This window comes from Poromitra crassiceps (assembly GCF_964638095.1).
Source record: "Poromitra crassiceps genome assembly, chromosome: 4".
NCBI lineage: Eukaryota > Metazoa > Chordata > Actinopteri > Beryciformes > Melamphaidae > Poromitra > Poromitra crassiceps.
The window spans coordinates 42446500-42518588 of NC_139626.1; the positions used below are offsets into that span (position 1 = coordinate 42446500).

Genomic DNA, 72089 nt, shown 5'->3' on the forward strand with positions numbered 1-72089 from the left:
CGCAATGAATTGAGTCATGCATGTATGATTCTATTAATCAAAGAGAGGGCACAACATAATTTAAATCACAGTAGAGTTAAGGCCTGTTTTAGGCACAGCGCAGTTAAGGCATCATAATTTGAAGCACAGTTAAGGCATCATAGTTTAAAGCACAGCACAGTTAAGGCATCATAGTTCAAAGCACAGCACAGTTAAGGTATCATAGTTTAAAGCACAGCACAGTTAAGGCATCATAGTTTAAAGCACAGCACAGTTAAGGCATCATAGTTTAAAGCACAGCACAGTTAAGGTATCATAGTTTAAAGCACAGTTAAGGTATCATAGTTTAAAGCACAGCACAGTTAAGGCATCATAGTTTAAAGCACAGCACAGTTAACACATTCACTGCCAACAACGTGTAAACACGTTTTCAGAATCCAGCTGTTGCCTGCCAACAACGTGTTTACACGTTTTTGGCATCGATTTTTTTTTTTTGACGGTGGGTTGTGCATCTAACCCTTTTACATCTCTTATATAATTATTGGAGCCACCGAACGTTTACAACCCATTCCACCGACCCACTAAGTGGCAACAGTGCTCTCCTGAGTCCTGACTAGAGGAAGGCAAGCATTTTTTTTAACTTGTCACGCCATTCTCACTCCAGCCATTCTCATGAAAAATGGATGGGGGAAAACGCTTTCCTTTTCGCGCTGATTGCTGGCGATGCGGGATTGCAAATTTACATAATAGATTCAGCCGATCTACTATGATCGGGTGATAGATTACAGGTGGAGGAACACACTTTGAAACACGCAGCATAAATATGACCAGAATCGCAAAAGCTTCTCTCAACCAAAACTCCAAACGAGCGAGTCCATCCCGACTTCCTCAAACAGCGGCCGTGCAGACAGGCACGGGAGAGCAGCAAAGCACTGACTGGTGACAAGCTTGTCCGCCCACGGAGGGAGGAGTTGAAGCAACTCGAGAGGGAGGGAGAGAGAGAGAGAGAGAGAGAGAGAGAGAGAGGGAGGGAGAGCGAGAGGGAGGGAGAGAGAGAGAGAGAGCGAGAGGGGGAGGGAGAGAGAGAGAGAGAGAGACAAAAATGAATGGTTAAAGTGACTGTTCCATCCAATTTCACAAAAAGCCGTTTATCTCTGAATATTCTTTCTGACGCTAAAACCATGCTGTATTCAACTGCTAATGCTTACATAACTACTAACTCTACAAACTAACTCTTTTAGACAGAGAAAGTACACATTCTATTAGTACTTTTGAGATATTGTATGTTCACAAACTCCAAGCTGAAACGAATCCTCGGCTCTTGTAAAATGAGCCATAATCCTCAAAAAACGGCTTGGCAGAAGCTACCTACAGCAAAAAAAAACGGCTGGCAGTCAATGTGTTAAGGTATCATATAGGGCTGTGGCGATTCACTTATCTCCCGATTCGATACTATCACGATTCTTGGGTGCCGATTCGATTTATATTGCGATTCTTAAGTATTGCGATTCTACGATTATTGCGATTCGATATTACGATTTATTGCGATTTTTGTTTATTTTTTTCTTTTCTTTTTTCAGTTTGTTTGCTTTTTTACACTAGATTAGAACATGGGAAAAGTTGAATCATACACTAGAGACTGTATATTATATATCATGAGTAGGGCTGGGCGATATAGTTAAAAACAGGGGCGGACTGGGATCATAATTCAGGCCGGGCATTAGATACCAAGCAGGCCAGGCCGATATGGGCCAACGCGCGTGAAGTCCAATTTTACAATGAGATGCACCCACTTTAACCCTGAAGTGTAATTATTACTTCAGACTAACTAATAAAGTAATAAAACCACTAGTAAACCAGTAGGCGGCGCCTGGCCTGCTGTTCAGTGAGTGGCCTGACTGCAAGCACCAAAAAAAAAAAAAAAAAAAAAAAAAAAAAAAAAAAAATTTAAATTTGCGATTATCGATTCTGGAATAAAAGATCGATCCAAAAAATCGTGACATTAAAAATCGCGATACTTAGGTGAATCGATTTTCTCCCCCACCCCTAGTATCATAGTTTAAAGCACAGCACAGTTAAGGTATCATAGTTTAAAGCACAGCACAGTTAAGGCATCATAGTTCAAAGCACAGCACAGTTAAGGTATCATAGTTTAAAGCACAGCACAGTTAAGGCATCATAGTTTAAAGCACAGCACAGTTAAGGTATCATAGTTTAAAGCACAGCACAGTTAAGGCATCATAGTTTAAAGCACAGCACAGTTAAGGCATCATAGTTTAAAGCACAGCACAGTTAAGGTATCATAGTTTAAAGCACAGCACAGTTAAGGCATCATAGTTTAAAGCACAGCACAGTTAAGGCATCATAGTTTAAAGCACAGCACAGTTAAGGTATCATAGTTTAAAGCACAGCACAGTTAAGGCATCATAGTTTAAAGCACAGCACAGTTAAGGTATCATAGTTTAAAGCACAGCACAGTTAAGGCATCATAGTTTAAAGCACAGCACAGTTAAGGTATCATAGTTTAAAGCACAGCACAGTTAAGGCATCATAGTTTAAAGCACAGCACAGTTAACCCATTGATACCTGATGCAGCATTTGTGTGTGTATCCCTTTAAGACCGCGAACCGCGCATGACGTGGTTCGCGGTCTTAAAGGGATACACACACAAATGAGGGATATACACGCAAATGCTGCATCAGGTATCAATGGGTTAAGGCATCATAGTTCAAAGCACAGCACAGTTAAGGTATCATAGTTTAAAGCACAGCACAGTTAAGGCATCATAGTTCAAAGCACAGCACAGTTAAGGCATCATAGTTCAAAGCACAGCACAGTTAAGGTATCATAGTTTAAAGCACAGCACAGTTAAGGCAGAGAGAGTTGGAAAAGTAAATTAATAATAATAATAATATATGCACATATATATATATTATTTTAGAGGAACGGTGAGAAATCATTATCCTCATTCAAGCCAGGGAAGGTGGTGGCTCTGAGGGTATTTATCCAAAATGTCTCACGTTTGAGCAAGTGTTTCAGTCTGTCACCTCCTCTCACGTTTTTGGGGATGACCTCAAGGACCATGACCCTCAGAGTGTCAGGACTGGTGTGGCCTGCGGAACTTTGGCCGTCAACTGCCATACTGTCTGTGCGAGGTTTTTATCAGGGGAATTTATGTGTGAACTCAACTCTATTCCGTGGCTTTCAACTCGAGCTGAGCTGTCACTTCAACTTCATTCTAGCCTACTGTGTTTTTGTGTCTTTATTGTTTCTTAAATGTTTCTTAGATGTATATATTTGTATTTGCTTACATGTTAAGCCCTTTGGTCAACTGCTGTTGTTTTAAATGTGCTATATAAATAAACTTTGCCTTGAATTGCCTTTAGAAAAGCAGCGTGGTCTATGCACAAAAATTTTATTGAAAAATGAAACCATTATTTAAACCTATCCAAATGTTTAAATAGAAAATACATTGGAAACACAATGCAAAAAAAATAAAAATAAAATATACTAATAAAAAACAGTGGTTTTAATTAAGGCATTATAACTACAAGTACGCAAATGCAGGATCTTTATATAGTACTATATGTGTCATTAATTCATTTGTTGCCATTCTTTGTTGACCATTCCGTTAAATGTTTCCACAGACTCCTGACTTTGTGGCTGCAGCCTGCGCGTGTTTCGCATAAGAAGAGTTTGTAAAATGGAAGGTGAGAAGGGTAGTAGTAATATAGTAGTAATAACAAAGTAATAATACATACAGCTTCTTTCGTGGGGTGTGTTGATTTCGTAACATAGGCCTACATTTTCATTGGTCTTCATAGATTCCCATCAGAAGTTCACTGATGTTCCATCATTAATGGCCTTTGTTGGTCGTAAATGTGTGTTTTGCCACAAAAAGGAAGTTGCAAATAAGGACCACCTTCACAAAATGCATCTCAGAGATGCAGTTCATTTTTGTGAAAACAATCAAGGTATGGAGTACAGCTCAATAGAGAAGTGTATTCTGTGATTACTTTTTTAAATTTGAAGATTAAAGCATTTCACCAATTTCATTAACTTTTTTTCAGAGACATTTGTAGTGGCCTGCTACTGCAAAGAGAAAATACAAGTATCCAGAAGTCATTACCATTGCCCATTTTGTGCATTTAAACCTTTTGCACGGGCATTTGACTTCCTGCACCATTTACATGGCAAACATGGTACGTGGTCTTTGGTCCTTTTTTTGGTTTTATTTTTGAAAAGTCGACTTTGATTGAGCTACAATAATTATCTAATGTGTGACTTATTTTCACATTGTCTATCTCCTGCAGGCATTGAAGTGGGGAAAAGACGAGGTAAAACATGGCATTAAATCTTTCTCATTTGTTATTTATTTTAAATTACAATACATTTAATTTTCATTACAAATGACAAAATGCTGTCAATTGTGATAAGTACTAATACAGTACCTTTCACAAGATGTAAAACCTATGTTGTGCATTCAGAAACTATAATTATAGTCACATGTATTTGAATGTTATTTCCCAGATTACAGATTACATTTCCCAGTGTGCGGCAAAACATAAACAGACTGTAGAGAGTCTTTCTAGCCCATATTGCACACTTTCAGAACCACCTCCTACAAATGTGCTTCACATGGCAAACATCCTGTGGCTTGAGTATGGCGGTAAAAAAAAAATACAGCTTTATCAATGTTTTACATTAAAAGCTGTGATATTGGCTGTTGTTTTTGTTTTTCCAGAGAAGCCGAGTTCCTCAAAAAGGACAGCTGAAAAGGACTCAACAGAAACTCCAAAAAGAAAAAAAGACACACATATCACAGAAGACTCCACAGACAAGGAATCCAAACATTTGGCATGTCCGCACTGCACAGCTGTGCTAACTGCCCCGAAAAACTTCCGAAGACACATCAGAGATATCCACAACATTGACCCTACACCCATGACATGTATTGACGTAAAAAATGGAATTTACGTCACTCCTAAATATGACCATAGCCCTTTTTTCCCCATTCATGTCATCAAATCCACACATCCACCAAGAATAGACTGTGAGGTCGAGAAGTGTAGGAGATTTATGCTACTTGCTTTGTCTTCGGGAAATCCAGGAAAAGAATGTGGACACCTGAAAGAACAAAGACTGCCAAGCCTTATACCAAACCATCACTCCTCACATCTACCTCACTGCAGGAAATGCAGAGCAAAGGGCTGATGGCCTCAGACTGGGTTGCCAAATGTGAGGATCTAAACATTGCTGCACAAAACTCTGGAGTGGATAGTGTCTTTCTGGTGGATTATGGAGAAGAGGGATACTCCCAGAGGTGGTATTTCTTCTCTGTCTTCACAAATGAAAAAGATAACTGGTGTCAGTTTGGGAGGACGAGAGTCATTTGATGCTGTGGCAGGACAGTGGAACTGTCAATGTCAGGGAACTGGAAAATCATATTGCTGTATTCATCGGATGATGGGAATGTGGTGGATTTTCCAGGAGTCCCCGGGCACATTGCTAGCCACCACAGATATCCAGGTGGAGGACATTGATGACTTGGAATGTCACATGACCGAAAGCAGCATCACTTGTGAGCCACACAATGTGAACTCTGAAAAGATACGTACAACGACAGAATATTTGTATGCACAAAAGCGCATTCCTTGCCTGCAGGACCTACCTGTGGAACTGAGGACCCAGGACAAAAAGCCACCACCATGTTTTGAACCATCAGAAAACTACTGCCCCTACTGTCCAGGGCCCACCCATCCAGCACTGAATCTTGCTAAAGTAGTCACCACCCAAGCAATGGTGTATGGGATGAGCTATGTGCAAAAAGGTAAGTCAAAAAAAATGAGTGAGTATATACTTTTGCATGATGTATCCATCCGGATATGACATTGATATCTGGATTCAATGACAGTTAAAACACTTTTTTTTTTAGAGTTCTGGGTTAATACAGCTTTACCAATTTAGTTTTTTTACAGGCTACATTTTGCACTTTTCTTTCAATTAACAGGTGTCTCTGTTGCTGTAAAAGAGTGCCCAACGTGTGCTAATGTTGTGAGGTTCCAAGAATACTCCTCTGGATTCCACAATTTTAACAACCGTGTCATCATAACAATGCCATTGTGTGAGCTTCTGCTGTCTGGTTTGGCGGTAAGGTCACCATAAATGCTTTGCGTAATACACTTCCAGCCAACACTTATACATGTGAAAAATGTTAAAGCATATCAACATTCCAAATTAAAAAAGGTTGTCAAAGATTTACTGATAATGGATATCACTTTAGTATTGTTACTTCCCCAGGTTCTCCACTTGTCTATTACTTCCCCTATGACTTAACCCCTGTGTTATGATATAGATGTTATGATATTAATGTGACGATAGATTTAGTTTAATTTTGATAGTGTCATGGTGCCATGCTATCTGGTATGACATTAAAGGGTAACCCTTTATTTTACAGGTCCCTAGTTACATATGAACTATTTGTAATTAGACATGAACACCAAATGTAATTACACAGTAATAATATTATATATATTATATAATATATATTAACAATATTATTTGGTGTTCATATGTAGTTCATATGTAGTTAGATGGTACAAAGATAAATGAGGACATAATACTTGAAATCATTGAGTCAAAGAAGGTATACATTGTGCTAATCTTACTGGTTTCTTAGTATACTTCATTATATAGACATACACCTGTGGTGTATTGCATGCCATTAGGGCAGTACGCCACTAGTGGCACTAGAGTGCACAGGACTGGTTAGAGGGGGACTGTTTGGGTTAGTCGAAGTAGAGTACTTGCCTGTGTTGTACGGAAGCTGATCTCTCTGATTAAAGAAGTGTTAAACATATCTCTTCTGCCGTATTCGTATGTGTTAGGAAACACGACATGGTGTCAGAAGTGGTGCGGCAGTAAGGGAGAGTGAGTGCATACAGAAGAAGCGAAAAAAGAGCTGCAGGCGAAGTGTGTTAGTTAGCGAGTGCACAAGCTAGCTAGCATTAGCAGCAGCACGTCGGCAACAACATGTCCGATGATGAAGGAGGACCATCGACAACGCAGCAGCCACAGCCAGCTATGATTGCACCACCAAACGCCACCTTCACGATCCAACCACCTGAGGCATTCAACTTTTCAAGACCACAGGAGTGGGAAAAATGGATAAGAAGGTTTGAAAGATTTCGACTGGCTAGCAACCTACACATCGGCTCACAGGCTAACCAGGTAAACACGTTGGTCTACTGCATGGGCGATGAAGCCGATGACATCCTACGTGGGCAAGTTCTGTCGGATGCAGAAAGACAGCAATATGATGCGGTAAAAGACGCTTTTGACAAATACTTCGTGCCCAGGAAAAATGTCATATATGAAAGGGCCAGATTCAATCAGAGAGTGCAACAAGCTAATGAAACGGTGGATGCGTTCATCACTGCATTGTATGCCCTTGCCGAAAACTGCGCCTATGGAATACTCCATGATGAACTGATAAGAGATCGCCTGGTAGTAGGACTGAGAGATATTTCTCTATCAGAGAGGATGCAGTTGGATAAAGATTTGACATTGGCAAAGGCTGTTAACATGGCACGACAGTCAGAAAGTGTGAAGAAGCAACAAACAGACCTAAGAGGTGAGAGTAAAAGTAGTGATGTTGACGCTGTCACTGCAAGAGAGAGGGGACCAAAAACATTTAAACATAAACCCCAAAGTCAGTTTAAACATGCTCCTGCAGCGCAACAGTCTCAGTCTGGGCCGTCTGGATACAAGCCATGTCTGAGATGTGGAAAGTCCCCTAGTCATGGAAAGTGGGAGTGTCCTGCCAGAGAAGTGACATGTCATACATGTGGAAAAAAAGGTCACTTCAGTAAAGTGTGCATGTCAGCCAAGACAGTACATGCTGTAGAAGCAGGACATGATGATAATAGCCCAGCATTCTTTCTCGGCACAGTGGAAGCGGGGGAGGACCCCTGGCTTACAGAACTGTCTATTAGACAACACAAAGTGATCTTCAAAATAGACACAGGTGCGGATGTCACCGTCATCCCAGAGCACATGTACAAGGACATTGCTGAGGGACACTGCACACTGACTAAATCAGACAGACCATTGATTGGCCCAGGAGGCAATCCACTTCACGTACTGGGCAGATACCAAGAGACTCTGTGTAAGGGAGAACGCACTATACAAGAAAGCGTGTATGTGGTTAGAGACCTACACATTGCCTTAATAAGTAGGCCTGCCAGCGTCAAACTTAACCTAGTCACTAGAATGGACAGTATTGACAAAGCAACAATGAAGGAAGCATACCCAAAGCTGTGTCACGGGCTCGGTCTGTTGCAACAACCGTACACTATCGCACTCAAGAAAGACGCTGTTCCTTTTGCCCTATCAACACCAAGGAGAGTTCCCATTCCCCTCCTGGAGAAAGTCAAGGAGGAGCTCGGGCAGATGGAGAGCCAGGGCGTCATCACTAGAGTTGAGGAGCCGACAGAGTGGTGTGCGGGCATGGTGCCTGGGCCGACCAAAACAGGCTCCGTCCGTATATGCGTGGACCTGACTCACCTAAACGAAGCTGTCTGCAGGGAACAATTTATTCTACCCTCCGTGGAGCAGACCCTGGGACAGATCGCGGGAGCACAGATCTTCAGCAAGCTCGATGCAAACAAAGGATTTTGGCAGATCCCATTGTCCCCTGAATCAGCTAAATATACGACCTTCATTACTCCATATGGTCGCTATTATTTTAACAGAATGCCATTTGGGATCGCTTCTGCCCCCGAACATTTTCAGCGGAGAATGTCACAGATTCTGGACGGGCTGCAGGGAGCTGTATGCCTAATGGATGATGTTCTAGTATGGGGAGTAGATCAAGACCAGCATGATGCTAGACTTCACACAGTGCTGAGCAGACTTCAGAATGCCGGTGTCACACTAAACATGGAGAAGTGTGAGCTAAGCAAGAGCGAGATCAAGTTTCTGGGGCAAATAATATCAGCAGACGGCGTGGAACCAGACCCAGAAAAGACAAGGGCCGTCAGAGAGTTGCAGGAACCATCCAACGTCAGCGAGCTTCGCAGCTTTCTTGGGATGCTAAACCATTTGGGGAAATTCATACCCAATCTGGCGGAGAAGGATAAGCCCCTGAGAGACTTGACTTAAAAAAAAAATCATTGGGTCTGGGGTGCTGCACAACAGCGTGCCTTCAATGAGCTGAGAAACGACTTGTCGTCAACCCCCCTGCTGTTACTCTATGACCCCAACAAGGAGCTAAAACTGTCAGCTGATGCGTCATCATATGGACTCGGTGCTGTCCTCTTACAGAAAGAGGGGGAGCAGTGGGGTCCTGTAGCGTATGCCTCACGTTCACTCACAGAGACGGAGCAGCGCTATGCACAGGTGGAGAAAGAGGCATTAGGCCTTATCTGGGGGTGTGAGCGGTTCCGGGACTTTCTTATAGGCAGACACTTTAACCTAGAAACCGATCACAAGCCACTTGTGAGCCTGCTGGGAACTAAGGCACTTGCAGAGCTTCCCCCCAGAATCCAGAGGTTTCGCCTTAGGCTCATGAGCTATAGTTACTCCATCTCACACGTGCCAGGCAAAGCCTTATACACAGCCGACACTCTATCTCGTGCTCCTGTTAGTCAACCAAAACACTTAAGTATCTCAGACACAAATCTCATGGAAGATACCAACATCTACATACTTTCAGTAGTAGAGAACTTAGCTGCAAGCCCTACATACTTAGCAGAACTAAGAGAACAGCTAAAAGCAGACAGCGTGTGCTCTGCAGTCATGGCTCTATGCCAGGAGGGTTGGCCAGACCCGAATCAGCTGAAAGGTGTAATAAAAACCTACTGGCCAGAAAGAGCCGTCCTCACAGTTCACGACGGGTTGCTGCTCAGAGGCACAAGATTAGTAATCCCCTCAGCCATGCGCTTAACTCTGACATTTTTAGCAGGCTGTTTTGGCTCAACAACTGGCTGGCCAAACACTGTGCTGATAAGGGCTACCTATTCTTAGATAACTGGCCCTCTTTTAGAGGCATGACTGGCATGCTTAAGATGGATGGCATCCACCCTACCCCATTGGGCGCCAGCACCTTATCAAAAAACCTGGATAGTTGCCTACGGCAAACCCAGACTACTATCCTTGAATGACAGTTTCACCCACAACATGCAGGGCCACAGGCTGCTAGACAGCCTGTTAGTTCTACTTGTGCGGTTATGGAGTCTGCTAGTTCAATTAACTTAGTCTATCCAATACAGACTGTGCTCCGTCCGCGCCGCACTATTACTAGTAACCGACCCATAAACGCTCTGCAATATCCTAACCCAAACCTTATTGTTATTAATCCGACTGTTACCACCGCCGCTCCGTCTCCGTATTATACCACGATCTCTCAAATTAGCACAGTTTCTCTTCGTCGCTCCGTCCCCTCACGCCGCTCTCGTCCACCCCTCAAAACGTCAAACACCAACCTCATTGATACTCTTGGTATCGAATGCTCTAAATTAACTAACATTGATGATAAATCTATTCGATTTGGATTCATTAATATCAGATCAATCACCAATAAAGCCCTCCTGGTCAATGACTTAATCATTGAACATAATATTGACGTTATGGGATTATGCGAAACCTGGCTAAAACCGGACGTTGTTCTTCCACTCATTGAAGCCTCCCCCCCTAACTTTGACAATTCGCATGTTGCCAGAATGTCAAGAAATGGTGGGGGCGTTGGCCTAATTTATAACTCAAATCTAGGTCTTCTGCAGGATCAAAAGTATAAGCTCCTATCTTGTGAGATACTTACTATGAGACACTCTAATATAGCTGGCCTCGGAGCCTTCTACCTAGTTATGCTCTACCGCCCACCTGGGCCCTATTCATCTTTTCTTGATGAATTTTCCAATTTTCTCTCTGACCTCGTAACCCGCACGGATAATATCCTTATCATTGGCGATTTCAATATTCATGTTAACCGTAAAGCTGATCCACTCTGCAAAGCCTTTCTATCTTTAGTCGACACCCTTGGCTTTGCTCAGTTGGTTCATGAACAAACGCATTCTAACGGCAACACGCTTGATCTCGTCCTCGCTCGTGGGATTAACGTCTCAGATCTGTCAGTCATGATTTACCCTCCAGCACTGTCAGATCATTATCTCATTAAATTTAAAATAGACCTGCCCCTCCGGCAATCAAACCTAGCCGATACCTATACCGCCCGGCGTATCGATAGTTCTACTCCCACTGAACTCGCTGATTTGTTATCGGGGCCGCTTTCCTCTCTCCCAGAGCGGATCGACTCCATTAATGAATTCACAAATCAATTTAATTCAATCCTACTCGCCTCGCTTGATTCTATCGCACCTCTACGTACTAAAATCCGTCGCCCTAAAAAACCCTCGCCTTGGTATACTGACGATACACGCGCACAAAAACTAATATGCAGAAAACTAGAACGTAAATGGCGATCATCCAAGCTTGAAGTCTATCGACTAGCTTGGAGTGATAGCCTATTAAAATACAAATGTATGCTCTCCGCTGCAAGAGCCTCCTACCTATCAGATCTTATTAACACTAATAAAAATAATCCTAAATTTTTATTTGACACGGTCGCAAATCTTACTCGCAAACCATCCCCCAATACAAACTCTCCATTTACAGCTAATGACTTCCTTGACTTCTTTAACCGTAAAATTATCTGTATTAGAGATGAAATTAGCAACTCTCTATTACTCACAAAGGGTGCTAACCCCTCTCCTAGCCCTGTCCTTAGAACCTTAGACGAGAGTACTATACTCTCGAATTTTGAGACTATCTCCCTAAATGCACTTTCAAAAATTGTACTTTCATCTAAATCCACAACCTGTTTATTCGACCCTCTCCCTGCAAAGTTGATTAAGGAACTCCTTCCAATACTAGGCCCCCCCTTACTTAACATTATCAATAGCTCCCTCGCCTCTGGCATTGTCCCTGCCTCCTTCAAATCTGCTGTAATCAAACCTCTACTTAAAAAGCCAAACCTTGATTCTGAGGTTCTTAACAACTTCAGGCCAATCTCAAATCTCCCCTTCCTCTCTAAAGTTCTTGAAAAAGTAGTCTCAACACAATTAACTGACTACCTCTCGCATAATAAACTTCTCAATCCCTTTCAATCTGGTTTTAGATCACTCCATAGTACTGAAACTGCTCTTACAAAAGTAACCAATGACCTTCTCCTCGCGTCCGACTCTAATTTCTCCTCTCTTCTCATTTTATTAGACTTAAGCGCAGCCTTCGATACAATCGATCATAAGATCCTCCTAGACCGCTTATCTAATTACGTAGGTATCCAGGGCACTGCCCTATCCTGGCTAAAGTCATATTTGTCTGATAGGACACACTGTGTCTCATATAAAAATATTATGTCCACATTCTCCTCAGTGAAGTTTGGTGTACCGCAGGGATCAGTCCTGGGTCCCTTACTCTTTGGAGTTTACTTACTGCCTCTTGGCGAAATCTTCCGTAGATATGGCATTAACTTCCACTGTTATGCCGACGATACCCAAATTTATATACCAATTAGACCAGACGATCGCTCTAAACTCGCTAATCTTGAATCCTGCTTAATCGCTGTTACAGATTGGATGTCAAATAATTTCTTACGACTAAACGCCAACAAAACTGAACTACTAGTTGTTGGCCCAAAAACCCAACTTCCATTTCTCACTGATCTTAGTCTGAACATTGAGAACTGCGTAATTACTCCAAACTCAAAGGTGAAAAACCTAGGTGTTACCTTTGATCCTACTCTGTCATTCGATGCTCACATTAAGGACATCACTAAAATAGCTTTCTTTCATCTTCGCAATATCTCAAAGATCCGTCCCTTGCTAAATGCAACGGATGCCGAAACCTTAATACACGCCTTTGTTTCATCTAGACTCGATTACTGTAATGTCTTATTCTCTGGCCTTCCACTTTGTAGCACAAATAAATTACAACTCGTGCAAAACGCCGCTGCTAGAATTCTAACTAGAACTAAGAAGTTTGATCATATAACTCCGGTCTTAATCTCCCTCCACTGGCTCCCAATTCAGGCCAGATCAGACTTTAAGGTGCTTCTGTTAACCTATAAATCTTTGCACGGGCTCGCACCTCCGTACTTATCTGAGCTAATCATTCCTTATGTTCCCACGCGTACTCTCCGCTCACAGGACGGTAATTATCTTACCGTCCCTAAAATTAAGAAAAAATCAGCAGGTAGCAGAGCATTTTCTTACCGTGCTCCACATCTCTGGAACCAGCTTCCTCTGTCAGTTAGGGAAGCTGGCTCCATTGAAATCTTCAAAACTAGACTCAAAACCCATTTATTCTCCCAATCATTTGGTTGTGCTTGATGGTTATGTTTGATGATGTCATTCTCTAGAAATATTTATTAGCTCTTGAGTACATACAATCCTGAACTGCTGAGCGGGCTGTCTCAAGCCAGCAATATCAGTATAAACTTAGACTTGACCTAATTTAAATAATATGGCATCAGTCGACCCAGTAGCCTAGATAGAAAATCAAATAGTTGGTGAATAAACTTAGTCCTGAACTGCTGAGCGGGCTATCTCAAGCCAGCAGTATCAGTATAAACTTAGACTGGACCTAATTTAATAATATGGCATCAGCCGACCCAGTAGCTCAGATATAAAATCAAATAGCTGGTGAATAAACTTAGTCCTGAACTGCTGAGCGGGCTATCTCAAGCCAGCAGTATCAGTATAAACTTAGACTTGACCTAATTTAATAATATGGCATCAGCCGATCCAGTAGCTCAGATAGAAAATCTAATAGCTGGTGAATAAACCTAGTCCTGAACTGCTGAGCGGGCTATCACAAGCCAGCAGTATCAGTCTAAACTTAGACCTAGACTACCTAGACCTGAATTAGCAGTATAATATTAGTCATCCTAAATAATCCTAATAAATTTTGATTTGACCTAATTGTATTGTTGTCTATAGAGTTAGTTCCACCTCTGCGCAGATTCCCCCGCTCTCTTCTCTCTCTCCCCCTCAGGTGTCCTTCATTGGCCTGACGTACACCCCACCGCTGCAGCCCTAGGTCCGGCCGTCATCGCCCTAGCCACCTGTCGTCACTCTAGGCCATCTACCCACTACTCCTTCTACTGTCTGACACCCCGGGCTCATCACCATCACCGACCCCTATCCTCATCATCCTGGTCACCTGCTTGCCTAAGGGAAGGGGGGGGCGCCCCCCCCAGCCCCCCCCCCCCCCCCCCCCCCGCCGCCTCATCATCACCTCCAACTCCTATCCTCCCCTCCTCTTAATCATCACCTCCGACTCCTATCCTCCCCTCCCCTCCTCTTAATCCATGTCACCAACGCGGACTCATGGATTCCTCAGATCATCCTCATGGAACTCCCAATCTTGTTACCCCTTTTTTCACCTAGCTAATTAACTAGTATTCTCTAAACCTACGAACACTTAAAGACTACATTTTCTATTTCTTTTTGGACTCTACTTTTTAGATTTTCAACTCCCTTCCCTGATCTTAGGATAATTTAAAAATTACATTTTTATATCCCTTCTGTTGGACTCTTTTTTACATTTTCAATTTTCTGTTCTCTTGTAAATTTTATTTCCATAATAAACCATTCACAGAGTTTCATTATCGGAAACTCTGTGCATGGTTTAGCCCGGCATCTCTCGGCCTGTCTCGGAGGGGAGTCCCCAGATGGGGGTCCGCTGCTGTGGCCTGGGTGGGCCCGTCCCCCGCGTGGCCTGCTCTCACGCTCTCAGTCACTATGCTGGTGGCTGGGGGCTGGGGGGGCGGGTCGCGTGGGGGCTGGGTCCGCCCGGGCCGCAGCAATGGGCCCCTAGCACAACGACCTCACAAGGTTCCTCCTCAGCCAAGTCACTGGGGCAATCCATGTGGCGATCCATGTGTGGATTGCCACCATATGGTGGAAAGGTTTTCTTGCGTTCACTGGGGGTGAGGGGGTGCCGCTGTGTCCCGGCCTGGCCTTCCCTCCCACGCCTTATGTGGGCGGGGGCCGGGTCGGGGGGCATCGGTGCTCTTCATCACTGGTCGAGGGCTGCCGGTTGGTTTAGAACAGCTTAGGTAGGCGATAGATTAGCTACAGCCTAAGGCTGACCTGTTATAGTGTTCAGGCTAAAATCAGACTAGAGCAGGGTAGGATAGGCCAGATTAGGCTGTAGATTAGCTAGATACTATGTCCCAGTTAGCTCTGGTTAATGCTTAGAGTAGTCAGTTGTCTGATCTTCTCCCCCCCCCCCTCTCTCTTTCCCCCTTCCCCCGCTTCTTCCCTTCTTCCCCCTTCCTGTTCTCCTCTCTTTCCATGCTCTTTCCTCCCCCACATCCCACCGCCCCCCCCTCCCTTCTCCTGCTCTCTCCTCCTTCTCCCCCCCTCTGCTCCTTCTCCTCTTCTCCCCTATTTTCCTGAATCCCTGCCACTTCCTGCTCTCCCTTCTCTCACATTCCCCTTGCTCTCCTTCCCCTGCACCCTCCCACCTCTCCTTCTCTGTTCTCTCCTCCTCCACATTTCCCTTTTTCTCCCCACCCTCGCCCTAATCCGGGCCCGTATCCTACTCCCTCCCTCCACCCTAGACCCTACCTCTACTCTACCTCCCCTGTACCCTTCCACCTCTCCTTCTCTGTTCTCTCCTCCTCTCTGTCCTCTCCCCTCTCTCACATTCCCGCTGCTCTCCTTCCCCTGCGCCCTCCCACCTCTCCTTCTCTGTTCTCTCCTCCTCTCTGCCCTCTCCTCCCTCTCACATTCCCCCTGCTCTCCCTCCCCTGCACCCTCCCACCTCTCCTTCTCTGTTCTCTCCTCCTCCACATTTCCCATTTCTCCCCACCCTCGCCCTAATCCGGGCCCGTATCCTACTCCCTCCCCTCCCCCAACCCTAGACCCTACCTCTACCCTGGCTCTCCCTCCCCTGCACCCTCATCTCTCCTCCTCTGTTCTCTCCTCCTCCACATTTCCTATTTTCTCCCCACCTCCCCCCTCTCCTCCCTCCTCCCTCTCCCTCCCTCCTCCACTCTCCTGCTTTCTTCAAATGTTCAAATGTTATCTTTATTCTGTATATTCTTGTTACTGTGTGTTAGCTAGAATCAGCTAGACATACTTTCTGTGAAGCCCTCTGAGACATGCTTGTGAATTAGGGCTATATAAATAAACTTGACTTGACTTGACTTGATGCGCAACTCAGTTCTAGAAAAACTACACGAAGGCCACCAGGGCATTAAGAAATGTAGGGAGCGGGCTAGAGAAGCAGTCTGGTGGCCAGGGATGAGTGGTCAGCTAAACGAACTCATACTTAACTGCAGAACCTGCATTAAGGAACGAACCAATCCAGTTGAGCCACTACTGCCCAGTAAGCTCCCGGAGCGACCGTGGCAAAAATTAGGTGCTGATATATTCACACTCGACGGCAGTAATTATCTTCTGGTAGTAGACTACTTCTCTAAATTTGTAGAGATAGCCAAGCTAACTCCCATGAGATCAGAAGATGTGATAGTACACTTGAAATCTATATTTGCGCGTCATGGCGTGCCAGAGCTCCTCATTAGCGATAATGGACCTCAGTTTGTGAGTCAACAGTTTAATGACTTTGCAGTCAACTATGGCTTTCAGCATGCCACGAGCAGCCCCAGATTTGCCCAAAGTAATGGAGAGGCGGAACGTCACATCCAAACTATAAAACACATGCTAAAAAAAGCTACTGACCCGTATCTTTCCCTCCTAGCATATAGGGCAACACCTTTAGCAAATGGCTACAGCCCAGCCCAGCTTCTGATGGGCCGGAGGCTACGCACACCGTTACCCCAACACCCTTCTCTCCTGGAGCCGGAACTCCCAGACCAAGCTGTGGTCGCCGGAAAAGACAGGGAGAGGAAGTGTAAAGACACTGCAACTTTTAACACGAGACACCGTGCCAGGAATCTCAGTCAGCTCACACCAGGACAAGAGGTGTGGATCACGGACACTAAGACTTCTGGGACTGTGGTATCCACTCATTCTACTCCCCGCTCGTATGTAGTGGAGGGGCCACATGGCCACATCAGGCGGAACAGACGTCATCTAATCCCGATGCGAATGTCAGACGGCAGCCCGGAAGTGTCCAGTGTACTCGACCCACCACCTGAGTGTGCGCCTGACGCAACACAAACTGCTACACATCCAGCAGAGGCACCACATACCCTCTCGCCTGCTGTTAACAGAACTAGGTCGGGCAGGATTGTCACCAAACCTCAAAGACTGGACTTGTGAAAGGTCAAAAAAAAAAAAAAAAAAAAAGAAAGACAGACAAAGAGTCCATGTTGGAGATGTTGTTTATCAGTTGATATAAATGTCATATAACCGAATAGAGAAAATGACAAAAATGTTCATGTTTGGTAACAGAAAGAGAAAGTTCATAAGGTTAACAGTAATGAGAATCTTAATCAGATAAGTTGTGGTATTTGGGGATTCATTTATTTTCAAAAGAAATTGTGAGATCTACTGTTTTTGTTCTCTTTGAAAAAAGGGAGATGTGGTGTATTGCATGCCATTAGGGCAGTACGCCACTAGTGGCACTAGAGTGCACAGGACTGGTTAGAGGGGGACTGTTTGGGTTAGTCGAAGTAGAGTACTTGCCTGTATTGTACGGAAGCTGATCTCTCTGATTAAAGAAGTGTTAAACATATCTCTTCTGCCGTATTCGTATGTGTTAGGAAACACGACAACACCTCCATGCAGTTTTCTCACTGATTTAAGTGAGACTTCTCAAATTTCAGCCTCAGAAGAAAAAGGAACTCCAGGAAGCTTGCAACGCCCTGGGTGTGTCCTCAGACGGTTCCAACACTGATCTTTTGTGCAGGCTTCAGGAACTCCTGAACTTTAAGGATGTGTACCCCAAGCTTTTCCTGAAGCTACAGAAAGCTGGTGGTGAGAAATAGCTTGATATTTGATTGTTCTTTATTTTCTTAACTTTCAATATCATGATATTGCTATAAAATCTATTTTTTCCATTCTTTAGGTGGTGTCCTTCATTTTTCCTGTATGCATGGTGTTGTATACTACGTTAACTTTCTCTTCTGGACGGAGTCTGCAAGAGACAACACAGACCGGCTGCTAAGTTTCAAGCACTTCCCCACCTGCTACATCTCTGATGTAGCTGGACAAGTTGCTCGTCATACCAACAACCGCACTAAGCAGTTGTTTTTCCAACCTAATGATGGAAGACTGTGTGAACGAACATCAGACAACATCGAAAAGGCAGCCAAGAAGGAGTTAAAGGTTGATATGGAGTGGGTGAAGAACCTGAGGTCCCCATTGCCAGGGAAAGTACAATGGTGACAGAATGACAGCAAGTCATCCAATCACCAGGACAAGTAAAAGGTACTCCCTGTATGACAGATTCCACCAAAAAAAACAGAAACGTCCAGAAGAGAAGCTGAGAAGCCTCAACATCTGCCCCACCCCTATGAACAGAGGTGAACTCCTCTGTTGCAGAGCAGTTCAATCGTGAACTTGCGTCAGTGAGGTACTCATTGTGCCAGATGAATGAGGGACACTTCAAACACACTGTTCGGGTGTTGATCGATCTGCACAATGACAAAATAAAAAGGACTTTTAAGGCAGAAATGGAGGCCTTGTGCAGCATGCAGTTGTGAATTGGCCTGCACGGGATGCTGGGACTGCAGTCTGATGGTAAGTTTGGTCAGTGATACAACATGATAATTGATAATAATTTGATATTTGTAGAAGTGTAAATGAAAAGTATGCCATTACTTTAAACACTATATAATCTTGCTGGTCTGACACAAGCTGGTGAAAACATAAATGTTGTTATTGTAATGTAATTGTAATGTTGTAATTATTTCAGAAAACCTTAATTTTTTCTTTGTAAATTTTCAGAGGGGAAGGACAATCTTCTGCGTACCCCTGTTGCCACTCCCAACATCCAAACTGACAGCATTGTGTCTTCATTCGTAGCGCAATCATATGCAATTGATGGCAATGACAAGGTCATTTATCAAAATGTATGCACTTTCCTTTTGTGTTCAATGTATTTATGAATGAACTGTGTTAACAATTACTAATCTGTCATGTGTGTATTTTTTTTTTTTATAATGTTTTTTTTATTTTTTATCCCATTTTATCCCCCGTTTAGTGCTCATTTGATTACTCAATCCTGGTTGCTACTCCATCCTCTGCCGATCTGGGGAGAGCCGAGACTGTTTCCATGCATCCTCCGAGACATGGGCAGTCAAGTCAGCCGCTTCTTTTCACCTGCCCGAGGGAGCTTCACTGGTAGGACATAGCACGTGGGAGGTTCACGCTATTCCAACCAGTTCCCCTCCCTCTGAACAGGCGCCCTTAACGATCAGAGGAGGAACCATATAAGCAACCAGGATGTTGCAGGTTTTTGTGAAGGGGGTTCCTATATGAAGGAGACCCCCGGGAGGCACGGGGAGAACATGCAAACTCCACACAGAAAGGCCATTTTGCCGACCCCACCCGGGCGGTGGGCACTCGAGGACATGCGGACGGGCATGCATTCCTTCAGTGTTCACATCGGTCCAGGTGGGAATCGAACCCACGACCTTCGAGCTGTGAGGCGATAGTGCTTACCACTGCACCACCGTACCTCCCTTGTCATGTGTGTATTAAGGAAAAACTGAAGGAGTTGTTGTCAGGATCTCGGAACGCAGATCAAGCCCTGACTCATGCCTCCAGACGGTATCCTGTGTCGATAAAAGACATTGCCAGTGTGTGCCCACTGCAATTGTTGGAACAGTGTTCTATGGTTATGCCATGGCTGACTGATGACGTAAGTGTAGATAAAAAATGTGTTTGTAAGTAACATATGAAATGAAGTGAACTGTAATGGCAGTGAGATCATTGTTTGTAAAGCTGACCTGTTTACCATATACTTATCACTATTTCTGAATTTGATTATAATAACTCTATTGAATTGCAGGCTGTTAACTACCGAGTAGCACAGCTGGCTCAGGAAGACATGGTAATACATTAAAATTTCCTCCATTTTCCTCCTTCCCATATTAATGCCTTAAGGTTTACTAAAGTATTGATGCTATATTTTCTGATACAGTGTGGTTCTTTGGGAGACTTTGATTTTATTTTGTGGCACCGGGAATGGACTAGGAGTGGAGCAGTCAGTGACCAGGTTGTGAAACGCATCCCTGTAAGTTCTTTTTGTGATTCTTTTGAGCATAATAGAAGACAATGTAGAAATTAACAAAACACATCTGCTCTTAACATGGACTGTGTTGTCCTACCTGATGTTATTGTTTTACTATAGGTGTCAGACAAGATATTCCTCCCAAGAGTTGTGGGTCATTCCTCTCCAGAGACGGGGAACCATTTCATTCTTTGGGTGAGCCACCAGTAATTTCAAGGTGTTATTTGATCATTTCGCTTTTATTGATTTGGACACATTTTGTTTTGTTCACCAGCCTATGTCAAATGAGGCAGACACAGTAAAAGCCATAACCTTGAACCTTGACTGTGACCTACATCTAAGCTTATATCAGTGTAATTACAAATGTGATATGTTTTGGAATGTTGTAATGACATATTCAATTTTTGTAGGTGTTGGACTTCAAAGCCAAACTGATTAGGATCTATGATTCTCTTGAGCTTTACACAACAATCAATAAGAATGACATGGACCTCCTCAGGTAAAGGGAGAATTACATAACATACAGCATCTATCATTTTTAGTTAAGTTAATGTGACAGTATGATCAAACTAAATGTTGCTACCTTTTGTTTTGTAGGAATGTAATTAGATTTGCTGGTGGCCTTAAAGGTTGGACTGGGACATATCCTCCACAGTGGAAGCAGCAGGACTCTGTTAATTCTGGAGTTTTCGTTTGTTCGGTGAGTTGCTTGTTGCTTGTCTTCCTGTTCAGTACATGTGTGGTATGAGGGTTCATCAAAGTCAATTGTTCTGTTCCCGACTAGGCAGCTGCAAATGAAGTACGAAAGGTTGAGGTCACTGTGGAGCCTCTGACTCTCAACCAATGTAGGATTCTGCGGATGCACCATGCTGCCCAAATGGTGAAAAATGTGAATGCTGAGGTTAGAAGAATTGATCTCTTAAGTCAAAATATATACTGGTAATAACAGAAATGCAGTGATTATAGAAAAGGTCTTTGTTACACAGGACTTCCCACCTACTCCCGAAGAACTGCAAAAAATGAAGAAAAAGGAACTTCGACTGCAGCAAGCTGAATCAAAAGACAGCGACTCCAGCAGCCATTGCCTGGCTTGGAAAACAAAAATATGTTTGTTCCAACGAGCAACTGGGACAAACAAGTATGTACCACAGAAATCACTACTCGACTTCAGACTTAATTTTTCTATTTATATAGCACTTTATACAAAACGCAGTTGACGACATCAGTTATCGTTAAGTCACATATAATATGTGTTGTAGCCAATTTCGATGTGTGCTATAATTTGTGTGTTTGTGGTATGGTTTGGTCGGTCTACATTGGGTGATTAGCTAGCTGCCTATGCCCTCTAGTGTGTAGGTGATGCAACTACACCAATTACCGACCAAACCACACCACACACACACACACAATGTATAGCACACATCAAAATTGGCTACAACAATATGAATATATGGAAAAGCACATTTTTTAATATGTGAAATGGATAAACACGATAGCACTTTAAAAGGTATTGTGGAATATTGGTTGTCCCTCTTATGTTTTCCAACAGTGTATTCCATAGCCACATTAAAGAATACCAAAGGGTACAATGCACAGCATGCAAAAGCTGGATGCATTTTCAGTGTGCTGGAGTGGAGGGCGACTGGACAACGAAGGATTTCTTCTGTGGATGCAACATTTTCACAGATGTGTAAGAATAATCTCATGCATGTCAGACCCGTTGCTGCCATTGAAATCATAGTGATAATTGTAATAGTTGTTAAACAAGAGTAGTATGGAGTAATTTCCCTTAATGTGTCAAATCACTTTTAGTTTATTTACATTTCATATATTGTGTGTGTCACATGAGGAGGTATAATTACTTAAAACAAACATTATAAAAGTAATGAACAAAATATTTGGTAAATTGCGTTGTGGAAGATTTACATGTACAAATACAAAATAAAATGTAAAATGTTGGCAATGCTTTGGTCTTAAACAGAGACGACATACTTCAGTCTGTTGAAGTGGAAGACATTCTAACCGATGAAGAGATAAAGGTAATAACACACATTGGGGATTTCGTCAAGGTTTTCTCACCTAAATGGAATTCACTACTTGTACATACAGATCAGACAGGTAAAAAGCAATGTACATCTAAATATACATCTAATATTGCAGGACTTAGAAAAACACCTGCGGAGTGGGCATGTTCTCTCAAACAGAATGTATCTGTGGAACAACAAAGGATTCGATCCAACTCTGTTGAACTATTACAGTGAACCTTTCACTGTATTCACTGACATGAAGGTATGTAGCGGTAGTAGTTTGTACTGAAGTGTTTGTAAAGCTGTCAAATGTAATATACTATAAACTTTTAATGTCACTTCACTATTGGCAAATTTTACACAGCTTTGAAGTTGTGTGTTGTTAATGTCTTCTGTCGGCATGGTATATAAAACAGGTTTTTCCATTTTCTTCTGTACTTGATACCCCAGACTGAAGAGATGATCCAGCGACTGGAAAATATCCTGTCGGTGCCTGGAACAGTGGATGAGCAGCTATTCATCACAGATGTCCTTTTCCGAGAGGTGTGCTATGAGGATATGTACAAAATTAACATTTGGAACACTAATTACTTTTACATTAAACACGAGTTATGTCATAGGCCTCTAAGAGCTACGAGTGCCAATACACTCTGGAGAACATTATTTGGAGAATACATATCACACTTGCTTACAAATGTAAGCATGACTCCCTACAAACAGTAATGTAGCTGTTAGAATCAAAACTGTACTACACAAGTAATCCATTTAAGGGAAAACAGATGTTTCCAAAGAATGAACACTTCATTGTGGTTGAAGCTGTAAGTTTTTCAAATGCTTCTGATTGTTATTGGAATTGTTTGCATTATAATAAAAATAATATTTCTAATTTTTTGTGTAGGTTTTAATTCAGTGGTTGCGAACCAAATGCAACATGTGCCGACACATAGCGGAATCTGTACTTCTGCAAAAAACATCATCCAACGATAAAAGGTATAGAACATTGTTTGCGTTGTGGGTATGCACCTATTAGCTACATCATTAAATTAATTCAGCCACTCGTGGCATGTAGTGGTTTTGCAGATCAAGTTGACATCACTGTAGTGACGCAAAGTGGCCCAGGTTAATTTATAGATTTTCTTTTTCTCCAGAGCTGCAGAGATGACTGCAGACACAGACAGCAGAGAAGAGGTGAGATATTATCACCCCCCCCCCCCCCCCCCCCATAAAAATGAACTGACAAAATCTATCATGATGTGTGTGTTGCAGCCAGAGACTGATGCTGGAATGTCGTTTGACTGACAGAGACTTTATCACTGCACTTAACAAAAACTAAGCTTCTTACAATGAAAAGCAAAACAAAACAAAATAGTTCTTATTTTAGTCAAGTCAAGTCAATATTTGTATAGCACATTTCATACACAAGGCAACACAATGTGCTTTACATACAGGGATAATACACTGTAAAAAAAAAAGCAGAGAAATACAATTGACAAAAATACACACGCACGCACACACACACACACACACACACACACACACACACACACACACACACACACACACACACACACACACACACACACACACACACACACACACACACACCACAACCAAAAGGCTATTCATAGGCTGTCGTAAAAAGAAAGGTTTTTAGCCTGCTTTTAAAAGTTTTCAGTGTGGGGGCCTCTCTCAGGTCCCTAGGCAGGGCGTTCCATCTTTTTGGGGCATAAAAATTAGTGGTAGCTGCCGCTGCCACTAATTGAGCCAGGCCCTATGCTTCGTTGCTGTGATCAATGCATCTAATTCCTTGTCACTGCATTTACTGTATGTGGCAGATACAGATATATTATTTTCAGACATCCGTCTAAATAGGGTCGCTCTAGAAACACCAAGGAGCTTGGTAATGCAACTTGTTGGTAGACCCATTTCTACAAGATGATCGAGAGTCTCTACTGACACGGCAATTCGTGGACGGCCATGATAACCTTTTTGCAATTCTACTGTTATGAATGTCTGTTGATTCTCTCTGTCCTGCTGGAGAATGGTATTCAGATCTGAAAGAGCAGAAAGTATATGCTCTTCTACATCTACAATGTCACCTAGAGCACTTAATAATACTAAATAATGGTGGCAGGCAAACTGTAGCCCTTCCACATCAACAGGTTGCCTCTCCAAGATGCTTGACAGTCGATCAACCTTTGAAGGATGTCACGCCTCAGTGATTCCTAGAGAATAAATAAAACATGACAAACATGGATCGGATAACTGTTAGCTGGCTGAGATTAAATCACATAACTTCAAAAAAAGGCACTTTTGGTTTTTTAACACTCCAGCTAATGCATAATATAAATTATATTTTTGTTAAAAAAGTTTTTTGTGTTAAATAAAACTATTCTGACAGTAATCATTGCTATAGAGTGTTCAGTAACTGTGGTCTCTCCATCTCTTTAATCCATCCATTCATCCATCCATCCAGCAGACTGACTACAGAACCAAGGCCAAGTATTGAGAGTTTAAGTGGTTAAATGTCTGAAAATACACATGAAATCTATGAAAAGGTTTAATCTGCAACACAATTTTATACAATTGTAGTGGGGGTCCCTGCTTCATCTATCTCTCAGCTAAGGGGTCCTTGGCTTGAAAAACACTGAAGACCCCTGCTTTAATCAACAGAAAATACATTTTCAGGTGGCTTGCCAATTTAATCAAATCAGGAGAAAGTAGGCTACCCATTTATTAGCTTCAACTTTATAGGGATCCTGTATGAGTTCTCTCTCCTGATTGGATACAAATTGGTATTCCAACTTGAAAATGCATTTTCTTTTCACTAAAGAGCTGGAGAGATGGGGAGACTGTTACTGAACAAACACTATATTCTGATAGTTATCATTGCTATAGAGATATTCAACAGCATTTTTACCAAAATAAAATCACTTACTGCACCTTTTAAGATTGAACGTGTCAGAATTTTCCAATGTATACATTTTTAATTAATTAAGCATGCCAAGACACTTACAGCTGTTTGAGCACCAGCCATGCCAGGTTGGGGTTCACCTCAGCTTGAGGTAACAGACCCTGTAAAACAATCGATTTATTTTTAAGACCTGCAGGTATTCCCCCACACATAAATATGGCGTAATATGCCGTTTTCCAAAACAGTTATGGATCATTGTTACAAAATAACAGTTTCATGGTTATGGTCTGGTTAGGTTTAGGCACAAAAACCACTTGGTTAAGGTTAGGAAAAGATCATGGTTTGGGTAACTTTCGACATCTACTTCCTCAAAACAAGGCGACCATTGTCGTCATGGCAACAATAAACAACACGTTTCGCAAAGGCGACATTGTATCTCAGTTTGGAGAAGTCTTTCGACATTTTAATATTACTTCTCTTCAGTGGAATACATTCATACCTCAGTCAAGTAACGTTAATGTAGGCTATAACATTAGCCATGTGATCTGCCGGTCCATGTGGTCTAATTTGTTTTAGTTTAGGGGACCTTGACATGAAAAAGTTTGAGAACAGTGTATAAAGGCAGATACTTTATTGATTTTTTTTAGCTATGTATTTTTTTATTTTTTGTAGCCTATTATTCATTTATTTTGCTATTTTGTGCTTCTAGCGCACCTGGAGCTTGTCAATAAACCATCGTCCCATTGGCATTGGCTCACGTGAGCATGGGCGCCTGGCCCATCCCGAGCCTATGTGCGATTCGAAATAACTAGTGTCCTCTAGTAGAGAGTGGCGTCAGCGGAGGACCAAAATGCGCCAATGCGTCATTAGCCAATGAACAGCTAGGAATGGGTCTTGCGCTATGTTTGCATGCTAAAATAAAGCTGATAATGTACAATTTGATTCAAGGGGGGGAAAACCCATAGAGTACAACACAAACTGTCTATTTTGCTGCAACTCGACAGTGCTGCTTAATCCAGGTCCTTACTTCCTGGAACTCTTGAGAGTAAAAAACTGGTCCATTGGCGTGAATGGAGATGTCGGGACTCTTCTATCTACACAGCTCTGGAAAAATTACGCGTCGGCGGTGGGTAGGAGCCGACAGTCCGATTTCCCTCCAAAATTACCGCTGCTACCCGTCCGGACGTCAACGCTCCGCCCTACGAAGCTCCACCCAGCACACGGCTCACGACATTAAACTGTAAACACCAATGTAGCCTTCAAAAATAAAAGCATAGAGCGCTACAACATGTCAGTTTCAGTTTGATTTGACAGTGTTTGTGTCAACTTTTGTATCTGTTCTTGCAATTGTTGTTCATAAATTGATCCAATAATGTTGTACGGTATGTGATTAGAAGAAGAAGAAGTACAGTATGTGATTGGAGTAGCCTACGTTTATTTTGAAAAGCAACGAGAGGAAGTCCTGCAAGTAATTTTTGGTAACTTACTTTTTTTCCTGACTGCATGCAGCTAGATTGACCGACCTCGCTGAAGTGCCTAGTCTGCCGGAAACCCAAAGAAGAAGAAGAAGAAGAAGACCTCGCTGATCCACTACCTAACTTCCACGGTAAATCTGTTAATTAATCATTTTAATCACATGAAAATCATTTGCCAACATGTTGAGAGTACAATTGGCCTCTGTGGAACAACTTGCAAGTCAGGAGTTGCGGAAGGAGGAAGTAGTGTTGGCGGGAGAGTTGCTGAAAGTTTCCAAATCTGGTTGTGCTTCACTGTTTTTTGGATAAAGTTTGACTGAATAACGATATTTCACTGTGGTGCTGCTGACGTTGGGACTGTTTAGTGGTAGATTTGCGGGGAATATCGGTAGGAATATCGACCGACGGCGCCGGTGTTACGCGCAAATCAACCCCCCTGTACATGCGTGCCCCCCCCTGTGTAAATGCATGCATCCACTAGGGGGCGCATGCACTCCACCATTGAATCTGCCTGTCTTGACTTACTTGAAGCAAACTCATTGGCAAACTCGAGTCTGCACATGTCTGCTGCGGAGGCGGGGCTTGGTGGGGAGGCAGTTTTGTCCGACCAGCAAACAAGCTTTGTTAGAATGAATACACCCAGGTGTATCTTGCTAATACGTTGAATTACCAGGAGATTCATGTTGTATTCTTCAACTTGAAATAGATGAAAACATGCACATCCAAGGACCGAGACTTCGGGTAGGTGCTGAGACGAAAAAATATAACAGTGAAACAAATGAAAAAATCGCTCGCACACTAAAAGGACTCCTTTTTGATAGCTTTATTGCACCAAGTGCAGTGGTAACGTTTCGAGCCAAACAGCTCTTCGTCAGACAGTATTCTTCAACTTCAATTATTTTTTATTGTCACTTTTTACTGTGATTGTAATTTTTTTTCCTGATGTAATTTCATGTGTTCCATTGTTGTATTGTTTTATCTCTTCTATTTCTGTAAAGCACTTTGAATTGTTTTTGGCATTAAATAAAGTTGCCTTGCCTTGCCTTGCCTTACCTTGCCTTCAACATTAAGCTTCTACTAAGGCCTCAGAATCTTTCATAAGCATTCCTTACCCAGACTTGTGCTAGAGTCAAAATGGTTTTTCGTCAATATTCTGTTGTTTTCTATTTGGTCAAGTACTATTTTAAATAAACAAGTTAAATGCAATTATTAGCCTCATTTTGATATGCAGGCAGGCTCCTTCTTTCTTTCTGTGTTCAAAGCAAGTCACAAGGCTGTCTGAAATAAAACAGATAGCCTATAGGTTTTAATCTAGTTAGTGACAGATGCTGAAATGCTATTATTTTCAAGCAAAACACATGTAGGCCTATTCCTTGTTGATCAGTCTACCAACCATTAATACATGTTATTTCAAGAACCTTTGCTTGTTGCATTCTCTCACACATGCAATACATGAAAGAGACAGACATGGTTAGCATGATGATTGTGAGAAACAACCTGCAACAAGGTGTGGTCAATCTAATTGTGCCTGTACAGAATAGAAAAAATTGCCTCTTCACATTAAGTGTCTTTCTAAAGGATATTAACACAATAAATGCATGAATCTCCCAATTGAGGAATTTATCATCAGAGAGCTTGTAATCTTGACGTCAAAATGACCACTTACGGTCATATTGTGACCCCAATAAAGAGGAACTAGGAAGACTAGAGCAAGGTGTTTGGTTTTCCCAGTCACCTGGTGGCAGAAATGTGGTACAGCAGGGGACACTTCTGCATGAGGCGTACACATAGACAGTGGAAGAGATGTGAGGTCTTGGGGACAAGCATGTATGGGAGGGCAGAATTGCCCATAGAGAGGAATTAACTAATGCAAAAGACAGCAACAGTCATCAAAGCTCTCTGTGGTGCAGTGGTTTAAGAGCTGACTTTTGGCTGCAGAGGCCTTGGGTTCGAATCCCACTGTCTGTTGCATGTCTTTATAACGGTTTGTCTACTTACTTGAAAGGCCATGCATTCTTTAGTCGATTGATTGATTGATTGATTGATTGATTACTAACACCTAGGGGTGTCACGATACACTCAGTTCACGATACGATACGTATCACGATACTGGGTTCACGATAACGATACGATACGATACGATTTTAACAATATTTTTTTAAACTTGAATAATGACAATATATGACTGGAAAAGTAGTATTTTATTTGAAATGCACAAATACAAAACATGCTGTTGTGGGAAATTGTTATTACAATAACAACTAGAAAAAACATGAGATTGGAGATAAGGCTTATCTTGAAATAGAATGAGTTACACCGTCACTTAGATTTACTTTGAACTAAAAGGTTTCTCAGCAGTATAAATTCTCATTATGCATCTTCAGTTTTTCTTCAAACTCAAACAACAAGACTTTTCTTAATCTATTTTTTATGCATCTTCAGTTTTTCCTGTCAAGTAAACAGTTTTGCCAGAAACTCAATTGAATTGTTTCTCTCCTGTATAACTTCTCATGTGTCTCTTCAGAGACTTGTTCAACTGAACTACTTTCCACACATTGAACTTCAACAAACAAAGACGTTTCTTAGTCTATTTTTTGAAAAAAAAAAAAAAAAAAAAAATTTTTTTTTTGCGATATGAGATTTCATCTCAACGATACATATCGTGACGTTTTACTATCGCGAAATTTCGTGGGACGATATATTGTGACACCCCTACTAACACCTATTTTTACAGTCCATCCTTTGGCAAGAGATGAAATGTTGGTACTCCAATTAATTCAAAACCTAAATATAGGCTACATTTGGAAACCTTTCCCTTTAAATGGGCTAGTGTGTACAGACGAGACTTGATGAGGTTCCATTCTTTTATAAGCCTCCATGGGAGAAACATTTGTACACATGGTGGTGGAAATGCGGTACTGCAGGGGGGCCTTTTTGTCCAGACACAAGTGGAAGGTGAGGAGAGGTGTTTAGACAGGGGGGACAATCATGTATGGGAGAGCAAGGTTGCACATAGAGAATTAACTAATGCAAAGCAGCGTGAATGCCACAAGAAGTCTCTGTGGTACAGTGGTCTAAGAGTTAGCATTTGGTCCATGCTGCAGACTTGGAGGCCATGGGTTCAAATCCCACCTGTAATCTTTGTTGCTTGTCCTTATTATAACAGAGTATGTCTACCTACTTGTAAGGCCATGAATTCTTTAGTTTATTCATTTATTTATTTTACTGACCTGTTTTTACAGTCCATCTTATGGCAATCTAAAGAGACCTAGAGATGAAATGTTATTTATTTATATATTTATTTATTTATGTATGTATGTATGTATCTATTTATTATCTATTTATTTATTTATTTATTTATCTATCTATCTATCTATCTCACTAGCACCTGTTTTTACAGTTAAACATAAGCCTCCATGGGAGAAACTACACATGGTGGTGGAAATGCGGTACTGCAGGGGGGCCTTTTTGTCCAGACACAAGTGGAAGGTGAGGAGAGGTGTTTAGACAGGGGGGACAATCACATACGGGAGAGCAAGGTTGCACATAGAAACGATTTAACTAATGCAAAACACACCAACTGCCATTAATGGTCTCTGTGGTGGAGTGGGTTAAGAGCTGACTTCTGGTCCATGTTGCAGATTAGGGAGGCGTGAGTTCAAATCCCAGTTGGAATGTGTTTTGCATGTCCTTATTATAACAGAGTATGTCTACAGCACGTAGCCTATAGCCTACTTGTCAAGTCATGATTTTTTATTTATTTATTTTCTTAATTACAAAGACACGTTTTTACAATCCAACTTTAGACGGTTTTAACTTGACAATTGCCATTCTAAATTGTCCCTAGCTTCCTTCCAGTTGCAGTGTTTGCTAATACAATAACTGACAGGAATTAAGCTAGGTTTCAAACTGTTCCCTAGCAACATCGTTCCGTGAAAACTGTCTATATTTAGTGAGATTTGAGGATCTGAGGTAACGTACTGCCTGCCTGTAAATGTAGCAGTGTTTTTATGTCCAGATGACACCTGGCGGCTAAAATGTGGTACTATGGGGGGCAGGTCTGTCCAATGCGTTTGTTTACATAGGGGGGGCGCGCATGTACAGGGGGGTTGATTTGCGCGTAACACCGGCACGGTATTCTTGCCGTATTCTTGGCAATCTGCGACGGTATGACAGGAGTAGGTATGGAGGGGATTGTGGAAGGAGAGAGGGGGAGAGGAATAGGGAAGGGGAATCAGCAGAATAAAAGAAAAAAGGGGTCTGGAGATAGTTTGAGTGCAACGGAGAGTGAGGGGGGTGATGAGGATGAGCCTCAGCAGCCGAAGGAGAGGGTGATAAATGTAGTGGTGAGATTTGTGGAAGAGGGGGGTGTAAAGAAGGTTGAGCCGATGAAGTTAACAAATGCCATTAAAGGACAGGTTGGAGAGGTGGGGGATGGAAATTTTCTTATAGGGTGTTGTAGTGAAGCTGATGTGGGGAAGGCAATGCTAATGAAGACTGTGGTAAAAATCAAAGTAGCTAGAGTAGTAAGAGTGGGGGAGAAGAGGGACGGTGGGTGTAAGGGGGTTATTTCTGGAATACCTATTACAGTTAGTATGAAGGAGCTGGTGGACAAGTGAGTAAGGAGAATAGGTCAGTCAAGAATGCTAAAAGAACGACAAGGGGAGCTGATAAAATAGAGACTGAGACTATTTTGATTGAGTTTGATGGCAAGGTTCTCCCAAATGAGATATATTTCGGATTCATGATGTACAGTGTTAGGGAATTCATTCCAAAGCCAATTAGGTGCTTTAACTGTCAGGAATTTGGGCATATGGATATGGTGTGCAAAGGGAAGAAAAGATGTGCTAGATGTGGTGGGGAACATGACTATGGGAAGTGTGGGGTTGGAGTGGGGCCAAAGTGCTGTAACTGTGGGGGGGAGCATATTGTTGCTTACTGGGGATGTGAAGTTATGAAGAGAGAGGTTGAAGTGCAGAAGATAAGAGTAAAAGAGAAAGTATCCTATGCAGATGCAGTTAAAATGGCGGGTAGGCAGGAGAAAGTGAGATATGTTAGCAGTAATCAGGAGTGTGGGAAAGAGCAGGCGACAAGTATTATGCAGAAAGTGGAAAGAAAGATGGAGGAAGAGAGAAAGAAACTGGTGACGTTCATAGCAGGAGTGATAAATGCGACGGTAAATACAACATCTAAGACAGAAAGGATTAAACTTATGATTATGGCAGCTGTCCGTCATCTGGATATGAGAGGGTTGGGATGGGAAGAAGTCAGGGATGAGTTGAATGCAAGTGCAGAATCGCAATGTATTGGGTGATAGTCACAATTTTAATCCTCCAGTGGAATGCAAGAAGTCTGATTGCGAATGGGCAGGATTTTAAGCAGTTCATTTACAGTAGGAGGGAGAAACCAGACCTGGTTTGCATACAGGAGTCATGGTTAAAACCAAATCTAGATTTTATAATAAAGGGATATGTGGGAATAAGGCGGGATAGAAAGGATGGGGTAGGGGGAGGATGTGTCACCTTTGTGAGGGAGGGCATTCCGTATTAGGGATGTTCATCAATTATCGAAAATCGATAATTGATCGTTAAGGATTGGAATCCTGTGGCATTTGGATCGATTTTTAAATTATTAACTCATTGAGTGCCAATGACGACTATAGTCGTCAATTCGAATAGTAACGTAGAGTGCCAAAGACGACTAAAGTCGTCAATTGCGTTTTTTGACGGTGGGACGTGGATCAAAGCCTCGTGCATCTCCTGTAAAAATATTGTAGCTATTGAAGGTGTATAACCTATTTTACGGACCCATTAGGTGGCGACAGTGCTCTCCAGATTAGAGAAAGTTGAGGAAAAAAAGCAGAAAAAGCCCCGTGATTAAAGAGAAACCGATGCATGAGCCAGAGCGGCACAGCGAACCAGGCACTCTGGCTGCCTGGAGCCAACGTTAGCTGCGAACAGCAGTCAATCCGCTCCCACAAATGAGCCCCTCTGTCTCTGCTGCATAGTTTCTCCACACGATTAGCCGCCAGAAAATAAAACCAAAGCCAAACCATTCTCATGAGAATGGTTTGGCTTTTCATTGTCACACTGGGAGCCGGCGCACAAGGCTGAGTGCTCCGAAAATAGACTGGGTGCAGCGCACTTTGAAACGCGCAGCAGAAAGCCTATAATCGGACGCAGCTTCATCCCAGCTCACAACCGAAACCCCAGAAACGCAGACGAACGCGAGCCCGATCCAGACTCCCCCGACGAGCGGCCGCCATCCGAACGTGGATCCGTAAGGCAGCAGAGCCTGCCATAGCAGGCAGCAGAGACTCGCCTGACACACGCAGCAGCCAGCAGAGCGAGCAGAGCCACCAGAGACACTCCCACGGAGGAGGAGTTTGGAGTTGAGGGGGGTGTGGGTGCTGTTTATTGAAGGAAATTACTGTTCAGATGTTTCAGGTCAGAAAATATTAGCTTCAGAGTCAGTGAATGTGCTTGAAATGCTTCATTTCACAAAAGGCTGAATATCTCAGCTTCTAATTTGAAACGTCTGTTTTTGCTGAAAACAACCTATATTCTCCGGCTCATAACTAAAGAACGGAAAATGGTATCAATAAACTTTTTTTTGCTGATGATACAATAGAGTCTCCTCATTCTTTGTGCGTGTTCGGTGTTTACATAGTAATATCACACAATATTCTGTGGGCCTCGAGAAATCACTGAAAACGCTCTGAAACTCTGGCACTGGGAGCGTCCGTTCTCCAAAAGTGGCTGGCACTCACAGAGTTAAAAAAATAAATAAAAAAAATAATAATTTGGGACTAGGTTTGGGTGGAATTCGTTCCTCCTCGCCCCACTCCATTGCACAGCCGACTAACGTGAGGTGGAGCTTCATATAGTCTCTAGTTTTCTGGCTGGGCACGGGCCTTTGTGCCAACAAAACTGTTTTAAACATGGGAAATTCACACCGGCAAGCGCCGGGGACAGCAGTGTTGGAGAGGAGACACATTGAAATAAAGAGTTCATTGAGGAGAACACATTGTCTTTCGTATTTTCTGCCATAGGCATTCATTTTGTAAAAAAAAAAAAAAAAAAAGATTGAAAATTTTCAAGTATTAACACATTCACTGCCAGCCGTTTTTTTTTTACTGTAGGTAGCTTCTGCCAAAGGTTTTTTTTGAGGATTCTGGCTCATCTTTCAAGACCCGAGGATTCTTTTCTGCTAAGATTTTGTGAACACAAAATATCTCAAAAGAACTAATAGAATGTGTGCTTTCTCTGTCTAAAAGAGTTAGTTTGTAGAGTTAGTAGTTATGTAGGCATTAGCACTTAAATACAGCATGGTTTCAGCGTCTGAAAATTTAAGCTGAGATAAATAGCTTTTTGTGAAATTCGATAGAACAGTCACTTTAACCATTCATTTTTGGCATCAGTAAGACGTCAGACATCTAAACAATAGTTTTGAACAGTAATTTCCTCCATAACAGCAGGAAACCCCCCTCTCCTTCAAACTCCTCCCTCCGTGTGTGTTCTTCTTGGCTGCAGCGGGCGTGTCACAAGCTCGTTTCTGCTGCTGCTGCTGCTGCTGCTCCTGTCTGCTGGCGGCCGCTGGGCAAGTCTGGATGGGCTCGCTCGTTTCTTGGGGTTTCGGTTGAGTGCTTTGATGAAGCTTTTGCGATTCTGGTCTTATTTATGCTGCGTGTTTCAAAGTGTGTTGCACCCATAATCTATTATGCAAATTTGCAATCCCCCACCGCCAGCAACCAGCGCGAAAACGAAAGCGTTTTCGCCAATCCATTTTAGAGTATGAGAATGGTTTCATCGCGCGTTCCCCTGCAGTTTTGGCTCGGCTTTTTCTAGTCTGGAGAGCACTGTCGCCACTTAGTGGGTCGGTGGAATGGGTTGTACACGTTCGGTGGCTCCAATATTTTCATAGGAGATGTAAAAGGGGTTGATCGACGTCCCACCGTCAATTTTTTTTTTTTTTTTTCAAGACGAGATATCTCGTCAACGGCAGTCAACCGGTTTTTTTTTTAAGACGAGATATCTCGTCAACGGCAGTGAACGTGTTAATATGATCGATAATTGATCGTTAATTTTCACCGATTATCGATTTTGGAAAATTTTCAAAATGAACATCCCTATTCCCTATAGAACTATAGATGTTGGAAATGAGTTAGTGTGTGGGTGTGGAAGTGTGGGCAGAAAGGAGGAAGCTGCTGGTTATACATTTCTATAATCCATGTAGAAAGTTAGAACTCAGTAAGATGGAGTAAGTAGGAGGAAGTGGAGGTAGCTATGTATGGTGTGGGGACTTTAACGCACATAATGTGTTATGGGGGAGTGACAGAACAGATTACAATGGGCAGGTAGTGGAAGAATTGTTAGATGAGAATAATTTAGTAAGTTTGAATGATGGAAGAAGCACAAGGATAGATGTGAATTCTGGGAGGGAATCTGTGTTGGATTTGACATTAGTTTCTAATACTTTAGCTCCATTGTGTGAGTGGCAGGTGTATCAGGAGGGGACTATTGGGAGTGATCATTTTCCAATATTTACTAGAGTAAAGATAGCAACGGGACAGGTCACAGAGAGCACAGGGGGGAAATGGATTTTTGGAAAAGCTAACTGGGGGAAGTTCATGAGTGAGTGTGAAAGAAGTCTACAGCAGGTTAGTGACAGTATGAGTGCAGAAATGATGAGTTGTGAAATAAGTGAGGGTATAATATCAGCGGCATTAAAGGACGGCTTTACCGTGGGGAATATGAATATATATTAAATCTCACGCCCCTAATGTTTTAGAATCCGTTGAAATTTTTGAAATTGGAGCTTCACTGCCTGACCTATCAGGCATCTCTCACATATTTTAGGGAAGCCGGATGACGCGTTACGCGTCATCCGGCCTCCCTCCCCGTTGCGGAACTCGAGCACCTATGAACTACAAGTCTTGTGAGCCATGGTCCCGCCTCTAGAGGTCCTCCACGCCCCTTCAGAGCTCTCGACGAAAAGCAAAAGGCAGCCATCTTGTTCAACCGCATAGCATACTGTAGCTAGGTTAGCTTTCCATAGCTCCTTGCCAAGAGACCATATCTCTGGAACGGAAGCACCAAAAGACACGGGACTGGCGGCATTGGAAAGCTTGTCAAATTTTACATCTAGTAGTAGGTGAGTTGAAGTAAGGAAATCAACGCTGAGCAATGTACCCATTTTTACACATTTTACAGAAAATAGTTACAACATCAGATGCGCGTAACTCCTACGAAAATGCCTTAAAATGCATGAATTTTTTTTTATGAAGACATCTCCCGACATATATACATCGGTTTAAATTTGGTGCAATTTGGTGCAATTTTATTTTCGATTTATTTTCTATTTTTTCTTGTTCTCTTGTTTTATTGTCGAAGCCTTCTTCTTCTTCTTTGAGTTTTATGGCGGTTGGCAAACATATATGTGCATTACCGCTACCTACTGGAGTTTGATATCAGCCAAATGCCTGAGGGGTGGGCATGTAAACGAAGGCCACGCGAGCCCAGTGCATTGTGGGAAATGTAGTATTTCGGGTCCCCGCACCCGCCCCTCCCCTCCACCACCACCCCCCCCCCCCCCCCCCCCCCCCCCTCCACACAGAGTGGATTTCTGGTGATATCTCTGGCGGGAAACAACCAATTTCAAAAATTTAAACGGATTCGAAAACCTTAGGGGCGTGAGATTTAATATATATTCATATTCCCCACGGTAAAGCCGGCCTTTAAGTTCTATTCCTAGAAGTAAAGGAAGGGCAAAGAGAAAGCTAGTTCCATGGTGGGATGATAAGTGTAAGGCAGTAAAGAGTAGAAACAAAGCATTCAAACTGGTTAAAAGAGCTCATAATTATCAGCATGTGATACAGTATAAACAAGCTCAAGCAGTGGTTAGGAGAACAATAAGGCAGACAAAGAGGAAGTATTGGAGGGAGTTCTGTGGGTCGATAGGGAGTAGCACTCAAATAGGAGAAGTCTGGGGGAATGGTAAGGAAAATGGGGGGAGATAGGAGGGAATGGAGTTATCCTGTGTTGAGCTCGGGAGCAGGTAGTGATGTAGCAGTAAATAATAAGGAAAAGGCTGAGCTAATGGTTAAGACCTTTGTTAATGTACATAGCTCCAATAGTTTGACAGAGGAGGGAAAGAGAGGCAGGGAAAAAACGAAAGCTGGAAATATGGAGGCTCTAAGGAGAAAGGAGAGTACTGAGAGTGAGATGGATTTACCATTTACTATGGGGGAGCTGAGGAGAGCATTAGCAAAAACAGGAATGAGTGCACCAGGGAGTGATGGAATATGTTATATAATGGTTAAACATTTAGGAGAAGGGGAATTAGAGAAGATGTTAATGTTATTCAATAAAGTATGGAGGGAGGGGAGAGTCCCTATGAGCTGGAAGGAAGCCATTATAATTCCAATCAGGAAGCCTGGGAAATATCCTAGTAACCCAGGAAACTACAGGCCCATCGCTTTAACATCCCACATCTGTAAGTTAATGGAAAGGATGGTCAATGAGAGGCTCATGCACTTTCTGGAAAGGAGGGGGTTGGTGACAGAGTATCAAAGTGGCTTTAGGAGAGGCAGGGGGACAATGGATTCAGTGTTGTGTTTAGAGGATGAGATTAGGAAAGTGCAGGTAAATAAGGAGATAGTGGCTGCAGTGTTTTTTGATGTAGAGAAGGCGTATGATATGTTGTGGAGGGAAGGGTTGATGATAAAACTGCATAGGATGGGAGTGGAGGGAAATACTTTTTAATTGGGTTATGGATTTTCTAAGTGGGAGGGTTATCCAGGTTAAAGTAGGGTCAGAGGTTTCAGGGAAACGTGATAGAAAATGGTACTCCCCAGGGGAGTGTTATTAGTCCAACGTTATTTTCAGTTATGATAAATGATATTTTTGAGGGTATTCCAGCAGGGATGGGGAGGTCGTTGTTTGCTGATGATGGGGCCTTGTGGAAGAGGGGAGGGAATTTAGAGCATATAGTCAAGAAATTACAGGAAGGGATAGATCGGGTGGAAAGATGGGGATTTGAGTGGAGTTTTAGGTTTTTGGTGGAAAAAACTAAAGTTATGTTCTTCACAAATAAGAAAATTAGGGAAGCGAGAAATTTGAAATTATATGGAGTTAATTTAGAAAGAGTAGAGTGTTTTAGGTTTTTAGGAGTACATTTTGACCCCAAGCTAACATGGAGGGAACATATTGCTAGTGTAGTAAAGAAGAGTAAAAAAGTCATAAATGTAATGAGGTGTCTTGCAGGAGTGGATTGGGGAGCTGATATAGAGTCAATCAAATATATATATATAGTAGGGATGCCTTTATCGATTAGTTTTCCTGTCGATTACCCTTAAATTCTGAAGACGATTAGTCGATTAGTCTATAAGCAAAAAAAAAAAAAAAAAAAATTAAAAATTAATTTTAAATTTTTTTAAATTAATAATAAAAAAAATTAATAATAATAATAATCAGGACGCCATCTAAATTGACCATAATTTAATCTATGTCAAAACATTCAACATGCAATTATTACATGTATTTATTTGCATTATCGTGCACACAGGCAACGACTTTCTCTTCCAGTTTCCAGTCACTGACTGCTTCTCGCAGGTGTGCTGCCAGATTTTCACCGCTATGCCTGTCCTCCATGGGGCGGGTTTGTAGAACACAGCTACAGAGCTGTCCACGTTCGTTGATGAAATGACAGGTTATTGTCACGTATGCTTCTGTTGCAATGGACGTCCAGATGTCTGACGTTATTGCCACACACTGTGCCTCCTCTAACTGCTGTTTAATGTACTCAGTCATTTTGCCATGGCTCACCTCCACTCTGGATGTTATCAAGGTGCGCCCCGGCACGGTGTATGCGGGCTCGACAAAGTTCATCAACTTGCGAAAGCCTTCGCCCTCGACAAAGCACAGTGGTAGCATATCGCGGGCAGTCATCTCAGCGAGGAGTTGTGTGATCGTTTCGGACCGGCGAGGGTCACATCGTCTGCGGGGTTCTGCAGTAAAAGCTGTGATACTGGTCTGCCTGCATCATCTCCTCCACGCAAGTTTACGTCGAGATGCTTGTTCTGAAGGTGGGTCCTCATTGCAGTGGTAGAGTGGTTATATGCAAGCTTGAGAGAACATAGCCGACACACAACCTTGTTGTCTCTTTCTTCATCAAAGTATTGCCAAACTTTGCTAGTTTTCTGTCGCGTGGCCATTGTTGCTCCTCCTTTGTGTACTTCTCAACTCCTGTCCTCTGTGTGCGGGGAGGGGGGCGGAGGGGCAGTTGCCTTCAGTGACCCTGGGAATTCTACTAGCGCATGGATGACTGACGGTGAAAGACGCAAAAAATAAAAATAAAATAGTAAAATAATTGTCGATTAGTAATTTTCACTCCGACTAGTGAGTGTGTCGACGACTAATCGATTAATCGATTATTTTGCGGCACCCCTAATATATAGTATTAATCCGGTCAAGAATAGATTATGGGTGTGTGGCATATGGGTCAGCAGCTAAGACTGTGTTGGGACAGTTAGATGTTATTCAGGCTCATGCTCTGAGGATTTGTTTAGGGGCAGTGAAAACAGCACCAGTGTGCGCACTCCAAGTTGAGGCAGGAGAAATGCCGCTGGGGTTAAGGAGGAAACATCTGATGGCTAATTATTGGATAAATTTAAGGGGACATGGAGTGAGTCATCCGACTAAGGGGGTTTTGGAGGATTGCTGGGAGAGGGGTAAAGGTCAGAAATCAAGTTTTGGGTGGGTAGGTAGGAAGGTGGCAGAGCAAATGCATATTCATGAGGAAGAGTTTGGGCCAACGGTGTTGTGGCCAGTGAGACCGGTGTGGACTTTGAAGGAGGCGAGGGTGGACATGGGCATTTTGGAAATAAAGAGCAGGAGTAGACAGGTAGATTTAGTGCAGGAATTCTATACTCATATGATCAGTCAGTATGGGAACTACTTACAGATTTTCACAGATGGGTCTAAGGATCCACAGACACAGGTACCAGGGGCGGCGGTGGTGATTCCCAGTAAGAGGATAGAGATCAGTAAAAGAACATCAGATTATTTAAGTGTTTATGCAGTTGGGCTAGTGGCAATTTTGTTAGCGTTAGAGTGGGTGGAGGAAGGGGTGGAAAATAAAGTAATAATTTGTAGTGATTCAGTGGCAGCGTTAGCAAGTATTAATAATGGAGCAGGGAAAAGTCATCAAGATTTAGTATATGAACTGTTGTTTGTTAATTCAAGGTTAGATAGGCAGGGGAAAACTATAAAGTTCATGTGGGTGCCAGCTCATGTAGGAATCTCAGGTAATGAGAAAGCAGACAGGGCAGCAAAGGAGGCGATCAGGAGAGAACAGGTGGACATTGACATCAAACTTTCAAAATCAGAGGGGAAGAGTATAGTATGGAGGGAAATTGTTAAACAGTGGCAACAGCAGTGGGATAGGGCAATAAAAGGGAGACATCTGCATAATATACAAAATAAAGTGGGAGTGGTGGGGAATAGTGGGAATAATAGGAGTGAACAGAGAGTTATAAGTAGATTGAGAATTGGTCACAGCAACTTAAATGGAACACTTAGTATAATAGGGAAGCACCCAACTGGGCAGTGTAGTCAGTGTGAAGGGAGACGGTGGAGCATGTTCTGATCTCATGCAGGAGATATGAAGCAGAGAGGGTGACAATGATGACTGGACTGCAGAGACTGGGACAAATAGAGGCCAGTGTGAAGGGTATAATGGGATGTGTGGGGGTAGTGGAGGGGAAGAAAATAGTTGTCAGTTTTTTGAGAGGAACTGGACTGTTAACAAGACTGTAATGGATTAGGGGAACATTGGATGTATTAGTCCAGAAGGAGGCGGTAATGCAACATGTTGGATGCCAACCGCCGTAAAACCAAACAGAAGAAGAAGAAGAAGAAGAAGACTTGCAAGTCACTTTTGTAACATAACACAAGAACTGTAGCCGTCAATTTGGTATGGTCAGATCAATGCTAGGGCTAGCCTCAACGGAGAAGGAAGAATGACTGATGTGTCTGAGTGTAGACTCTACTCAGACAAACTGCTAACGTTATTAAGCTAACCCGGACCTAGACCCACTATTGTCTGGCCCGGTGTCATGCCGAGTTTTGCACCCCCGCCGAGAATTGCACCCCCACCATATTTGGGGGCTCCCAAGTTGCATAGCCATATAGCTAGCCAGCTAGTAGCTAGCTCGGGAGCTATGCTTTGGAAAGACAAAAAGCTAATGGCTAGGTAGTGCTAAGCCGCTGCAGCTGTTACACGTCATTGACAAAGACGCACTCTCTGATTGGCCGATCACGGCAGGACTGATGTTGGCAGTCACGCCGTCACTCATTGGCTGCGGGTCTGCGCGGGTCTTTCAATCGCCCCAGAAATCGATTTGAATGGCCCGTTCTGGGTTTACCTAGGCTACTGCGCCACGCCTCTTCTGCGTAAAGCGCATTTCGGGGCCTAAAACCATGTTGCTATCTTCCCGAGGCAGGCGCAAGGCGCGTTTTTTTGCGTTTAACGTCAGTTTTTGCGCCTAAGGCCACTGCAAAGATAGGGCCCGATGTCTCCCACTGATGCCTCCACTCTCTTCATGTAATGGAGTCTGCTGCCACACATTTGATGGAGTGCTCATTCCTTCACCTGGTCTTTGTCTATACATTCTCAGGGTATTCTTTTGACATCTGTGTTTGTTTTAGCAAAAATACCTTCACTGCTTAGACATCAAGACACAACTTTGTAAATACAATGGTAGAAGGCAGCCATTTCCAACCTGTGTGCCATCAACATATTGAAAGTGGGCCACCAAATAATTTACAAAACATAATTCTTGCAAGGCAAAACACACTATTATCATACTATTATGTATGAGAATCGATTTCTCCATTGTTGAATGATTATTTTCTATAATTTATTTTTGCCCTTCACTTTTAGTTTCTCATTTGTGTGGTGCTGATGAACAGCTCCTTTCATCATTGAAGTAAAAAGTGCTGTAACAACTTTAAATTTAATTAATTTAAAGTCCCTGGAAACCAAAATCCACAAAAACCTTCTAACTATTCAATTTAGGGTCTTATGTGAGTAATTGTCTGCCTCTGAAAAGAGAGAGAATTACTTTCAACCCTAACCCCAAAAATCTACACTTTTCTACAAGGTCTGGATTTCCATTTCCTCATTGAAGAGAGCGGAGCGCGCGGTGCTAAAATGCAGGATCTTATCACGTCATAAGATTTAATCAAATCACATGCACGCACGCGCACACACACACAGTAGCGCTGTGCACTCGCAGCGCAGCGGCGAGTGTGTTCGCCGAGCAACGCGCGAACACACACACACACACACACAGACACTCCATCTCTCTTTCCTTCTCTCTCTCCTCTCTCTCTTAACGGAGAGCGAGGTCTCCTCCGAGCAGTCTCCTCCGAGAGAGAGAGAGCAAAATACCTGCTGCAGACGGGACACGCCCACACAGTCCGCGGGAGAAAATACACTCTAAAATGTAATTGATTCTCATGACTTTTGCCATGACTGTCAAACCTAAATTTATATACTTTGCGACGTTCATCATCGTTCAAATTTGGCTGGTGGCTTATTAACATAGGTTCCTGTGATGTGATGAACTCAAAATGCTAAATAATAAAAAGATATTTCTGGTTTCCAGGGACTTTAAATGTCGCTTCTTACTGTTCCCTGGCCATCTCCCTCATACTGTTTAGGGTCAGATGTGGGTCATGGACATTTCTGAGATTTTCTAGTGGCCATGAGTAAGAAAGGGTTGGGAACTGCTGCTACAAGGCTATCACTATAATGCAATACTAGTGTAAATATCTTCAAGACCTGGCTCCTGGTTACAGGCTTGGCAAACCAGCATTTCTCTTTTAATTCACTTCTTAAGGCACTCTTTTTGTGATAGACCATTTATTCTAATTTTTGTTTAATGTATTTTAGTGCCTTAAAGGGATAGTTCGGTTTGTTTGAAGTGGGGTCCTATCAGCTAGTTCGATACACTAACGTAATTAGGTACAGTGTTCAGGAGTGAGCACTCAGCGCAGCAGCCAAACCAGCCTTTTCTCTAAGTACGGAGGTCAACAACTAAAACGTAATTTAGCCACCTAAAACAACGCCCACCTAAACAAATCGATATCCGTGTACATGCACGCTCTATTTTGACAATTTTCAGCGCTTTACTTTTCCGCAAAACAGCAGTTTCATTCGGCACTGCTTTTTCTCCCAACCGTACAACTACCGTATTCCTCCGCTAAAAGCCAGCACAGAGCACAGAGCCGCGGTTTACAAAACAGGAAGGCTTAGAAGAGAGATAAAACACTGACTTACTTTAGAGACAACAAGTCACCTGGCCTCTCTGGTCTGGGACGTTTTCCACAATTTATCCTGGGAATGGTGAAAAAGGTCTGCAGGGCACCCCGGCATTTAGGCAGCAGGCGCATCTCTTTCTGCCTGTTCACTCTCTGCAAAAGTTCCTCTTCTGTATTCTCTCTGGTTCATAATTGTATCCTCTTGTCACCAAGGTGAATGGAATATCATCCTCGCTATCAAAATCACTCATATTTTTGTTTGTGTATTCTATTTGTTGTGTCTTCACTAACAAACCGGGAGAAATAAAATACCCCCAAATAACTGCGGAGTAATCCATTGCGGCGGCTCTGTGCAGGCTTTTAGCGGAGGAATACGGTAGTTGTACGGTTGGTAGAAAAAGCAGTGCCGAATGAAACAAACCGAACTATCCCTTTAAAGGGATAGTTCGGTTTGTTTGAAGTGGGGTCCTATCAGCTTAATTTAGCCACCTAAAACAACGCCCACCTAAACAAATCGATATCTGTGTACATGCACGCTCTATTTTGACAATTTTCAGCGCTTTACTTTTCCGCAAAACAGCAGTTTCATTCGGCACTGCTGGGCTGTGGTTCGTCTCCGGCGGCCTGCTCAACTGCCTCTCCTTCCATACGGCACAATTCCTCCGCACTGTAGTCTGGCTCATATGGCGTTCAGTAGCCCTGAATGTCAGAGTTTATTAGCACAATTTGGAAATCGTCTTCATCCATATCAAACTCTTCAATTTCAGCAGGAATATTTCCTTCAGCCATGGTTGAGCCATGGTGAGCTAAGTTAGCTAGCAGTCGATGCGGGGCAGAAAAGATGGCTGACGGAGTGTTTTGATTTTGGAGCTGTGGAGGCGCGTGGAGGCCCCCTAGAGGCGGCACCATGGCGGCACATACACAAAAGAGTTGTAGTTCCAATCGACAGCTCTTCCGCATGTGTGGTACACCACTCTGACGCGGTCGTGACGTAAAACGCGCCAGAGCGGCGTACTAAAAATGTGAATGATAAGGGAGTACAGCCAAGAGGGTTTAGTGAGGGGAGGTAAAGGCTGCCCATCTAATCATACCGCTGACATTGTAATGATACAAATCTGGTTGAAAATCAGTAAAGCCGTCCTTTAACCTTCTGTATTCTACGTTTATGTGGCAGATATCTACGTACCTGGAGACGTCAGACGCCAGAAATCAGCGGCTACCGGTGCATGAACCCCCTGTGTTGCAGGCTGCAGTCTGCAGTGCAAGTGAGTTTGTGATTTTTATGCCTCCACCGGCGATAGCCAGGCCGGAGGCATTATGGATCCAGGTTGTCCGTCCGTCCGTACGTACGTACGTATGTCCGTCCGTACGATGTTTGTTAACGCAATATCTGAGGAACGCCTTGACGGAATTTCATCAAATTTGCCTCAAACATCGACTTAGACTCAAGGATGATCTGATTAGATTTTGGTGGTCAAAGGTCAAAGGTCAAGGTCACTGTGGCCTCTCGAACGCCATTTTCAAGCTTGTTAACGCGATATCTCAGGAATGCCTGGACGGAATTTAATCAAACTTGTCTCAAACATTGACTTGGACTCAAGGATGAACTGATTAGATTTTGGTGGTCAAAGGTCAAGGTCACTGTGACCTCTCAAACGCCATTTTCAAGCTTGTTAACGCGATATCTCAGGAATGCCTTGACGGAATTTCATCAAATTTGCCTCAAACATTGACTTGGACTCAAGGATGAACTGATTAGATTTTGGTGGTCAAAGGTCAAGGTCACTGTGACCTCTCAAACGCCATTTTACAGCTTGTTAACGCGATATCTCACGAATGCCTTGACGGAATTTCATCAAATTTGCCTCAAACATTGACTTGGACTCAAGGATGAACTGATTAGATTTTGGTGGTCAAAGGCCAAGGTCACACTGACCTCTCGAATGCCATTTTCAAGCTTGTTAACGCGATATCTCAGGAATGCCTTGATGGAATTTAATCAAACTTGTCTCAAACATCGACTTGGACTCAAGGATGAACTGATTGGATTTTGGTGGTCAAAGGTCAAGGTCACTGTGACCTCTCGATCGCCATTTTCAAGCTTGTTAGCGCAACATCTCAGAAATGCCTTGACGGAGTTTCATCAAATTTGCCTCAAACATCGACTTGGACTCAAGGATGAACTGATTTGATTTTCGTGGTCAAAGGTCAAGGTCACTGTGACCTCACGAATGCCATTCCCAAGTTCGTTAAAGCGATATCTCAAGAACGGCTTGATGGAATTTCTGCCAATTTGGCTCAAATGTCGACTTGGGCGCAAGGATGAAAGGATTACATTTTGGTGATCAAACGTCAAGGTCACTGTGACCTCTCCAACGCCATTTTCAAGCTTGTTAACGCCATATCTCAGGAATGCCTTGACGGAATTTCATCAAATTTGCCTCAAACATTAACTTGGCCTCAAGGATGAACTGATTACAATTTGTCTCCTCCAAATTTTCAACCATCTCCCAAATCTCTTTTCAAGGTCAAATTTCAAGGTATTTGGTCCAGGATGAGAGCAGAAGAAAATAAAATCCATTACTTTTGTGAAAATTTGCTGGGAGTACTGATAAAGTGTTTATAATGTAAGTTAATGGGTCCATCTGATGGACCAATGGTAAATTTAGGTCTAATTTCAAAACAAGGTCTTTGGATGGTAGAAAGATGATAGATAGGGATGATTTTTGTAAAATACCCCAAAAAAAATACCTAGCCTTAATTTCAGACCATTTAGTAAAAAAATGTCCAAACGGCCACCACGCGAATGTAAGAAATATCCATCAGATGGATCAGTAGGGTACAAGGGTTTAAAAAAAAAAAAAATCTAAAATCTAAACTAACCTTAACTTGTACCACTGTTCCTTCAGAAGTTGTAGTTATCATAGACTGTGTTACATAGTTGATTGCTCTATTGCTGACAAAAATGTGTTATTGTAAGTCGCTTTGGATAAAAGCGTCTGCCAAATGACGTAATGTAATGTTATTTTTCTCTTCTAGTGTCAAGGAGAATTGTCCTGTTGGGGAAAACTGGAGCTGGGAAAAGCAGCGTAGGCAACACCATATTTGGAGAGACTGTGTTCGACACAAAGAATTCGCCCAACTCTCAAACAAGTATGTGTAAAGCAGAGTCCAGATCTGTCGAGGGAAGAAGTGTTACTTTGATTGACACTCCTGGATTCTTTGACACAGCCAATTCTGAGCATGCGATATTCAGCTGTATCACAGAGTGCGCTCCTGGGCCTCATGCTTTTATCATTACGTTGAGGGTGGAGAGATTCACACATCAGGAGGAGGACCTCATCAAAAGAATTTGTGAAGTAATGTCTGAAGAAGTTTTACGACGTGCTCTCGTTCTCTTTACCTATGGTGACAATCTCCTTAAAGGAGAGACAATTCAGCAGTTTGTCAGTCAAAGTAAAGCTCTGAGTAACCTCGTGAAGAAGTGTGGAGGTCGGTGTCATGTCATTGATAACAAGTACTGGGACACCCAGCAGAAGAGCAGCCAGCAGGAGAACTACCGGAGCAACCAGTTCCAGGTGCTAGAGCTTCTCCACTCAGTAGACAAGATAGTTGAGGTAAACAATGGAGGCTGCTACACCAATGAGATGCTGCAAGCAACAGAGCGAGAGATACAGGAGGAAGTGAGCATTTATAGGCAGTCATCAGGAAACGCATCACAGGAAGAAGCCAGATGTGGGGCTAAAAACAATGTATCTCAGAAGTTGTTTGTCAGATTTGCTGGGTCTGCGACAGGAGCAGCCCTGGGAGCTTTACTGTCAGCAGGACCAATACCAGAAGGGGCACAATCAGAAGCAGGATCAGTAAAAGCAGTAGGATCAATAATACATGCTGCAGTAAGAGTAGTGGTAGCAGTAGTAGCCAGCGCTGCTATAGGATTTGATGCGTCAAAGGATGCAGCAACAGCAGGAGAAGCAGTAGGGAAGTCAGCAAAGGCTGTTTTGAATACTGCTGAAGCATTTCTTAGTGTAAAAGAGCGTTGCCAGAAACTGTGGGGAGGTAACGAATAAATGATAAGAAGTCTGCATCTGGGAAGTTTTACCATCTGCGAGGGTCCAAGTTTGGGTGTTGTATGCCACTATTTAGGCCTATTGTTTTGATACTATGGGCAATGAGACTAACTATTATTCAAGGATGGCTTTACCGGTAATCAACCCACTTTGTATCATTAATAATCTTGGTTCAATAATCCAGTGGTTCAGATCCTATCTCAGTACTTTGTTTCCATTGGCAATTACATATCTGACCTAACTAGTATGACATGTGGGGTGCCTCAAGGATCCATTATGGGGCCCGTTCTATTCAACCTTTATATGCTCCCTTTAGGCCTAATTATGCATAAAAACAAAATAGCTCATCATAACTACGCAGACGACACCCAGCTGTATATAACTCTTTCCTCAGGTGACTATGCCCCCATAGACTCACTGTGCCAGTGCATTGACCAAATAAATAACTGGATGTGCCAGAATTTCCTACAGCTAAACAAAGACAAAACGGAGGTGATCGTCTTCGGTCCCAAAGAACAAAGGCTTGAAATCACTGCACGCCTTGAGTCTCGATCCCTGAAGCCAAAGGATCAAGTTAAAAATCTTGCCGTTATTATTGATTCCGATCTCAACTTTAACTCCCACATTAAGTCAATCAGAAAATCTGCTTTTTATCATCTTAGAAATATAGCAAGAATTAGGGGCTACATGTCCAGACAGGATCTAGAAAAACTAATTTACGCCTTCATCTATAGTAAGTTAGACTACTGCAATACCCTTTTCTCGGGTCTCTCCAAAAAAGAACTTAGCCAACTCCAGCTCATTCAGAATGCTGCTGCTAGAGTTTTAACAAAGACTAAGAAAGCTGATCATATTACTCCAGTTCTTAGGTCCTTACACTGGTTGCCAGTGTGTCATAGAATAGATTTTAAAATACTGTTACTAGTCTACAAATCACTTAATGGCCTAGTCCCAAAATACATAGCTGAATTGCTCCCACGCTACGAACCGTCTATCAGAATCAGAATCACTTTTATTGCCACAGTAGGCCTATGCAAGTTACATACAAGGAATTTGTCTTAGTGTCTGTATGCAGCATAGCGGTCACATCAATATACAGAGATAAGAAGTAGGAAGATAACTAAAGACAATCACAAGTTGCAAGTGCAATCAAATCGAGTAAATAATACAATATGTACATGAGTGGTGAAGTGTTCTGTGGATGATAAATATAAATTTATGTTGAATTTACATGAGATTTACAGACTGAGTTAAATAGACGTTAAATAGGCAGTGGATTTACATGAATTTACAGTCGGAGTCGAGACAGTGTAGACGGAGACAGCCTAGACGGAGTCTAGACTTTACAGTCTAGACCTCTCAGGTCAGCAGGGTCCGGCTTACTAACTGTCCCTAGGATCAAATCAAATCAGGGGAAGGCCGCATTCACCCACTAGCTTGCTTCTGCTAGCTGGAACAAACTGCCTGAAGACCTCAGATCTGCCCCAACTTTACTCACTTTTAAAAATAGACTAAAGACTTTTATGTTTACCTGTTAACAGCTGTTTTAGGAGATATATGTGGTCTCTAAAGGCTTGAGTCCAACTATTATAAAGGTTATGGACATTTTTCCATGTCGGGGGATTTAATACAGAAAAATGTATTACGGTAATTCTATTATGCAAACCCAATGAGTCCTCTGTCAGTTTTTAGCTCTTTTTGTAACTGCTGCACCTGTCGCTTAATGCACTTTTTATGCTCTTTCTTAAAGTTCTGTTGTGATGTTTTTAAATGCCTATTTTATTCTCTTCTTTTATTCTTTTATTTTCTTGTGTCAACCATTTTATATGAAGGACTTTGAATTGCCTTTTTGTATGAAATCAATGTGCTGTGGGCCCTCATAGGTAGGGCTGGGACGGATCAGAAAACCCACGGATCGGATCGCGTGACGGATTTTGAGCCACGGATCACGGATTTTTCGGATCAGCAAAAAAGAAAGAAAAAAAAAAAGGCTATATCAGATTTTTTCTCTCAAAATTAGATTTTCGATTTGAATTTTTAATACTATTATACTTCTCTAACCATTTGTTGCCCTGCACAGCTCAAAAAATATTTTTTTCTCATGACACAATTTATGCTTTTACTCTGAAGGCAGAACAACAACTTCCTGTTTTAGGTGGCACTGCGCCTAACTTCCTGGCTGTTGCTAGCTAACGTAGTCACTTGACACGGGTAGGCTACAGACCAGACCGGGTGAGTCTGGAAACATAACGTTGATGCTACGTTATGCTATTCGGTGGCCCCACATGTTGTTTTGTTGTTATGTGTCCAAGGCAACATTTCACCGTCCGGTGATAATGTGTTCGTGAAACGTGTGCGCGTGTGTGTGCGTGTTGTGGCTCTCGCTATCTTGTGCAGCCCGCAACATGCTGCTCGCATTCCTGTGCTTTTTCAGAGGTGTTGAAATAAGTTTGTTGTCTTTAGTAGCCACTAGCCACAGCCTTCAGAGAGACTTTACAGCGACGACAAGGGATGAGGAAGCTCACTTGTGCATGCCATGATGCCTGTCTGTGTCTGGCTGCGCTGCAGGCGTTATCATACACTAATGTTAAACGTTAAATGAAACGAAAGGTGGGGGGGGGTTCCGCGGACCACGACGTTCCGAACCGTGTGCCGAACCGTGGGGGCTGATCCGTACGGGTCACGGATTATCCGTGATCCGTGCCAGCCCTACTCATAGGTCTAAGTCTGCCCCTTATCCTGTGGGGTGCCCCAGGGCTCGATAATGGGTCCTTTTCTTTTCGCCTTATATATGCTCCCTTTAGGACTCATTATTAGTAGTTTTAAGGGTATTTCTTATCATTTTTATGCCGATGATATTCAGCTGTATTTTTCGTTTAACCCTGACAGGACGGATGATTTCAATGTTTTATATGACTGTTTATGTGCAATCAAGGATTGGCTAACCAGCAACTTTCTTCTGCTAAATGCTGAAAAAATTGAGGTACTGATAGTTGCTCCTGATAATGTTGCTGTAGACTGTATTGGGGCCAGAGTCCTGCGCGGGTCTGATTTTCAAGACCCGGTTCTGCCCGGCCCCGCGACGTGCAGTACCGCAACCCACCCCGCCCCGCAGACATGAGACCCGCGCTCCGATCCGGAACCGCATATATATAATAACCGTTAATCTGCAGTGCAAACATTTTGTAGTGAACGAAACTGCCACCGTTTCACACGGGAGGCGAACAGCAGTCTTTCTGGCCGAGACTCGTCAGCTTTTAGCAGCTGCTAGCTCACTAACCAGCGGGATAGCTCTGCTATCAGACACAGACAGTTACAGCAAGCAAAGTGACTTACCAGCTATTTCCAATATGTCCGGTATAATCCATACTGCCTTTATGATTGCTGTTGGAGGAACGTAAATCCACGTTGGGATGAGACCTCTCCACTTTCACGCTATCCATCCATGACATGTTGTTGCCTGTTGCTATGAAAACAGTATGTTTGACTGTAGTGGAAGCTAACGTTAGCCTACTATATTATCTGTCCGACTCGTATTGTCTCCAATCAATCACCTTGACCGCAGCTGAGTTTTGAATGTTTTGTGCAGTCCATATACAGTAGCGTCACACAATGCACAGTATGCGCATACTTGAAACGATGCCGGTTATGTAAACAAAGCGAAAACGTGCGTCAGAAACTTTTCTCCTCTTCGAGTCAGACCAGCTGCCAGACACAGCCCCTGCCAGACACACCCCCTGCCTCAGTCTGAGTGCAACAGAAAAACATACATGGCTCATACGTTGTCGTTGTTCCACCCGCCGCCCGTCCGCATTTAGTTAATTTTTACCTGCCGCCCGACCCACCAATTTACAGAAGTGTATTTTTTACCCGCCCCCCGCGTTTTTTTGCGGGTAGCCGGCGGGGCCCCGCGGAACCCCGACCCGGTGCAGGACTCTGATTGGGGCCCTTAGCTCGAATGTGCGATCAAGCCTGAGAAATCTTGGTCTTATTTTCGATAAGGCTATGCACCTGGATAAACACATCAATTCCCTGTCCTGTACATGTTTCTTCCACCTTAGAAACATAGCTAAGCTCAGGTCTGTCGTTTCACACGATGAGCTAGAAATGATTATACGTGCTTTTGTTTCATCACATTTAGATTACTGTAATTCTTTGTTTACTTGCCTCAGCAAGCATCTCTGGACCGCCTCCAACTGCTCCAAAATGCTGCCGCCAGATTGTTGACCAGGACAAGTACGGTAGGTCTAGTCACATTACCCCTGTTCCTACTTCCTGTTAATTTCAGGATCCAGTTCAAGGTTCTGCTCATTACTTATAGAGCCTTGCATGGTCAGGCACCTGCATATTTGTGTGACCTGCTTTATTCACATGTCCCCAGCAGGTCACTGAGATCTGTTGACCAGGGTCTTTTGGTTGTGCCCCGCACCAGACTCGTAACCAAAGGTGACCGAGCCTTTGAGTATGTAGCTCCTAGGTTGTGGAATGCTCTTCCACCGGTCTTGAGGGCCACGCCACGGCCTCAGTTGAGATCTTTAAAAAGCAATTGAAAACATTTCTGTTTAGACAGGCTTTTGTTGCCTAGACTGGCCTGATGTTCATTTCTCTGTAACCCTGCTATCCTGTATGCTATTTCTCCATCTCACTGTTTTACTTTGTATGCATTGTCCTATTTTTGTGTTTTTGTTTTCCTGTATACAGGTTAATTAAGTAGGCTACTAACTTGCACAATTTAAATAAATTATTTGCTATATAGACTACATGATGTCACTTGTTTCTAATTTCTACACCATACAGGTGTTAAAAACATATGCATGTTCAGGGACGCATGAAGCTGGGGTGGGAGGAGAACAATAACGTGATGAAGGTTGGGGTAGTAGGACATCGATCCACTTTCACCCCTGGGGACATGTGATTGGCTCATTAACTCGCATTCCAGGAATATCACTATTTACCATGGCTCATTGCACACTTCAAGACCGTTCATCGGCTCTCTCCCTCGGGTAGGAGGAGGCTGTCCGCCCAGAGGGAGCCAGCCACCCGGTCCTCTGCGGCTTGGCAAAGTGAGCCAGCCAGCGAGTATGCAGTCCACAGCGGTGTAGGAGGACGTAGCACGTGGGAGATTCACGCTATCCACACCAATTCCCTTCCAACCCGACGATGGCACCCCGACCAACCAGAGGAGGCGCTAGTGCAGCGACCAGTACACATGTAAAATACATTTAGCGGACTGCTGTCTCGCTCTCACTGAGGCACTGAGGGCAGAGCACTGGTCTCGCATCACCCCTCACATTCAGTCAGTCTACTCCTAGTCTCTCCCCAGACTCAAATATTATGTTGAATTGCTGCGCTCCGCATACTACATAAGTGAGTCTGTGCCACTTCACAGCCACTGCTGGTTTTTGAAGGCAGGTTGAAATTGAATGAGTGACAGGTGAAAGCACCGATGAGAGAGCGGTTCGAAAAATGGGCTGCGCCTCCTGTGTTGTCTGATCGCAAAGTCGTTACTGATTGGGGAGGACTGAATCCATCACTGGCATATGACTGGCCAAGTGAAAGGTTCACTCCCATAACCAGCTGGCTGAGAGAAAGTGTCCCAGACCCAGAGAGAGATCTGCAGCATGCAGTAACGTGTATCAGCTTAAGAACTCTCATGGGTCTGCGAGGGGACCATCAAGGATAGTTCCAGGAAGTAGCTATGTGGTGGACTGTTTGAATACATAAAAATGCTTTAATAATGCTGATAATATATAATTTCAGGGTTCCCACACTTTTTGACAGACACAATTCCAAAACATTTCCAGGACCTAGAATATAATTTCCCTGACCATTCGCAACCATGAAGTACATGAAATGTACATTGTAGCACCATGCCCAAGATACTATATTCACCAGCATTCACATACTGTGTAAAGGAGAACACGACAACTGTCAAACAATTTAGTTTGACAGTTATTGAGTTGATTTGAATTAAGTTAAGTGGACCAGTCATGTGACATCACTGGTCCACAACTTTACTCAAATCAACTCAATAACTGTCAAACTACATGAATGCCTGCAAAACTATTTACAGTTTTTGTATGTGAGAGCATGTGCAAAAAAAACGTTTTTCAGTGGAGTGTCCCTTAAGCAAAGACTAGACTTTAGTGTACTGTATATACAAATAAAAAATATAAAGACACTCTGACAGAGTTGACAAGAAGGCAGTAGCTGAAACATGTAATGTTGGTGAAATAGTCCAAGTCAATAGTTTTTAAAGTGCAAGGGAGAAGTGGTCTTCAACTTTTTTCAAGATATACAAACCGATGGCCTGCACCTTTTTGGGTGTACAACTGTGCACTCTTTACTTATTTTTTAAGGGAAATGCACATTAAAGGGATAGTTTGATTTGTTTGAAGTGGGGTGGGGTCCTACAGTATGAGGTAGGCTACTTAGTACTTGCATACAGTCAGTGTACTACATGCAGTTATTGCAGCAGAATGCAATCTAGCCAAATCACACATTTCGGCTATTCTATGTGATCTCCTTTTGCTAATTAATGTAACTACAATTTTTCACTTCCATTCACTGAGCCTCCCCTGAAACTGCTTGGAGCCCCCCCTGGTGTTAAGATGACCTTTTGGTTGCGCCTCTATACTAGTCTTTACGTTAGCCACCATCTTGTTCTGACAGCCGCGCACCGTGATGACGTGTATGTTGTGTGCCGAGAGCGGCAGTTTTGTCATGCTGTTGATAGCTGAAAGCGGAAAAGTAAATAAACTAATATCTAACAGATAACGTGTCATTGAATTAACACCTGGGGAGGCCCGCATCCCATATATTCCCACCTGCTTCATTCCCCAGAAAGAACGGATTCTTAATAGTCATAATTAGTTTTATTAAAAATGTCCAGACGTTAAAATGCAGGTGGGAGTAGTATTGCTGTTGTAAGTTTTTCCTAGGAGTTCCTGTTGTCTGCAGTAAGAGAAGCCTACCTCCACTGGGACTCAACTAGGCCTACTTCTCTTTTGCTATCCAGCCATGTGCTAGACAGGGACAGAGTTGATCTGGAAACACGAATCTTGGATCAATATTGTTTACCTGCCTTCCATTTAGAGGGCAAGTCAAAGATGTCTGTCTATAGGTCAAACCTTACACCTGTAGTGTTAGTGTGGTATGGTATGTCAAGAAAACAGCTCCTGTAGGATTTTTGTGCTAAAATTGATTTTTTTTTTTTGCAGTTCTTGGTTCTATAGAGTCCAAACTATCAGAAACTGATGGGGTTCAGATTTTTCAGACCACTGCCCTCTTTCTGGGGGGTCATCTATTTTGGGACCTCCCAGAACAGTATGCCAGCCAGTTAATGTCCGATTTTCATAATATTAGAGCTGTTTTGTAGATTTTAAAATATTCTGAGTTGATTTATTACACTTTTAAAGCAGCCAGAATAATCTTTTTCTGACTTTCGGTTGGGGTCTTTGCTCACCTGGGACACCCCAGACTGACTGCTGTGCCTATCTCAGTCATCATTACATTCCCCACTCTACTCCTGTTCTTTTCTTGGCCAATCCAACTTTTACAATTATTTTTTCAGGTCCATCCAGTGACAATTAATACTTTACTGCAGGTGTAGACCATTCTGAAAGGCATTTCCTGTTCTGATTCTGAAAAAAAAGGGTTGAAATATGGCCAATGTAGCAGAATCCTCATTGAAGTTGTGCGTTGAAGATTCAGCAGTCAGTTGGGAACACCAATTGGATCCTAAGAGCTGGAACTCTCCACATTGTATTTGCTGCCTTGCATGCTCTTGGTAAAACAATTCATGGAAGTGGCCTTGACACATGTGCTATTGAAAGTGGTGCATACACATCAGCTTATCATGCGATGTTTGGTGGCAAAGCTTACAAGCGAGGCCTTGAGTACCACATCACTACCAGCCTTGCAATTATGATGTTGCATTTTGATACCTTCCAAATGGTCTAATTCGTAAGCAGTGCATTCCTCTCTTTTTTAACCTTTATTTATACAGGGGGGGTCTCACTGAGAGCAATGCTCTGTTTTTCAGGAGTGCTCTGTTGACATTCACACACACATTCATACCTGGAAGCTGACCAGTACAACCACAGTCTGATCTGCTGGCCACTGATCAGCTCCACTGGAGCGGTTGGGGTTAAGGGCCTTGCTCAAGGGCACCTCAGTGGTGGTAAGAAGGGAGGGGCAAGCGCTGCCTTTTCACTTTCCCAAGCCAGATTTATCCTGCCGGTCCCGGGGATTGAACAGATAACCTTACGGTCACAAGCTCGCTTCTCTAACCGTTGGGCCACCACTGCCTCTCAAGGACAAACTCCATGAATGTAACCCACATATGGTAGAGATCTTTGAAGAAATCCATTCCTGGTACTCAGAAAATGTCAAGCCACTCAAAGATGAAAAAGACATTGGCGAGTTCGCTCAGTTCTTGACCCAGTATCTTTACCAGGTAGAGTCTTCTTAGGCCATGTTCAGACTAGGAGGCCAAATCTGATTTGTGAACTTTAGTGACCAATTATTGACTTTATCCAGATTGGTTTTATGAGTCTGGACGCTCCAAGTCTGATTTGTGTCACTTGTCCCAAACCACATATGGAGGTAGTTTCCAATCTGCTTTCGACTGATGTGACTTGAGTGCGGACCTATGGTGCAGATGCGCAGATCCACCAAATCTGATTTGAATGTCACTCGCAACTCATGATCAAATGCTTCTGCGCAGGAAAACCACGTCACCAAAGTAGGTATTTACTGATGCCCACGTCGTTACCATAGCAACCAATGCAGATAGGCTGTTTAGGTCTGGACACACAGATCCGACTTGAGAATCAGATTTGTGGCAGTGCGGACACACTCCCAAATCAGATTTGGGAAACCAATCAAGATAATGATGAATGAGTTTATCAGCAAATCGGATTTGCCCGTAATGTGAACATGGCCTTAGGGTGCTTTCATGCTGGTACCCAGGTACGGTTCCTGAGCACACTTGTCACCAAATTGATCCCAGTTTCTGAACATTTGATGAGTGTGACCGTTGTGTACCGTTCCGTTCTGCGCCCGGGCGCGCAACAGGGAACCGTGACAGGATCCACTTGAAAAGGTGATGGGGAGTGCTTTGGTGTGCCCGGGCACGGAACACTTGCGAGTGTGAAAGCCAACTGTTCCGAACCACATAGACAACAAACGGGCGAAGATAAACTCCAGGCATAGTTGATGATGCATGCAAGTGCACTCTGTTCCGTTTCTGTGCTGTAATGTGAAAGCTGACCAGCGGGGGAGAGGGGAGGGGGCGCAATCGTTCCCGAGTGCGGAACGGAATGAAAGCAATTGTTCCCAGTGAGAAAGCATTCTTAATCTCATCAGCTCTTGTCACTCAGGTGACTGGGAGGGCTACTTGTCATCATTATAGAAACTCATTAAGTATTTCTTTGCTGACTGGCTGATGGCAGTCTATGATGGTTGTTCAAACAAATTGGCATAAGCCAACAGCGAGCACACTCACCGGTGTTTCTAAAGTTTTGGTGCACGGCACAGGAGAATACTTGGTAGGAGAAGGAGAGCCAGCACACAAAAATGTCCTTTCGTCAGGTTTATTCCAGCTTTTCACCAGGTACAACACACGGACGTTTCAGCCTAACGGCCTTCTTCAGCGTGTTGCTGTGTCAGGCGGAGATGACGTTTAAATACACTGAGAACGGAAGTACTTTCAATAAACGAAATATCAAAATTCAGTTACAATATATAAAGAATTCAAAAACCAAGCAATACACAACACAAAAGTTCCATTGTCAATTTTTTTTGTCTACATACAACAATGTATGCATATAAATAACAATAGACTGGTCAGTCCCACTGTGTGGGAGAGCAGAACCAGGCCTAGGTAAAGGCCCTGCTGTATTCAAAGTGACAGGTAGGCGGAGTAAGTCAGGTCTGGACTACAGATAGATACAAAACAAAATACAGAATACAATAGAAATGTTTTAAAACAAGAATTATGCTTAAATAATTGCACGTTTCCACTATAATGGCCTAGAAAGAGGTCCCGCTGTATTGTGATAACAGACAGGAGAGATTAAGCTAGGGCTGGAATGCATATTACTAAATTAGTAATATGCCGTTAGGCTGAAACGTCCGTGTGTTGTACCTGGTGAAAAGCTGGAATAAACCTGACGAAAGGACATTTTTGTGTGCTGGCTCTCCTTCTCCTACCAAGTCTATGATGGTTGGACTCAGTAATGGAGCTGAAGCAGCTCTGGACCGACTAGTCACTACCACACCTCATCTTGCTGGTCTAGTGAATCAGTACCTCAATAGCTTCCCAAAAGCTTCCAGATCTTCTTCAAGGACAGAACATTATCAGCTCTCAGGAGAGATTGCATTGAGGTCAAGAGCAAATGCTCTGAAGCTACACTGCGGAATAAATCATACCAGGCAAATTGCCCTGAGCTTCCACCAATCGAAGAGAATGGATGGAATTCAGAGAGTGGAGGGTATGGTCCAGTCAGGTGTCTTGCCCTCCCTGCTCCACGGGCAGTACTTGAGCTCATCAAATCTGGCTGCAAAGCAGGTTGCAAGGGACGGTGCAGCTGCTAAAACAATCACCTGCCTTGCTCTCCTCTCTGCAAATGCTATGGTGGAGACTGTGCAAACACTATAAGGGAGGACATTCCAGATGACAATGATGATGAAGAGATCACCCTGTATTTCTGAAATTACTTTATCAACACCTGTCAACCAGAACTGTCTTTAACAAAAGTGATATAAATAAACTGAGACTACTAATACACCTTCAAAATGACTCGGAGGGCTCTGAAAATTTGAACCCTGTCATTTTCTGACAGTTTGGTCCCTATAAAAGCCAAAACAGCAAAGAAATCAATTTTAGCAAAAAAAATCCTACGGGAGTACATGCCATACCGCACTATGTCTTGTGTGCCTGACTGCCCTTGTGTGTATGTCATTATGGTTGCCATTTCAACACCAGGGCCGTAGCCAGGGTTCCGAAATAGGGGAGGTCCAGCAAGGGGAGGCGGATTGATTGAGTTTTTTTTTCCCCTTTTTAAGCTATATTTAGAGTAATATATCATTTTAAATCAACATTAGGATTATACTGTTGTGATGTCATTATTCAGTATATTCTCTTTCATGTCACCACCTGCTCAGCTCTCCTGTCAACATAATTGTAACTAACAAACACAAACTGTTTTAGCCAAATTCATATCAAAATGACACCTACAAACACAGGTACACAACCCAAGCCGTACACAACACACAAAGTTACTTAGACAGACTAGACACTTACTTTCTTGGTTGTTGCTAAAAAATCTGTCAGTGTGTGTCACTCACTGTCTGTCGTTCACTCGCTCACTGTCTCGCAGCTCGCTCACCTTCAATTATCTCGCCAGGCAGACAGACAGTCATCACTCACCACCATGCTGCTGCTCTCTCAGAATCAAGTTACCGCGGACGCGGCGTCAGATGACTTCCTGCCTGACCTGCCTTTCGTTTCAAAATAAAAGCGATCCCGTGTTTTTCATGCTTTTCCTGTTTTCCATGCAGATTGTTTTATTTTTTTACAATCTTCGTTCTCAGGACACTCTACAATTTTCTGTTCCCAAAGTCCGAACTGAATTGGGGAAGAAAGCTTTTAGGTTCTCTGCACCCACCGCATGGAACAGTCTGCAGTCTGATCTTAAACTTAATAGCTTAGTAACCTTAAATGGTTTTAAGGCTATGGTAATATCTCTTGAGAACAGGCTGTCTGTATGCAAATGTTTTATTTGATCATTTTAATGTTTTTCAATTGTATGTGTTTATGTGTTTGTTTGTTGTAACTTTGTGTTGCTGCTGTTTCTTGGCCAGCTCTCTCTTGTAAAAGAGATCTTTGATCTCAATGGGACAAACCTGGTTAAATAAAGGCTAAAAAAAAAAAAAAAAAAAAAAAAAAATCTCTGAAATATTAAAAAAACCTCTGAAATATTAGGGGAGGTCCGGACCTCCCCGTGCTCATAGCTAGCTACGGCCCTGTTCAACACAGGAGGGAGGGATGGCTTATTCTTGTGACAGAAAAAAACATACCCCTCAGTTGAAGTCCCTGGTGCTAAACTTCTGTTGTATATTTTCGTTATCAAGTGTTTTTATACTGTCCATTACAGATGTAACAGAGTTGTCTGTGTCATTAGAACAATAAAGATTCTTTTGAAGTATTTATCAGGAGTTTAATATAATTTACACTGGACAGTGAAGTGTGTAAAATCCAGAAGCCACATCTCATTTGTGGACCAATGTCTGCATCTTTTAATTTACACTGTTCAGTAGATGAAACTTGTACTATAGGGTGCCTGAGCAAGATCCTGCTACCTGCTAGACACCTGTAGTGACAAAGATGTCTAAAGTACTGCTCTGAGGTGACAAAGATGTCCAAAGTACTGCTCTGGGGCCTAGATCAGTGATTCTCAACCTTTCATATCATACCCATTTGATAAAAAAAAAATCTCCTTCTGACCCACATCTTTTTATAGGTATGATTTTGGCATTTTTCTAAATTCTCTGATTGGTCTAACTTCTTGTAAATTAAATAACCATCAATTTGCTGGAACCCCCTCAAGGTCAGGGGCTCTTGGTGGACCCTGGACCCCACATTGCCATGTCATATTTAATATCTGACACATTTATCACCTATTAGATACAACAGTCGCCAATAACGTCTTCTGACTATCAATGTTTTTGTTACACCCATCCCTGAAATATACCTATGGCTTCCTAACTACAGTATGCTGATTGAACAAGAATAGAGAATGTTTAGTTATACAACTTATATTTTATTTGGGCAGTTAAAATGAACATGTAACAAAATGAACAATGAAAAGTTAACACTAGAAACACACAAACATGAAAAGGTAACGCTAGAAAAACAGAAACAAACGCACTACACAGAGGAAACATCCACTTCCTAAATATAATGGAGAGATTATCCTGTAAATCAGGGCTGGTGTCAGTCCATTCAGGAGCTGAAAACAGATTAATTTTTATTCAAAAATGTTAATTTGCTCCTCCCCTTTTCCTCCCTCTCATTGAACTTGAGTGATGCTATTATAAACATTTTGGCTAGTCATCTTATTGTACCCACTGTGTGTGGATGGGTTGGTGGGTGCTTGTGGGTGTGTGTGCAATATTTGTACCTTACAAAATATTGAATTTGTCCCCTCATATTTCTCTGGCATGTTTGTATGTTTATAGAACTGGCTGTGCCTTGAACGAGGGACCTGAACTGTTTTGTACGTCTTCGTAACTGCAAAACCAATAAAGAATACAAAATATATATATTTTAAGTAGAGCTGCAACGATTAGTCAATCGACAGAAAATTAATCTCCCAACTATTTTTCAATAATCGATTTAATAATTTAGAAATTTTGTAGGAAAAAAATAAATACAATTGTCTCATTCTAGCGTCAATGTGAATATTTTGTTTTTTTTGGTCTTCTAATAAACTGATTATCTTTCGGTTGTGGAATGTTGGTTAGGACAAAAGACGACATTTGAGGATGTCATCTAGGGCTGCAGCTATTGATCATTTTAGTAATCGAGTGTGCTACCGATTATTTTAACAAGTAAACGAGTAATCGGATAAGATTGCGGTTCAGGCTGAAAGCACAACGTAACGTTAGTAGAAGCAGTAGATACCGGAGGTGGAAACCCCACAGAGTAAAACATTGAACAAAAAGGAACAGATAACAACATAGCAGCCATACTCTGTGCTAGGATCCAAAGCCCAAGATTACATCACTTGTCGTCTTTTGTCCTGACCTACAGTCCACAACCCAAATATAATCCGTTTAGTGTCATAGAAGACTAAAGAAACCAGAAAATATTCACATTTACATTTGAATTTTATTTTATCGATAAAAAAAAGAGAAAAAAAAGCTTAATTTTCTGTTGATTACGGTAATCGATTCATCTAGAGCTCCACTGGCCCTAACTCGACATGTTGGCCTCCTGGTTGATGAGTGCGGTGAGGTCCAGCTTTGTCTTCTCTAGCGCTGCAGTCTTGGTCCTCCGAGAGGGGCGCGTCGACATGGGAACAGCCTCTGGAACATTCTCAATCTCTCCATCACTTGGTAGCCAAGACAGAATGGAGCATAAGAATGTGAGTTGAAAGAAGGTGGGAATGTAAGACAGGTTATCAAATCAGGTAAATGGGTCAAACTCTGGTATGGTGTTATCAGATCCACCCCCCCTCTGTTTTCTCCCCAATTGTACTTGGCCAATTCCCGCTGCTGTCCTGGTTATTGCTCCACCCCCTCTGCCGATCTGGGGAGAGTTGTAGAATAGCACATGCTTTCCCCGATACATGTGCAGTCGCCACCCATTTCCTTTCACCTGACAGCAAGGAATTTCACTGGGAGGATCACGCGATACGCCCCCTGAACAGGCAGGCCAGAGGAGGCAGTAGTGCAGTGACCAGGAGACGTACCCATATTCTGCCTTTCCACCCGCAGACACGGTCCATTCATGTGCAGTGTTCCCACACTTTCAGAGACAAAATTCCAAAACTTTTCCAGGAGCTAGAATATAATTTCCATGACCATTTGCAAGTACATGAAATGTGCATTGTAGCACCATGCCCTTCACCCCAAGACACTATATTCACCAGCATTCACATATAGTATTAAAGGAGAACTCCAATGAAAAACAATTTAGTCTGACAGTTATTGAGAGTTGATTTGAATTAAGTTGTGCACCAGTGATGTGACATTATTGGTCCACAACTTTGATTGAGTCAAATCAACTCTCAATAACTGCCAAACTACATGAATGCCTGCAAAACTGTTTACAGTTTTTGGATATGTGTGAGAGCATGTGCAAAAAAAAAATCAAAATAAATTGTTTTTCAGTGGAGTGTCCCTTTAAGCAATGACTTTAGACTTTAGTGTTTATAAAGAAAACTTCACAAAAATATAAAGATAAGACTTTAATTCTCTCATTTTTCATTACATCCATGATGCTCAAGATTAAAAATGAGCTGCATTGTCCAATCGTTCTACAATGTCCCGGTAGCTCAGTCCATGATTGGATCGTTCTACAATGTCCCGGTAGCTCAGTCCATGATTGGACCGAGATGTCTTCTGTGGCTCCTGATTGGAGAACCATTCGTGTGTTGATTTCTTGTTGATTGCACACAGGACAGGTGTGTGTGTGTTTAGTCTGAACCCTAGTATGTTGCTCTGACAGTTAAGAGTTGACACCCTGAAGAGGACAGTAGCTGAAACACTTTTTTTTACTATGTCAATGCCTATTTTAATCACCCACTTTCACTCTTTCATGAATTCAGGATGCTTAAATGCCTTGTGGTTGACTCCAAATCAAGATGCTTTAGAGTGGTTGACTCTAAATCAAGATGATTTAGAGTGGTTGACTCTAAATCTAATCAAATTCACTTGACCAACCTATTGCTGTCCTGCCTTTGAGCTCTGACCAACCATGTATTTAAACAACGAATGCTTGCTATGCTGATATGACTTATTGATGATGCACAGCCATCATGTCATTTTACTACAATAATTGGATCAAGTGTTATTAAAGCTTTTACAAGCTGTTACCGTGAGTTATATATATACAGTATACTTGAGTTTAGAGCTGCACAATATATCGTTTCAGCATCGTCATCGCAATGTGCGCATGCGCAATAGTCACATCGCAGGACATGCAATGTCAAAGAATAAGGTAAATTAACTCAAACACGTCAGGCTATAACTTTTTTGCTGGTTGATACTCAGCACTTAGCACACTAGCATCCTGCCAATCACTCTGGCTGCAGCAGAAACCAAATATATTGCAATGTCTGTTTTTTCCAATATCGTGCAGCCCTACTTCAGTTTGTGATTTCTTTGATAATTAACTTTATATTTGCAACCACATGGTATATGCAGGAATCCTGCAGTTAAATTCAATACCATTTAAGGCCTTTTTAAGACTTTCAATCAAATATAATAGTCAACACCACTTTCTTCACATCAGCGATAGAGGTGTAAATGTAAATCACAAGTTAGTTTCATCACGATACGATATTATATAGATTATTTGGACAACAATGCTGATATCACAAAGTCTGCCCACGACATGATTCTGATTTAATTCACGTGTCTGCGATCGATATGAGACAATATCATATGCCCATTTAACACAATCCGCACAATAGCTACCAAATTTAATACCTCATCAAATGGCAACTAAGACTTTTTAAGAAGGGCCTCAATTTTCCCTAAATTGATTTATCAACTTTTAATACTTTTCAAGCCCCCGCGAATACCCTGAACCTTATTCACGTATTAAACAGCGTCATGACTCAATAAACCTTCTTGGAAGAGGTCTGCACTGGTACTGAGCGCATTGCCCTTAATTGCCTCATCAACCTCCTATCATGAAAAAAGTAAGCTCATCACAAAATACCTCACTCGTTTGACTTGAGGGCATGTAATTATGTTACCATCACATTCGCTAACCTGTCGCTCTTTGAACAAGCCGGGATGTCTATCGCGAGATGTTTACAGGCGGGCTATGTTGTGTCCACAGTCCGTGGGTTTGCCCCTGACTGTCAGAAACTTAAGCAAAGTAATTCCATATTTCGCTCTGTTCATTTGCTTTTTCCACAAGCTGTGGACGTTTGGCAAGACCGCAGCAGCCATGTTCGAGAGATGGAACAAAATAACTCTTTATGGCTAGGAGTTGAAGGCAAAGATTTTTTTTTTCTTTTTTTTCTTTCAGGTTTATTTAATGGGGACATTATGCATATTAATAACCACATTCAAATGTAAATGTGCCAGAGTTAGCCAGAAGGCTATGTTACATCTGCTGCTGTCCCTGGACTGGTCTTAAGAGGTCACCCTAAAAAGATAAAGGTGAAGCTATAAAGAGGAAAATCAAAACATGCAGTATAGAAATATAATCTAAGAAGAGCAGGCCGTTAAACTATTACAAACTAGTTGAAGGACATAAACCGAAGACAGCTTTGCAGAGTTAAACGAAACAGCAGTCAGCAACAAAGAGATTCAGCCCAGCCAAACAAATAGAGAGGCAAAGTGAACGTCACTTCCTGCTTCAGCACTGTACCAGAGATTTTCTTACGCAATTTATTTTCACATAGACATTTTGTAAAATGCTTATAAAAAATAGTTTTACTTGGTCAAACCAAGCTGTTCAGCTATATCTAGAATCGGGAGAGACCATAGAACATTTCACTCAGACCAAAACTTTAAAAAACAACATTGAAAAAATATTTTCTTTACACCCGCATTTTTTTTACGTTTTGGTTAGGGTGGTGCGATGTCAATCAAATAGCCATCATGATGGTTCCACAGTGAACCATCATCACGAACCAAACAACTAACGTTAACGTTACAGATCCTCACCAACAACGTGTGTGTGTTGAATTTAACTAGCTGGCAGAAAACTGACTGAATTACTGGCTGATATAACGTTAGATTCGCGTGGGCTTTTGAACCTAATGAGAGAGTTGAGGAGAAATGACTGATGAGTCTCGCTTTCAGGCTACAGCTGCTGTATCTGTATCTATCTAACTTTCACTTTGGAAACAGGCGAGTTAAATTCACAGTTGAAGACTTGTACTCACTTTGGGTTGAAAACAGGAAAGAACGTGAAGTTTCTTCTTTGTCTTAAAAAGTTTTCACAACACAACCGACTTCTCACGCGCGAGGGATGCCCCGGCGACATTAAACAAGCGCACCCAGTTCAGAGAAGCAGTAGAGCGGAGGGGGGGGGGGGGGGGCTTCTCTGAACTGGGTGCGCTTGTTTAATGTCGCCCGCGTGTCACGGTAAGTGGACTTGGCCTTCGCGTCACAGTAAGTGGACTTGGCCATTTTTATTATTAAAACTGCACAATTTTAATTCGAACAGATGATTAATTACGATGATCCGATCAGAGGTCGATGGGGGGTCGGCCCATCATGATGGTCGATGCCATCATCCATCATGCCAGCCCTAGTTTTGGTCGGAGTGAAATGTTATGCGATCTCTCCTGTTTCTAAATATATCTGAACCGTTTTGTCTATGGGAAAATGAAAATCTCTGGTACAGTGCTGAAGCAGGAAGTGACGTTCCACTTTGGCTCTCTATAGCATTCTATCACATGACAGAAACGTCACAAATAACACAGATGTTAGTAGCACGAAGACAGCATTGCAACAAGCAACAGAGACAAAAAATGCCAGCCTAACTAGTAGACAAATAGCACTCTATCAGACCACATGACAAACACCACAATAAGCACAGACAGGCAAAAAGAGCATAGATGACAGCAGGATCATTTAGTACTTTAATGTTGACAGAGCTGGCTACTGGTTATCCACTTCTTTAGTTAAGTTTAAGTGAAGCGTATGTTTTCAAATCTCTAATGTCTTTTGGAATTAAGTTCCACTCGCGAGGCGCGAGCAGCTTTAATTGAAAACGCAGATTAGCTAAAAGAACTTTTCCTCAACGGGATAATACAGTCTACTCTCACTGCACTCCGTGTAGATTTATATATACGGTTGATCCAGTATTTACAAACTGAAATCTCAGTACAGGTGGAGCCAGTTCATGCAAAATCATGTACATTAGACAGGAATCTGTATATTTAATCTCAGGTTTTCCCTATTTAAAAACTATTTTGTTAATATTTGGCAATGATGATAATATTTAGTTTTTTTTGTCAAGAACTTTGAGGGTTTGTTTGTATAAGGATTGCAACTGTTTAAGAGCAGTATTACTTGCCTGGGAGCAGGTTGTCAAGCAATATGTGATGTGCGAGAAGATCATTGAATGCATATGCATCATTGCAGCCTCTGTTGACATACAACTACGGATATATCTAAAATTGGTTGAACTTCACCCGATTACAAACTTTTAGTATGAGCTTTAGAAGAGAAATTGCTATCAATCAGCACTCCACGGTACTTAAACTCCGAGACAACTTCTAGTCTTTCCCCGGCTACAAATCCATCCAGTTCTGCACAACGGCTTTTAGTTTTGCTAAAAAGATTGCCGTCAATGCATTTTTGCATAGTGTGACCAATCATACCAGCGTACTTGAATATCAAAATGTATGCCTGCTACAAAAAATGCATGCAGGGTGGCAGGCCTGAAATTGAACAGTTCATTCCAAACCTTTTCCAGGTCTGGAAAACTGTTTTTCTAATTCCATACCTTTGCCAGGTATTTCATGACTATGGGAACCCTGGTGCCTGACCAAGCTGGCGGTAACACGGGGGCTCGAACCTGCGACCCTCGTGTTGGTAAGCAGGGAATCTACCACTGCACTGCAATATATCCTTATTCCAAACCCGTACTAACTGGAAACACTCACCTCTCTTCTGATGACTCTGCCCTTCTGCTAGGCTTCCTGCCCCCTTTGGCTGTGGAGCCTTTCCTCTGACCTGTACACACACACACACACACACACACACACACACACACACACACACACACACACACACACACACACACACACACACACAGGTAGATGAGAAGAGAGGCCAGGTACTACGAACAATCACTGTTTTAGTGATGTGTTTTAGTTTTAGTGTACAAAATCTACATTACCTCTTTTGGGTTTCTTGGCAGTTTTAGATCGATCCTCTGTTGCAGTCTCTGCAGAGATACAGGAAATGGAGAAAAAATGGTTTACATTTATTTTTTGCAGTTCCTCTCTGCTCGCTGTGTTCTTGTCTAGACAGACACTAAGTAGGGTGGTGGGAGGCATATACAGTATTTCTAATCCACTTAGCAGCATTCTGGTAATAGGAGATAATCCTTTTACAGGAAGAGAGTTGTCACAATCTATAAATCTGGTTAGACACAGATGCTAGGGAGAAGACATTTCTGTTACTCCGATGCTCTAGAAAGTAGTGTTTACCAAAGACTGGGTCGGGAACCACAGGTGGGTCGCGGGAGATTTTATTTGGGTCGCCAAATAAATTTGCAGGATGTTTTAGTCTTAGTTCAAATGTGTATAGTTTTACTGTTGAGAGGGGGAAAAACAAGAGCCTGTTAACTTGGCCTAAATGCATTTTCAGTATTTGGTCTCATTTACAGTATAAAGTATTTAATATGTGCATGTTTTCAATAACACGTCTTTTTCATGAGGCTGTGTGGGGCTGTGAGTGACTATCCTAGACTAACATAACATCATCAAACATTAATTCAATTCGGCTCAATGAATCCAGTCTCAGCTTTCAATTTATGCAATTCAATAAGGACCCAGTATGCAAAAATATGCACATAGAATAGGCAAAAAACACATTTATACTGCATGCAAAAAAAATTGGGGGCAGGGTTTTTTCCCCAAACTGTATGGGATTAGCATAAAGTGGGCATGCCTGTAAAGGGGAGACTCGTGGCTACCAGAACCCACTTTCATTCAGATATCTCGAGGTGAGAGGTCAAGGTAGGGACCCCTTTAAAAACGGTTATGCCAGCCTAACCTTGGAGCGTTATTACATGGTTGGTACTGTACCAGTACCGTCACTTCAAAAACGAGCCCACAAAGCCTCTGAGAGACAGTAATGTGATGTCGGCCACGGACACAGACGTCCTCAAGAGTGGAACCATTCAAAATGGCCCCGTGACCCACTTTTGGGTCGTGACCCAGCAGTTGAGACCCACTGCTCTAGAGGCTGCATGGGGTGCACTGTGTGTATGTACTGCTTCTATACAGTCTGTGTATGCATTTTCTGTACCGTCCGCATTGACATCCAGCAGCTGCAGTGCAGGCGTTAAGCGGACGTTAAGCTCAGCCTCTTCCTTGGAATCCAGCTGACCAATCATCTTCTCCAGAGCACGGAGACAGGGCCGATCCTTCACCACCTGCAGACAATGATGGAGGGATGGAAAGAGGAGAAATCAGATGAAATGGAGGGTTTTCTTTTTTAAGACCAGCAAACATATTGAGACTGTAGCTGCGTTTACATGCACACTTTTTCCTCAATCTGATTGAAATCAATCGGTTTGAATATTTCAGGTCAACTGTTTACATGGGATGTGATTTAATACGCTCTGGGGCCGGTTGCACCAACTGGTCTTACGACTGGTCTTAAGCTAAGTCGGTCGTAACTTTACGACCTAACAGCTACGCCGGTTGCACCAACAGGGCGGAAGCCTTTTTCTCACTAAGACCGGTCGTAAATATTACGCCTAGTCCAGAGCAGGCGTAAGGTGCAGTCATGGGTGCAGTATAGACGGTTTTCACCTGTGTGTTGCGCAATAGCTACAACCCCTCAGCACTCTGGCTGTATTCAGACCCGAGTTATAAACTGGAAACCGCAGTATGTTATAAACGTTATAAATATAGTCACGTTATAAACAACTAACCAATGCTGGGGTTCTGTATGGAAAGTGGAAATCGAAATGGTTAAAAGTTAAATCAATTTGGTCATTCAGTGGCGTTTTACTGCCATGTAAAGTAACGACAAGTAACAGTTAGCCGCTAACATTAGCCACACTATTACAGCCAATTACCCATCAGCGGAGCGTCATTTGACGCCAGCACTCTTCTAAACAGGTCGCGTGCCGCATTCCAGTGGGCATTCCCATGCTTTCACATGGACGCGCATTGCTACGACCGGCGTAGTTAAGACCAGACGTAAGCCCTGTTGGTGTAACAGGCATAAGTCCACTCTAAAGACTGGTCTTAACTAAGACCAACGTAGGAGTTACGACCAGGCATAGTTAAGACCAGTTGGTGCAACCGGCCCCTGGTGTTTACATGCACCCAGAGCATGGCATGCACTGATATACAACTTGACATGTCTGCCAACTCTCGCATTGACCATGAGACTCAAACAATTGACACTTTTCACACACACTATCTTAACGCCACAAGTACATTTTCTCGCAGTGAAAAATAAATTCGTACTGTAATTATACCGGTAGCCTAAAGTGTGAATTATGCCAGACATATGGACTGTCACACGGAAATGAGAGACACGGAATCCCGAAGAGTTTTTTTTTAATTATAGCCTACTCCGTGGACTGTGCGGGAAAACATGATTTCAGACGGAAGCCCGTCTTTATTGTCACACGAACACTACAACACATGCATGCTGCCACAACACACTCATGCTGACGGTGGCCGATGAAATATGTCCTCTGCATTTGACCCATCCAGGCTTGTCCTTTCCTCCAGGGGGCAGGCCAGGAGCAGTGGTCGCTTTCTTTTCTTTCCAGCGCCCGGGGACCATCATTGGACCAACTTCAGATGTTGTCGTCACTGGTCGGATGACGATCTTCTGCATGTTTTTAGTGGGGGGTTATGTACGGAGGAACCCCCTGGGTAGCCTGGTAAACCGCCCGTCACGTGAACTCACATTGCATTTGGTTCTCCGTGACGGTCTGGACCTGCACAGGCAGTTAAGATGATTGGTCGAGCCATGCCGGCTCGACGAATCAGCGGCGGCCGTAGGCGGGCTCTGGCTCGTCTGGGCAAGTAGTGGGTACATGGTCTTTGTAGTTCTTTTCACTCATCAGCATGGCTGCCGCCGCGGAAGTGACAGGCAGTGAATGAAATTGAATGTAACGTTCCCAATTCTATGTATTAAATTCTAAAAAACAACCCTCAACATTTGGGAAGGCTAAGCCACACAACTAGTTCGTTATAATCTAACTATGGTAAATGCTTCGAAGGTGACTTTACGACCACGAGGACTCAATCAATGAATACCACGGAGATCATCCACAGGCACCTTCCGCGATCTGATTGGTTGAAGTTAACACCCACCAGCGGTGATAGACAGATGGGTCATCCAATCACCTGCCAAGTAGCTTGGACAAAGTGCCCGCCTCCGTCAGCGGGTCTGGTGACTTCAAACCCAGATCGACTGGTTTAGTGAAACCTATGTGGAGCTATACCGTCCATCTGGCAGCGTCAGGTTACCCCCTGGGGGGTACGGGGAGAACATGCAAACTCCACACAGAAAGGCCCTTTCGATGAGATAGCCCACCTGGGCAGTAGGCACTGAAGATATGGGGGGGTCACAACTCCAGCGCCCACAGCGTCCCAGGCGAGAATCGAACTCAGGACCTTCTAGCTGTGAGGCGACAGCGCTACCGACTGCGCCACCGTACCCTTGCCAGAGTTTTGAAAATCTCCACTTTGTCCGCACGCATAGTTAAAAAATAATAATACAGCCAGAGAGTAATCACTTTCATCATTTACATGAGAACATTTTTCTTTTGATCGGTTTGGGCCTTTTTAGGTGTTTATATGGAGCATTTGTAAACGGTTTGGGCTTTTAAACCAATTTCAATCTGATTATTTTGCTCCATGTAAACACGCCTACTGAGAGGAAAAGTCCCATTTTGTTTTCTCCCTTGCCTCTGATTATAAAAGCATGTGGGTGTGCTATAAAAACACCATGGAAGTCTCAAAATATACGCCCCCCAATAAATGCACACCAGCCATTATGAGCCATATAAGGAAAAGATGGCTCCAAAGGAGCCGTTTTGACTTCTAACCCTAACCTTGTGACACTGACAAAGGAAGTTGGAACGACACGGTGGTTCAGTGGTTAGTGCTGTTGCCTCACAGCAAGAAGGTCCGCGGTTCGAACCCCGGTCCGTCCCAGGTCCTTTCTGTGTGGAGTTTGCATGTTCTCCCCGTGTTCGTGTGGGTTTTCTCCAGGTGCTCCGGTTTCCTCCCACCACCAAAAGACGTGTATGTTAGGGTTAATACTCCTGTCAGTGCCTCAGACCAAGGCACTGGCAAAAGAGCTGGAGTTGGTCCCCGGGCGGCGGGCGCTGCACTGCGGCTGCCCACTGCTCCTAGTTCTAGGAAGGTTCCTAGTAGAGGATGGGTCAAATGCAGAGGATGAATTTCCCCATGGGGATAAATAAAGGATAACTTAACTTTTTAACCCTCATTTAATTTGCCTGTTTATAGCGCCGCCCCTGCAAAGTGAATGCCTAAGACCAAACCTTGTTGTCTGTGGCATGGCTGTGCCACTGCCTGGCTGCTGTGTAGTATGAAAAAAGGTCCAGAAAACAATCAACCGCACCAAAGATGGATCCATCCCAACAGATCATCTTATCAGAGGTCACGCCCCCAACAGATGATCTTATCAGAGTTCCCGCCCCCTCAAAACAGCGCATAGTTAATGAGGGGAGGGACAGAGCAGATAGGTCCCACAGAGGCTGGATGTGAGTAGGAGTATTTTGCAACAGAATTCATAAGTAACCTTGTTTTAAAGACCCATAAGAGGCCTAAAACAACGTCTTCTGATAAGACATGTTTTCAACGGCTAAAAATAGCATGAAAGGGGACCTGTAACAAACTTGGAGTACTAGATGGATGGGATGTGCCATATACGACAACAATGTAGGTCAGAAAGATGAGATCTTTTAGACACCAGCTGATCCAATTTCAAGTTACTCACCGTCTTCACTATTCTAAGCAGAAATTGCACAAGATTTACTCGTCTGTCTCAACACTGTGACAGGTGTCAGGTGTCGGAGGGCACTCTGTCTCATGCCTTCTGCCCTTTACTGACTGGATTTTGGGCCAAAATATTTGATTGGTACTCTAAGGCCTACAAGGTAACCCTTCAGCCGGAGGCAGAACTCGCCATCTTCGGCTGCTCGGAATCCTCTCTGAACTTCCCTACAGCTGTGCAGCAATCTCTGACACAGGGGACAATTGTTGCCAAGAAACTCATTCTGCAGAAATAGAAGTCCCCCACTCCACTATCTTTTTAGTTGTGGTTGGCGGACATGATCTCCGTTGTACGGATGGAGAGACTCAGGTTCTTGAGGACCAACTCACCTGGGAGATTTCAAACAATTTGGGACCCGTTTCTGGCCTACCTTGACGAGGTTAGGGGTGACGGGTGATTCGCCCGGCCGGTCTTTCTCCCTCATGTGGGATCCCACTCATTTATATATGTATATACTGTATATATTTACAATTTATATATATTTATAAGCTGTATGTAACTGGTGGCACTAGTGTATGTATGTTTTTTCTTTCTTTTCTTTTCCTGTATCTGAGTTAGTTTGTTTTTTAGTTTTTCTGTGTTCTAAACAATTTAAATTGGTTAAA

General features: G+C 42.9%; 2 protein-coding genes across 2 annotated transcripts in view; one reads left to right on the top strand and one right to left on the bottom strand.

Annotated features, from left to right (window-relative positions):
- Positions 1-20819: 20819 nt before the first annotated feature.
- On the top strand, positions 20820-46795 carry LOC310775793 (GTPase IMAP family member 7-like; the record flags this gene model as incomplete). Its single annotated transcript, XM_083635926.1, has 13 exons — positions 20820-20887; positions 20972-21088; positions 21174-21325; positions 21737-21877; positions 22169-22226; positions 22348-22476; positions 22665-22757; positions 23113-23204; positions 23363-23402; positions 26638-26734; positions 44103-44193; positions 45968-46611; positions 46724-46795. Coding segments are annotated over exons 11-13 (717 nt in total). The 5' UTR covers positions 20820-20887; positions 20972-21088; positions 21174-21325; positions 21737-21877; positions 22169-22226; positions 22348-22476; positions 22665-22757; positions 23113-23204; positions 23363-23402; positions 26638-26734; positions 44103-44192.
- Positions 46796-59837: 13042 nt separating this feature from the next.
- ncapg (non-SMC condensin I complex, subunit G) overlaps positions 59838-72089 on the bottom strand; it is a 28967-nt gene continuing 16715 nt past the window's right edge. The window contains exons 13-16 of the mRNA XM_083635927.1: positions 67738-67864; positions 66602-66649; positions 66366-66435; positions 59838-61118 (exon numbers count right to left, since the gene is read on the bottom strand). Of these exons, the coding sequence (XP_083492053.1) occupies positions 60980-61118; positions 66366-66435; positions 66602-66649; positions 67738-67864 (384 nt within the window). The 3' untranslated portion in view covers positions 59838-60979. The remainder of the gene's footprint in view (positions 61119-66365; positions 66436-66601; positions 66650-67737; positions 67865-72089) is intronic.